This window comes from Glycine soja, chromosome 17 (assembly GCF_004193775.1).
Source record: "Glycine soja cultivar W05 chromosome 17, ASM419377v2, whole genome shotgun sequence".
Taxonomy (NCBI): Eukaryota; Viridiplantae; Streptophyta; class Magnoliopsida; order Fabales; family Fabaceae; genus Glycine; species Glycine soja.
In genome coordinates, this window is record NC_041018.1 from 25,232,588 (window position 1) to 25,304,676 (window position 72,089).

Here is a 72,089-nt window from a genome sequence, read left to right on the forward strand (position 1 = left end):
TGATGTCGATGGAAAAAAATCTAGTGGATGTCGACTGTAAGAACCTAGTCGATGTTGACTAAAAATAGTCATGTCCGATGTTGGTCAAAAATACCTAGCTGGTGTTAGCAGAAAAAACCGTAGCCAACATCAACCAAAAAACCTAGCTAATGTAGTTAAGAAATAGCTCTAGCTAATGTCAGCCAGAAAACCCTAGTCGATGTCAGCAAAAAAATCCTAACCGGTGTCGGCTAAGAAAATCTAGTTGACATCAGCCAAAACACCCTAGCTAACATCGGCTAAAAAATAACCTTAGCCAATATTAGCTAAAAAATAGCTTTAGCTGATGTTGGATGGAAAAACATAGTTGACATCGGTTGAAAAACCCTAACAAGTGTTTACTCAAAAGTTAGTCATGACCGATGTTAGTAGAAAAAATCTAGCCAACGTTGGCCAAAAAAATCATTGGTCAACATCAACTAAAAAAACCTGGATGACAACGACCAAAAAAATCCTTGGCCAACATTAGCAAAAATTTCCCATGACTGACACCAGTGAGAAAATAACCCTAACCAACATCATCTAAAAAAATCTTAGCTGATATCAGCAAAAAATAGCTTTGGTTGACATCATACAAAAAAATTTTGACGGAAAAAACCTCGGCCAACGTCAATGAAAAACAACTTATGTCGATATCGGTCCTAAAAACTTTGGTCACCCGTAGTTGTGAGTGTTGAGCGAGAAAGAGTCGTAAGCAAGAATGTGAGTTAGAGTGAGTATCTCCGAAAAAAGAATTTCAAATTCTATATTTTTTGAGAGAATTTGAAATCCCACTGTTTTAGTCAATCAAAATGATTGATAAAAATACCAAAAATTGAATCTCTTTTCAAATAATCTATCTAAACAAGCTATTTTATCATGAATCGTTTTAAATTCCTTGAAAAAATGAATTCCCCTATTAAATTGCTCCATCCAAACACACTATAACTTTGGTCCCCCGCATGAAAGAGCCTAATTTATCTATTTTCTCTCCCAAATCCCTTTGCAAAGCTAAAATAGTAAATTGCATTAAGAATAGAGATGTATAGCAAGCTAAACAAATATCAATCTATCCCTAGTGATGACTTTATTTAGATACTCTTTCCTAGTTCTATTAGAAAATAATGTTTCCCAATGCTACCCCTAAAACTTACCGTGCAAATGGGTGATCAAGTCACAAGCAATAATATTAAGCACAAGAAAGTATAATGTAAATTAATATTATTAAATAGATAGGAAGAGAAATTACATCAAGAGTAGTTGGATGCCAAGCTCCCAACAAAAGGGGGTTTAGCCTCTCATTGTCATGGAGGTTTTACAATTGCAAGAGGGGAATATTTAGTAAAGGCAGAAAATCCACAAGCAATAATATTAAGCACAAGAAAGGATAATGCAAATTTAATATTATTAAATAGATAGGAAGAGAAATTACATCAAGAGTAGTTGGATGCCAAGTTCCCAACAAAAGGGGGTTTAGCCTCTCATTGTCATGGAGGTTTTACAATTACAAGGGGGGGATATTTAGTAAATGAGGAAAAGATAAGAAACTGAATGGAGGCAAGGAATGACTCCCAATGTTTGCTTTTTCTTCTTCTAGTCTTTGCCTTCTATAAGGAATTGTATTTTCTTAAAAATTTTGTGTGTCTTTTCCTTCTTCTATCATCTTCTTTTATTCGTGCAGATTAGCGGGCTTCTTGCACTAAGCTCACATTTACTTTCCTAAATTAGCCTGCTTTCCTTAATTAGCCTCATTTCCTTAATTAGCCATGTTTTCCTTAATTATCCTTGCTTTCTTGGGCTTTATTTTACTTTCTAAGCACATAAATTCATCACTTTTAATATTCTTTGCACAAAAACTTAAATGATGTTAGTTAAAAAATTATTTGCTCAAAAAAGAAAAATTAGGAGAGAAAAATTACAAATTTATAAATAATTTTACCCCAAAATATACTCATAATTAGCAGTTATCATTCATCTTCATTGAAATGGATGCCATGCTTCACCTCCATCAAGAGCACTCAGCCGAAGTACACAACTCCTTAGAGAATATCAATACTAGGTTGGAAAACATAGAAACTAGGCACGACTTTAGCAACCTTCCTAACCCTGATGAGGATGATGCTTAAATGTGTTGCGGTGCTTGTTTCTATTTCTTTGGCTTTCCTTTCTCATGTTGTTGTTAATCATGTTTGAAATTCTGATACTGGGGACAGATGTCGTACAGGATGTCACGACATCACGCTTCAGAACATGCAGATTATATGTGTCTGTATGAACAGATTAAACAAGTAAATAACACAAGAGAATTGTTAACCCAGTTCGGTGCAACCTCACCTACATCTGGGGGCTACCAAGCCAGGGAGGAAATCCACTAAAATAGTGTTAGTTCAAGGTCTAACAGCCACTGTTTACAACCTTCTCACCTAACCACTACCCGTGCGATCTCTACCTAAGAGCCGCTCTTAGATATGAGAAACCCCGCTCACTCCCTCTCAAACACTCTCCCATGTTTACAATTAAATCAAAGACACACCAGAGATCAACTCTGAACAAAAAGGGATCAACCCTACACACTAGAGATCAACTCTACACACAAGAGATCAACTCTACACACTAGAGATCAACTCTACACACACAGGTCCAACACTTGATGTTAGGATAACATCAAGGTGGCTCACAAAACACTCAAGTCCCAAAACTCACAAAATAACTCTTCAATCCCGGACTTGGTACAGAACTCGTGCAGCCTCCATGATTATATAGCAATTTGCGTTTCTGGGCTGCAACGGCTTGTGCTGGAGGAGATCTATCATTCTTCCTGGAAATCTGCAGTTAAAGAACTAAAAGATACAGTTTGATCTTTTAGTTTTTATCTTTAATCTTTAATCCCTGAACGAACTCTTCTACTTTGAAATTCGAACTTTAATTATCTTTTAATTCGTTCCTAAAGATAGATCATCTTATCTCTTGCTAACTGCACAATAATCTGTTAAAGATATAACAGATTTATATGTCCAGTATTATCGGGCCAGATGTCAGGACATCGTATCCGACATCGTGGATCCTGCAGCTTCAATGCTTCATTTGACATTTTATCTTGACTTATGCATTGTGCAGCAACTCCAGTATTTTCGGGCAGGATGTCAGGACATTGTATCCGACATCGTGGATCCTGCAACTTCAATTCTTCATTTGACATTTTATCTTGCCTTGTGCATTGTGCAGCCCGATCTTATTCCTTGACATAACGTTGGACATCATGTGCAGCAACTCCAGCTTTCCTTCATTGTCTAAGTGCTTATGTTTTAACAAAATCTTAGCCAATCTTTTAAAACTCCGTAGAGCTAAGCACTAACAATCTCCCCCTTTGGCAAATTTTGTCTAAAACATACTTAGACACTTCCTGAGCAGGTACGAGCAGTTATGCAAGTGGGATCAGCAACTTCCATTATCAGAGTAATCAAGCACAGCGGAAATTCTTCAAGTTGCAAATCTACAAGTCTTCTCCAGGATGTCAAGATATCTCACGTGACATCAGCTTTCTGCTTCTGCTCCCCCTGTCTTCATGCTTACTGCAGCATCTTCTATCAGCTACTAGTCTTTTCCAGGATGTCAAGACATCTCATGTGACATCCGCTTTCTGCTTCTGCTCCCCCTGTCTTCATGCTCTTACTGCAGCATCTTCTATCAGCTTCTAGTAGCTTACATCAGTCATCCTCAGCAGCAGCAGTCTCCCCCTCAAAGTCATATACATACAACTCCCCCTCAAACTCATGAATCATGCATACATCGTTTCCTACTGCCATACATCGTATCAATCATGCATAATACGACTATTGCATACATAGTATCCTACTGCTCAAAATCATGCATAATAGCAAGCATAATACTATTACTCCCCCTTTTTAGACATAAATTTGGCAAAAGTAGGATGCATGAAATTAATGTGCAAATATTACAGACCAATAACTAGTAATTGTTCAAGGGACATGCCCCTTTAGCTAGTAAAAGTAAAAAGCAAAAATAGAAAGGTCTGATGATCATGGGGTGGCTTCAGAATCATCATCATCGGATTCTGTTTCCTCTGCTGCATCTTCCTCTTCTTCAGCTGCTTCACCATCTTCCTCAGCTGCTTCACCATCATCAATGCCACTTTCTGAGAGCCTTTTGATCAGCAGTTCCAGCTCCATCTTCTTCTCTGTGTTGGCTTTGATGGTTGCTTCCAGCACCTTGCATGTGTCCTTGAGTTCAGCAATCAAGGCATCCTTGGACACAGCACCTGAAGCAGCTTTCCCTGATGTCGAGACAATGTCTGGGACATGTGTCCCCTCAAACAATTTGTAATGCAGGGATAGAGGAGATTCTCTCTTCATCACAGAGTCAGTGTAGTTCAAAATATTGGGGTGTTGACTCAACATAATGCCACACAATACAGTAGGGAAGGCAATGGGTAATTTAACAGCAAATGATTCTGAATGCTTAACAGTTTGATCAAAAATATAGTTTCCAAAATTAAATTTGGACTTGGTTCCAACAGCATACAGAAATTTACCCAAACCTGTGGCAATAGTGGAAGTATGATTGGTGGGTACCCAGTTTGCAGCGCCAATCCTATGCAGAATTGCATACTTCACACTCAGCTTCCCTGCTGAAAGCTTCCCTTTCTTCGGCCAATGCTGGACTTGTTTGGCAGTGATTTCCTTGGCAATTTGATGCTCAGAAACATCAATATCCACCATTCCTTCAGTAGGTCTGCCCAGGTACTTGTTGATCACAGCAGGGGAGAATCTAATACACTTTCCTCTGACAAACACTTTCTGATAATCATCACCTTTTCTGTTTGTTATGTCAGAGGGAATGTTGACAATGAATTCCCTGACTAGGCCTTCATAACAGTCTCCCAATTTGGTGACTGTCTTCAGTAGTCCAGCAGCCTTGATGAGTTCCATGGTCTCCTTGCAATCCAAGGCATTTCTTCCCAGTTCTTTTTCAACCGCAAGTCTGCGTTGATACACATATTTCCACTTTTCAACATTGCCAATGGAGTGGAAAGAGATGTTGTCCAATGGTGCATCAGGAACATTTCCAGGCACCTTTCTCCCAGATTTCTTGGGCCCTCTTTGATGTCGAGACATCTAGTTCGACATCATCATCAGAATCAGATGAGGAAATTTCTTTCCTCTTCTTGGAGGGGATTGCAACTTTGCTCCTTCTGGATGTGGTAGGAGTGATTGGAGTGCTCTTCTTCTGGGCCATAGTTTTGATTCGTCCAGACCTCTTAATGGGGGTTTTTCCCTTTCTGCTTTGTAGTCTTTCTGCAATGCCAGGTGCCAACTTGTTGGCAATGGGTTCCTCATCAGATTCTACTTCTTCAAGGTCAATGAGGTCACCTGGAGCAGGTTCTGGTGCCCGTGGTGCAGGGGTCTCCTCTGAGGCTTGATCCTCTTCTTCTGTTGATTCCTCTTCACTGGGTGAAGGGAGGGCTTCAGCATTTGGAGCGGAAGATGTTGGAACATCTTTATCAACATCAGGCACAGAAACATTCGGGGTGGAAGATGTTGGGACATCTTCATCAGCTTCAGGGACAGAGGCGTCTTTCAAAATGCTACTCACAATACTGCGGATTTTCTTGTCCATCTCCGTGTCTACTTCCCTAGGACTTGTTGCAAGGCTAGGGTTTTCAGCAGTCTTCACTCCCTGTTGTCTTCTGGGAACCAGTTTCTCAGGGACAGAAGCTTGACCAGGAATTATTTGTATGGGTTGGATGTTGAATTCTGGTTGTTCCTGGTGCGGAGATGATGGTACAGCGGGTGAACCAGGGGCTGAAGTTTCTTTTGGTGAGGTAGCCATGGAAAAGCAGAGCGTTTGGAATGGTTTAGCAAATTTCTGAGAGCTGTTGGGGGATGCTGAAAACGAGATTATCACGAATATATAAGTTTGAATGAGGAATGTAGAGGGCCGTGTGAAGCAACGGTCGAATTTGCTTTGGTTCAGTAGTGAACGTGCTATTAATGTTAGGTGATTCGTTTGGGCACGTTCAGATATCAGTAGTTGCTACAATTCCTCTAGCAGACAAATGCCCAGCTTGCCCCTCAGTTTTTCAAACTGTTTTGCATCCAATGCCTTTGTGAAAATATCTGCTATTTGTTCCTCAGTGTCAACATGCTCCAGTGTGATAACTTTATCATCAACAAGCTCTCTGATATAGTGATGTCTGATGTCAATGTGCTTGGTTCTGCTGTGTTGCACAGGATTTTTCGAAATATTAATAGCACTCAAGTTGTCACAGTATAATGTCATGACATCTTGTTCGACATTGTACTCTTTGAGCATCTGCTTCATCCAAACTAGTTGTGAACAGCTGCTTCCTGCTGCAATATACTCTGCTTCTGCGGTAGATAGGGACACACAGTTCTGCTTCTTGCTGAACCAAGAAATAAGATTGTTTCCCAAATAGAAACATCCACCAGACGTGCTTTTTCTGTCATCTGCACTACCAGCCCAATCAGCATCACAATACCCAACCAGCATTGAATCTGAACAATGACAGTACATAATCCCATAGTCACTGGTGCCATTTACATATTTCAGAATTCTCTTTACTTGATTCAAGTGACTTATCTTGGGATTGGCTTGATATCTTGCACAAACACCTACTGCATAGGTGATGTCGGGTCTGCTAGCTGTTAAATATAATAAGCTCCCAATCATGCTTCTGTACAGACTTTGATCAACACTGGTGCCAGCTTCATCTTTTGACAGCTTCAAGTGAGTAGGTGCAGGTGTTCTCTTATGGCTGGCATTCTCCATCCCAAACTTCTTGACAATGTTCTTTGCATACTTGCTTTGTGAGAGGAATATGGAGTCTTCCATCTGCTTCACTTGGAGTCCCAGAAAATAAGTCAGCTCTCCAACAAGACTCATCTCAAATTCAGATTGCATCTGTTGGACAAAATGTCGAAGCATCTCATTCGACATCCCTCCAAACACAATGTCATCAACATATATCTGTGCAATCATCAAGTTTTCAGCATCTTGTTTGACAAAAAGAGTCTTGTCAATTCCTCCCTTCCTATACCCTTGCTGAGTAAGGAACTCTGTTAGCCTTTCATACCAAGCTCTTGGAGCTTGCTTCAATCCATAGAGAACCTTCTTGAGCCTGTATACATGACCTGGATGAGTTGGATCTGCAAATCCCTTTGGCTGCTCCACATAGACTTCTTCATTCAGGTATCCATTCAGAAACGCGCTCTTCACATCCATCTGGTACAGCTTGAATTTGAGGATGCAAGCTACACCAAGTAACAATCTGATGGATTCAAGTCTAGCAACAGGAGCGAACGTTTCATCAAAGTCTACACCTTCAATCTGAGTGTAGCCTTGAGCAACAAGTCTGGCCTTGTTCCTGGTTATAACACCTTCTTCATTGGTTTTGTTCTTGAAGATCCACTTGGTGCCAATCACATTAGTTCCCTCGGGTCTCGGAACTAGCTCCCAGACTTCATTCCTTTTGAACTGCTCCAATTCTTCTTGCATAGCATTGATCCAGAACTCATCAGTCAGTGCCTCTTTCACATTCTTGGGCTCAATTTTGGAGACAAAACATGAGTTGGAGACAATCTCAATCTCCCTTGATCTTGTAGTGACTCCTCTGTTTGGATCTCCTATAATCAGCTCCTTGGGGTGCATCTTCTGGATTCTAATGGAGGGTCTCTTGTCAGGTTGGTTGATGTCTGGTTCATCTGTAGCAGAATCAGAGTTTTCTGTATTTTCTGCACTTTTAGCTGTATCTGCTACATTGTCTCCCGATGTTCTGACATCTTCTTCGACATCCTTCCTTCTTGCTGGAGTTAGATCATCAACAACCACATTGATGGATTCCATCACAGTTCTGGTTCTGGAATTGAATACTCTATATGCTCTGCTGTTTGTAGAGTATGCCAGGAATATTCCTGCATCACTCTTGGGATCCATCTTTCTCCTTTGCTCTCTATCTGCCAAAATGTAACATGGACTTCCAAAGATGTGGAAGTGCTTAACCGTTGGCTTCCTCCCTTTCCAGATTTCATACAGAGTGGTTGGAGTTCCTCTTCTAAGTGTGACTCTGTTGTGGATGTAGCATGCTGTGTTCATGGCTTCAGCCCAGAGATTATAGGGAAGTTCTTTGGCATGAAGCATGACCCTAGCAGCCTCTTGCAAAGTCCTGTTTTTCCTCTCAACTATGCCATTCTGTTGTGGTGTAATGGCTGCAGAGAACTCATGAGCGATGCCTTCAGATGTGCAGAATTCAGTGAACCTGCTGTTTTCAAACTCTCTGCCATGGTCACTCCTGATTCTCTTGATGACACAGTCTTTCTCTCTTTGAAGTCTTAGACTCAACTCTTTGAATACTTCAAAGGTTTCTGATTTCTCTCTGATAAAGTTGACCCAGGTAAATCTGGAGAAATCATCCACAACAACATAGGCATACCTCTTTCCTCCAAGGCTTTCAACCTGCATAGGCCCCATCAAATCCATGTGAAGTAGTTCCAGCACCCTGGAAGTGGTCTGATGTTGAAGCTTCTGGTGGGACATCTTGACTTGCTTTCCAATCTGACATTCACCACAGATTCTGCCTTCTTCTATTTTCAGATTGGGAATGCCTCTAACAGCACCTTTGTCAATGATTTTCTTCATGCCTCTTAAGTGCAGATGTCCAAATCTTTGATGCCATATTCTGACTTCATCTTCTTTGGAGGATAGACATGTGGAGGAGTAACTGGTTTCTTGAGGTGTCCATAGGTAGCAGTTGTCCTTTGATCTGCTGCCCTTCATTAGAACTTCACTCTTCTCATTTGTCACCAGGCATTCTGACTTTGTGAAGTTTACATTGAATCCTTCATCACACAGCTGACTGATGCTGATCAAGTTTGCAGTCAGTCCCTTCACCAGCAGTACTTTGTTCAGACTAGGAAGTCCATCATGAACTAGCTTTCCCATTCCAATGATCTTACCTTTAGAGCCATCTCCAAATGTCACATAGCTAGTGGAGCAGGGCTCAATGTTCACCAGGAATTCTTTAACTCCTGTCATGTGTCTGGAACAGCCGCTATCTAGGTACCAATCTTCCTTAGCTGATGCTCTAAGTGAAGTATGAACAACAAGACTGACAATCTTGTGTTTTGGAACCCACATCATCTTCTTTCTGCTGTTGCTACTTTGAGTTCCATGATGTGGATGGCCATGTAGATGATAGCAAAAGGGCTTTATGTGACCATACTTGCCACAGTAGTGACACCTCCACTTCTTTCTTTTGCTCCTTTTCTGCTGCGTTCCATGATGTCGAGACTGATGTTGTGACATCGTGGCTCCAGTGCTGTTTTTGGCAGGAACAAATTCTGTCATGGTTGTTCTGCAGGCAGACTTAGGATTAAATCCAAGTCCTCTCTGGTTTCCAACATTCTTTCCAAGCTGCAGCACCTCATCAAGCGTATCTGAGCCTTTATTCAGCATCTTTATTGACTTTGTCATATTTTCCAGTTTAGAATTCAGAAAGCCAATTTCTCCTTTAAGTTCAGAGATTTCCTCTTCATGTGCCTCCTTCTCAGCCTCCAGATCTACAATGACCTTCTTCAGTTGTGCTTCTTGCTGAAGAATCTTCTCACTTCTGATGCACAGTTCTCTATAGGATGTAGCAAGCTCATCAAAAGTGATTTCACTATCTGTATCACTTGAATCTTCAGCAGTTTCAAATCTCCCAGTGAGAGCATTCACATCTCTGTCAGAATCACTTTCTTGTTCACTCTCTGTATCAGATCGACATACAGAAAGTCCTTTCCTCTGCTTCTTGAGATGAGTGGGACATTCAGCTATGATGTGTCCATAGCCTTCACACCCATGGCATTGAATTCCTTTGCTGTGACTGGGCTTTACATCTGACCTTTTCTGGTATTTACTGCCTTTCCTGATGTCGAAAGGGATGTTCTGGACATGTGGTTTCTGCCTCTTGTCCATTCTGTTCAGCACTTTGTTGAACTGCTTTCCAAGGAGCACAACTGCCTTAGTCAGACCTTCATCAGTATCCAGGTCATACTCATCTTCTTCTCCTTCATCATTGGACACGAAAGCCAGATTCTTGCTCTTCTTTTCAGCCCTATCCGAGAGTCCTAGCTCAAAGGTTTGAAGGGAACCAATGAGTTCATCTACTCTCATGTTGCAAATGTCTTGGGCCTCCTCTATTGCAGTGACTTTCATGTCAAATCTCTTAGGCAAGGATCTGAGGATCTTTCTCACCAGCTTTTCATCTGTCATCCTCTCTCCCAAGGCAGTGCAAGCATTGGCAATTTCAAGAATGTTCATGTGGAAGTCATGAATACATTCTTCCTCCTTCATCTTCAGATTTTCGAATTTTGTGGCCAATAGTTGCAATCTGGACATCTTCACTTTGGAGGTTCCTTCATGAGTGGTTTTCAGGATCTCCCAAGCATCCTTGGCCACTGTACATGTGTTGATCAGTCTGAAGATATTCTTGTCAACTCCATTGAACAGAGCATTCAAGGCTTTGGAGTTTCCAAGTGCCAATTCGTCTTCTTCTTTAGTCCAGTCTTCTTCTGGCTTCAATTCATCAGTGGGCTTTCCTTCTGTGTCCAGCATCTTGGGATGTTCCCAGCCTTTGATGACAGCTTTCCAGGTTCTGCTATCCAGTGATTTGAGAAAGGCCACCATCCTTGCTTTCCAGTATTCATAGTTGGTCCCATCCAGAATTGGTGGTCTGTTCACTGGTCCTCCTTCTTTCTCCATGTTCATCAGAATTTATCTCCTTAGATCTCACTCAATGATTTCGAGTGCCTGCTCTGATACCAATTGAAATTCTGATACTGGGGACAGATGTCGTACAGGATGTCACGACATCACGCTTCAGAACATGCAGATTATATGTGTCTGTATGAACAGATTAAACAAGTAAATAACACAAGAGAATTGTTAACCCAGTTCGGTGCAACCTCACCTACATCTGGGGGCTACCAAGCCAGGGAGGAAATCCACTAAAATAGTGTTAGTTCAAGGTCTAACAGCCACTGTTTACAACCTTCTCACCTAACCACTACCCGTGCGATCTCTACCTAAGAGCCGCTCTTAGATATGAGAAACCCCGCTCACTCCCTCTCAAACACTCTCCCGTGTTTACAATTAAATCAAAGACACACCAGAGATCAACTCTGAACAAAAAGGGATCAACCCTACACACTAGAGATCAACTCTACACACAAGAGATCAACTCTACACACTAGAGATCAACTCTACACACACAGGTCCAACACTTGATGTTAGGATAACATCAAGGTGGCTCACAAAACACTCAAGTCCCAAAACTCACAAAATAACTCTTCAATCCCGGACTTGGTACAGAACTCGTTCAGCCTCCATGATTATATAGCAATTTGCGTTTCTGGGCTGCAACGGCTTGTGCTGGAGGAGATCTATCATTCTTCCTGGAAATCTGCAGTTAAAGAACTAAAAGATACAGTTTGATCTTTTAGTTTTTATCTTTAATCTTTAATCCCTGAACGAACTCTTCTACTTTGAAATTCGAACTTTAATTATCTTTTAATTCGTTCCTAAAGATAGATCATCTTATCTCTTGCTAACTGCACAATAATCTGTTAAAGATATAACAGATTTATATGTCCAGTATTATCGGGCCAGATGTCAGGACATCGTATCCGACATCGTGGATCCTGCAGCTTCAATGCTTCATTTGACATTTTATCTTGACTTATGCATTGTGCAGCAACTCCAGTATTTTCGGGCAGGATGTCAGGACATTGTATCCGACATCGTGGATCCTGCAACTTCAATTCTTCATTTGACATTTTATCTTGCCTTGTGCATTGTGCAGCCCGATCTTATTCCTTGACATAACGTTGGACATCATGTGCAGCAACTCCAGCTTTCCTTCATTGTCTAAGTGCTTATGTTTTAACAAAATCTTAGCCAATCTTTTAAAACTCCGTAGAGCTAAGCACTAACAATGTTCCTCTTTATATCTGGTTGTTTTTTTTTGTGATGGTCGTAATGTCTTAAACTATGAATGAAATGTCTATTGCTCTTTCCCTTGCTCACACTTTATGTTGTTTGTGGCTTTTTGGCCTTGTTATGCCAAAAAGGGGAGAAATTGCATTGGCACGACATACATTCTTATTTGTTCGACCACTATACTATAATGATGATATGACATGATTTGACACTTTCTCTTGGCCATAATGTTAAGTAAATTTCTAGGTGATGCCTCAAGAGAACTCTCTACTTTCAAGCCTCACCAAATGCACTCAATGGCAAATAAAGTTTGGCATCATCAAAGCCAAAAAAGGGAGATTGTTAGAGATAGAGGGAGCAACATGAAGATTAAGACTAGGAAGAGTTTTGACTTTTACATGCCCAACTCCATATTGAGTGGCATTTGTATTGCTTGTTGCTTATTATCCTTAGCCTATCTGTGTGTACATCATGCATCATCATATAGAAGTAGGAAGGTAGTTTCCTATACAAGGTAGATCTTTTGTGCTATATAACTCACTAGTTTAATCGATTACCACTGTGTGTAATCAATTACATAAGTCTTTGAGAACTTGCAGAGAGATCTTAGCTCTAGTTTAATCAATTATCATATATTCGTAATCAATTACACAGTTCATATTGATACCACAACTATTTTCTTGGGTCTTTGGTTCAGTCGATTACGAGTATATAGTAATCGATTACATTGTTCTTAAAAGTGTTCCCAAAAGTGATTAAGAACACTTTAATTGATTAAATCAATAATGTAATCGATTACATTGTTCTTAAATATTTTCTAGAATTGGGGAAGAACACTTTAATCTATTAATTGGGAAATGTAATCGATTACTTTCATAAAATAATCGATTACATTGCCAATTTAATCGATTACAGGCAGTTATGATTGTTTTCTCTATATATACCAACCTTGTGTTCTCACTTTAAATACAATCTTTGAACGAACTTTAGCAACTCATAAACTTTAGTTTTCATTTCTAGAAGATTTCTAAAGCAATGTTTCTCTAAAAGTTATGTGATTAGTGAGTTGTAAACACACATGATATTAAGAGAAGTTCATTCAATCAAGTCTTTTGTTCTTGCATTTGAATGTATAGGTTGTATCTCTCCTTGATTCTGTTTCATTTGCTTTTTACACATTGTTATTGCATGTGCAAGAGTTTTACTGCATGCTAGAATAGGTGTTTCTTGTTTGAAGCTAAGAGTAGGTTTCTCTTAGGCTTAGATTCACTAAGGATCCTAGGGTTGCATGCCTAAGCTTCATTTTCTATGTAGAATTTGAGATTGTTTGTAAAACTCACATTGCTGAGTAAAAAATCTAATTCAGGATGAATTAGATAGCTGGATTAGCTTCTCTAGAATATAGAGTGAACCAGTATAAATCTTGTTCTCTATCTTCTCTTTAACTCTCATATCTCTTTATTGCATTCTTTATCAATTTTCTAAGTTTCAAAGATATTTCAAATTGATGCGCTTTAACAAAAGGGTACGATGTTCGGGTGATTGATTCAATATTGTTTTAAAAGAAAGTTGTGATACGATTCTTTGGGCAACAAAAGTTTTAAAACTCTGTTTTTTTATGATTTGATTTTACACCAATTTACCCCCCCCCCTCCCCTCCCCTCCCCCCCCTTTTTGGTTAGGTTAGTCCCATTGTCTTTTTTTTCATTTAGTACCTATTATGTTTGTTTTACTAGGCTTAGGTACAAGTTCCCATACTTGATTACTCTTAAACTAATTTAGCTCATCATGCATGAACATTACCCGATGTTTATCATTAAGTGTTTGTTCAATAGTTGAAGGCTCTACCATAGACAAAAATGCATAAAATTCACTAAATAGATTTAGTGAGTGTCTGGTAGAAACTCCCTTTTCAATATCTCCAATGATTTTGTCAATTGAGATCCTTAGGTGCTCTCCATTCTTTTGGAAGACTGTTGTGTTGTGATGAAGGTCTTTCTTGAGGGTTATTGTTCACCACCTCTTCACTTGAAGGAGAAGTTTCTCTAGGATTTCCTGAATCATCATAAAAAATAGACACCTTTCCCAACTTTTAGGGATTAGATTCATTAGAAACTACATGCACAAATTCTTCTATTCTTAGTGTACATTTATTAAAAATTATATATGCCTTGCTAGTAGATGAATAACCTAAGAATAGACCTTCATCAGCCTTTGCAACAAACTTGCCAAGTAACTCTTTACCATTATTTAAAATAAAGAATTTACATTCAAAGACTTTGAGATGGGACACATTTGGTTTTCTACCCTTGTAGATTTCATAAAGGTGTTAATTTAAAGGTAGGCCTTATAATCACTCTATTGAGTATGTAACAAGCAGTGCCAATGGCATCTGCCAAAAATTATTTAGAGAAAAGGTTTATTTAAGCAAAGTCTTTGTTGGGGAGTTCTTGGAGCTGAAAAGTTATGATTAATGCCATTTTTTTCACAAAAGGATTCAAAGTCTTCATTTTGAAATTCACATCCATGATCACTTCTCAAAGCTTTAATTTTAAAATCATTTTCATTTTGAATTAACTTGGTTAGTTTTTGAAAAGCTTTGAATTCATTACTCTTAATGAATAAGAATAGAGTCTGGGAATATCTAGAGTGATCATCTACAATAATCAAGGCATAGTAATTCTCCTCTAATGCTCATGGTTCTAGAAGGACCAAAAAAATCTAAATGCAATAGTTCCAATAGTTTAGAGGTAGAAATAATATTGTTTTATTTATTTAAAACACGCTTTAGTTTGCTCTCCCTTTTGACACGCATTACATAGTCCATCCTTCACAAACTTGAGCTTTAGGAGTCCTCTAACTAACTCCTTAGAGACTAGCTTATTTAAATGTTGCATGTGAATATGAGCTACTCTCCTATGCCAAAGTCAAGAGATATCATCACTACTTATCAAACAAGCCATGTTTGAATGACCTACACAATCTACATTAAGCATGTAGGTATTACCAATGCGATTGCCAACAAACTTAATTTTATTTGAAATAGGATTTGTTATAGTGCAACACTCTTGATTAAAAACAATTTAAAAACCTTTATCACACAACTGGCTTATTCTTAATAAGTTGTATTTTATCCCTTCCACACATAGTACATGCTTTATGGAAGTAGTTAAGGATTTACCAATGTTACTTACACCAAGGATTCTTCCTTTATTGTTATATTTGTAGGTTACAAAAGCTCCTTGTTTTGCTTTGAGAGACAGATTTTGATTTGTCTTCTATCATATGCCTTGAGTAGCCACTATCTAGGTACCATAATTGTCATTCCACTGCTATGCACACCTACAAAACAAATTTAGAAGGTAGATTTATGTACCCAAATTATGTCGGGTCCTTTTTGGTTAGCAACCTTTTTAGTTCCCATAGGAACCCATTTGTATTTCCCACTTGGAATTCCAAACTACTTAATCAACAATTAAAAGAAGAATGTCCCTTATTCATACAGTAGTAGCATACTATGATGGGTGAGCTGGAAGCTTTTGTAACGTTGAAAAAGATTTTGTCAGCTTTCTGTTTCTTATTGTTATTGTATCCCAACCCAGCCTTTTCAATAACGCACTTTTGTTGGGCAAGAAGTGCCTCTAAGTTATCTCTTCCCATTATAAATTTCGATAATTTTTTTAGAAAATACTCAACCTTTTCTTGCAAAGCTTTACAATTTTCACAAGTGGAAGTGACACTTGTAGTATTAGCACAATTACTAGAAGAGTTATCCTTTTCTTTTTGTAAAGCCTCATTTTTCACTTTAAGTTCCGATAACTCCTTTTGAATTTCTACTAATTTGTCCACATGCCACCTTAAGTTCCCAAACAGGAAATTATTGGCCATAAATAACTTTTGTGCTTCTTGGTGCATTTCATTAAATGCTTCTAAGAGCTTATCCTAATTACCTGATTTAGAATAATAAATACTTACTTCACTGTCAACTTCATTGTTGGCCATTAGACACAAATTGGCTTCTTCTTCTTCACTACTATCACTTGATGAGCTTGACTCTTTTTCATCCCAAGCGATATATTCCTTCTTCTTGAATGACCTTTTGTTCTTTTTCCCTCCTTAGCATTGCTTCTTTTGGTAGGTGGGGCAATCTACTTTGATATGGCCTGTTTTGTAGCACTCAAAGCATGTAAAGCCAGAGGAGGAAGAGGGTTCACTCTTCTTGAAGTTCTTTTTTTACTGAAAGGTTCTATCATCAAAATTCTTCTTCTTCTTCTTGAGAAATTTGTCTAACCATTTTACAAGAAAATTTAGATTCTTAGCATCTAACCCTTTTGCATTGTCATCTTTACTATCATCGCTTAACAGAATGGTGGTCTTCAAGGCCAAGCCCTTAATCTGTTTGTCTATTTCTTCTTCCTCAACCATTATTATCTAGTCCATTTCGTATTCCCTTAATTTCCCAAATAGCTTAGCATGTGTCATAGAAGCAAGATCCTTTGATTCAAAAGTTGTTGTGATGTTGGGCGAGCTGGGTGGCAAGCTTCTCCCCCAATTTTCTATAAATAGGGGGAGAAGTGAAGTGAAAAAGGGTTCAGCCCCTTAGACACTTCTCTCTTTTTCGAATTTGCTTGGAAAAATTGTTTCCGTGAAGAAAATCTAAGCCGAGGCGCTTCCAAAACGTTTCCGTAACGTTTCCGTAAGGAATTTCGCGAAGGTTTCGACCGTTCTTCGACGTTCTTCATTCGTTCTTCATCGTTCTTCGATCTTCAACGGGTAAGTACCTCGAACCAAGCTTTTCGATTCATTCTATGTACCCGTGGTGGTCCACATTGTGTTTCGTGTATTTTTATTCTCGTTTTATTTACTTTTTATACCCCCTTTTGACGTGCTTAAGCCATTTTATTTAAGTCATTTCTCGCTTAAACTAAAAATAAAATAAATTTCCACCGATCGTTTGAATTGTATTATCCGTTAACTTCGGTTAAAATGAATTCCGACCGTTCGGTCGTGCCGTAATCATGTTGGAAATCAAAAAGAGGTAAAATAATAATATAATAATAAAAAAATAATACCTTTTAGTAAAATAAAGCAAAAAATCAATTGGACGTTTTCTCTTTGGGATTTCTCATTCTTAATCGAATTGACTAATAACTAAAGTGAAACTAAGGCTAAAATCAACTCGCCTAGTCAAGCTCGTCCATAAAAATAGGTCTTTGAAGTTTGTCATTTCAATTTCTTACTAAGTAAAATGGATCATTTTCAAGGTCCAACGCCTTAAAATGATCACCTTTTAAGTAAAAAAGAATCACTTGATAAGAAAGAACTACGTAGGTCTGATTTTCTCATCCCAATTGAGGAATACGTAGGAGCAAAGGGAAACACCCTTGTCGACCACAAAAAGAGAAAAAATATAAAAAAGGTATAAAGGATATAAGGACATAAAAGGGAACGTAAAAATCAAAGTCATGTTTGCACATTCGATTAAAGGCTGACGTCCCTTGTGACGGACGTGTGGGGTGCTAATACCTTCCCCGTGCGTAAATACAACTCCCGAACCTTTCACTTAAAAGTTCGTAGATCGCGTCTTTTCCGGTTTTTCCGACGTTTTCCTCAAATAAACGTTGGTGGCGACTCCGCGCGTATTCCTTTCATGGAACACGCATCTCGCGAGTCTCGCGTCGCCCTCTCGCCGAAGGGTAGGTTGCGACAGTTGGCAACTCCACTGGGGACTGTTTTTAGAGAGTTAGGCCATTTAATCTTGTGCAACGCTTTACCATGACTTACTCCTTTGTTGGTTTCCCTTCATTATGTTCTTGTGTATATAAAATCTTTGTTGCTTTTAGTGCGTTTTAAAATGTATGCATGAGGTAAATATTTATTCATTTGATGCACACAAACACCAACACTATTTGCACACACTGTGAGTTGAAAAAGGGCCCTATACCCGGGTTCATGGGAGCATAAGGAGTGGAGGTGGATCTGTGATCATGCTAGGTCTCCGACTTGCTTGATTACAGTGAACCCTCATCTAGAGTTTTCCTCTTTGAAAACATATTGTTGCTAGTAGTCCCTACTGCTGTCGTATGTTCTTCGAAGGGGATAATATCTCTAGAAACTATCAAGAGAGATATGACTACCTTGGGGGTTATCACTAAATGCCTAGTTAGTTCTCTCCCTTATAGGTCCCTTAAATAGGGGCACGAAGCAAACACGCTGCGTGCCATTTTTCACACTGCCATGCATAAACATCATATACCCTTTTGCTTATGTTCAGTGAATATTGTCATGCTATTGCGCCTTTTTCATATGCATCGCATAGGGGTCCTGTCTTGATCCCCTTTATAGACAAATCAATGGAAGGTCCGGGTCACCGTTTTAAATACATACGTTGGGGCACTTTGCTACCCCTAGACGTTGTGTCTAAAAAGGAGACAATGTCCCGGGCACCCGCATTCTTAAATTACAGCTGTGTCATATGCATTCCTTCATGCATTCATCCATTCCACCCATGAGATATCGGAGTTTTGATTTGCACCAGCTTTTTGTCTCACTTTAGTAAGCATGGGGACAAATCAAACCGGCAAGAGGTTTTACCAAGTCAAGGTTAAAGGCCTAGATACCACCAGCATCAAGGAATTAGGTCGGTTGATGGAACCTCTCCAAATGCAAGCCTTCCGCAAGATTTACGGAAAGATCTTAGAGTTGACCATAGCAGAGATATCCATAGAAGCCATTGCATCACTCACCCAATACTACGACCAGCCTTTGAGATGCTTCACGTTCGGAGACTTCCAATTGGTACCAACCATTGAAGAATTTGAGGAAATTCTAGGATTTCCTCTCGGGGGAAGAAAACCATACCTTTCCTCCGGGTGTCTCCCCTCTTTGAGCAGAATTGCAACTGTGGTCAAGGATTCAGCAAAAGGTTTGGACCGCATAAAATAGACTCGGAACGGCATAGCGGGCCTACCACGGAGGTACCTAGAAGACAAGGCGAGGGGTATGGCCAATCAAGGAGATTGGGTCCCGTTTATGGATGTGTTAGCTTTGCTAATTTTTGGGGTTGTCCTCTTTCCAAACGTAGATGGTTTGGTGGACCTAGCAGCAATCGACGCTTTCCTTGCATACCACCATAACAAGGAAAGTCCGGTGGTGGCTGTCTTGGCAGATTTATTTGACACATTTAACCGAAGGTGCGAAAAGAGTAGCGCACGGATCATCTGTTGCTTGCCCGCCCTCTGTGTTTGGTTGGTTTCACACTTGTTCCAGCAAGACACAAGGCATCCATGTCCGCTCCAGAGTCATCGCTCGTGTACTAAAAAGAGGAGAATAGATGGGGACCAGCTTTTGGCCGAGATAGGAGGTAGAACAATCAATTGGTTCCCCCGATGGAAGGAAGGAAAGGAGGGAGTCCTTTTCTCATGTGGAGGGTACCCAAACATTCCGCTGATAGGAACGAGGGGTTGTATTAACTACAATCCTGCGCTCGCTATAAGACAACTAGGGTACCCCATGAGGGGAGCACCGATGGAAGAAAGCATGTCTCCTTTCCTTGTGAGGGATTTCGGCGCACAAAATTTCAAGGCTATACAAAGAATCCATAAGGCATGGGAAACCCCGTTAAGGAAAGATCAAGAACTTAGGGGCATTCGTAATGGCATCATTGGTGGTTACCATGAATGGCTGAAAGTTCATATACGAGGTTTAGATTGGCTCGCCAAGTTAAAAGTCGTCAGCGAAGAGATTTTTGAAGCACCGGAGAGGACGAAGAAGTCCAAGCTCTCAAAAGCGAGTTAGGAAAGGCGAAACTTGTCAAGGAGAAGTTCAAGTTGGCCGCTACACACATCCGGAAGGAGTGTGCCGAATTACGGGAAGAGAATGCAACTACCGCACGAGCCCTTGAACAAGAGACCAAGAGGGCTCGCAAGGAAGAGTATGGCCGGAACAAATTTCGTGGAGCTCTGTGGGGTAGCAACAATGAACTCAAGCTGCGAAGGGAAGAGAGGGACCAGTCGCGAGCACATAGCATGGTTTTGAAAGAGGAGTTAGTTGCCTGTTCAAGGTCCAAAAGAAGCTTGTCTCAGCGTTTATGCGAGACGGAGACCAACATGCTAGCTATCATCGCCAAGTACCAAGAAGAGTTAGGTCTAGCCACGGCCCACAAGCATAGGATCGCGGACGAGTATGCCCAAGTATACGCGGAAAAAGAGGCTAGAGGAAGGGTGATCGACTCTTTACACCAAGAGGCAACCATGTGGATAGATCGGTTTGCTCTTACCTTGAACGGGAGTCAGGAACTTCCCCGATTGTTAGCCAAGGCCAAGGCGATGGCGGACACCTACTCCGCCCCCGAAGAAATTCATGGGCTTCTCGGCTATTGTCAGCATATGATAGACTTAATGGCCCACATAATTAGAAATCGCTAGGAAACTTGTATGGCCTCTCAGACCTTGACTAGATACAACTTTTCGAAATAAAATGAGTTGGTCCCATGTTTCTACTCCAAAAAGCTTGTGCGAATCAAATCACTCCTGCATTTTATCTCTAGCATGCATTCTTTCTTTCTTTACCCACTCCTCACGTTTGGTTTTTTAGGGAAAAACACCATAACTAAATGTGCCAAAAGGCATCCCTATCGCACCCAATCCAAATCTAGAACGATGGGTGATCAAGAGGAGACACAGGAACAGATGAAAGCCGACATGTCGGCTCTGAAAGAACAGATGGCCTCCATGTTAGGAATGAGGCAGCTCATGGAGAAAAACGCGGCCACCGCTGCCGCTGTCAGTTCGGCTGCCGAAGCAGACCCAACTCTCTTGGCAATTGCACACCATCCTTCCTCAAACATAGTAGGACGGGGAAGGGACACACTGGGGCACGATGGCAACCCTCACCTGGGATACAACCGAGCGGCTTACCCTTATGGATTGCCGCCGAACTACTCACCACCCGTCTTGCAAGACGATGCGGGCCATATTGCTTCTCCTGTCCTTGAAAGAGAGCCTCCTCAACAGCCCGACGAGGTCCACAAAGACCCTCAAGACTATGCTCGAAGGGATGTCGAGTTCTATCCCCCGATCCCCGAAGGGCCGGCACCCAGCACGTTGCCTCAACCCAACATTGCAACACAACCAATAGTTTTGTCCATGGAAGGACCGCCCCCGGCAACTGAAGAAAGGAGGAAGCTCGATCTCCTCGAGGAAAGATTGAGAGCCGTGGAAGGATTTGGGGACTATCCATTCGCAGACATGACGGATCTTTGCTTGGTACCCGATGTTGTTATTCCCCCGAAGTTCAAAGTGCCGGACTTCGACAAGTATAAAGGGACGACTTGTCCCAAAAACCATCTCAAGATGTATTGTCACAAGATGGGCGCACACTCTAAGGATGAAAAGCTATTAATACACTTTTTTCAAGATAGCTTGGCCGGAGCCGCGGTAGTTTGATACACTAATTTGGAAGCTTCCCGTATCCGTACTTGGAAGGATCTGATTACTGCCTTCCTAAGGCAATACCAGTACAATTTCGATATGGCTCTCGATCGCACTCAGCTGCAGAATATGTTCAAGAAAGAGGGTGAAACCCTTAAAGAATACGCACAGCGGTGGAGAGACCTGGCGGCACAAGTAGCTCCTCCCATGGTTGACAGAGAGATGATCACCATGATGGTAGACACTCTGCCAGTGTTCTACTATGAGAAGCTAGTAGGTTACATGTTGTCCAGCTTCGCGGACCTAGTGTTCGCCGGGGAAAGAATCGAGGTAGGGTTGAAAAGAGGAAAGTTAGATTACGTTTCCTCCTCAAGTGCGAATGCCAAAAGAATCGGGACAACAGGGGAGAAAAGGAAGGAAGGAGATGCCCATGCCGTCTCTTCAACGCCCGCATGGGTCCAGCCCCCGCAGACACCTCATGGTACCCATCAGTACGCGCAACATCACCCGAGCTTCTCGGCTCATACCGGGAACGCCTCTAGTTCAGAGCCTGTGTAGCCTAAGGCACCCACCCAGAGGGAAGCTCCCCAAATTCCAACTCCGAACACAACTCGCCCGGCCGGTAATTCCAACGCAACAAGGAACTTCCCTTCGAGGCCATTTCAAGAATTCACCCTACTCCCAATGACATACGAAGACCTCTTGCCGTCCCTCATCGCCAACCATTTGGCCGTGGTAACTCCCGGAAAGGTCCTCCAACTCCCTTTCCCAAAGTGGTATGACCCTAATGCAACTTGCAAGTACCATGGGGGTGTCCCGGGGCATTCCATTGAAAAATGCTTGGCCCTTAAATACAAGGTCCAACATTTGATAGATGCTGGATGGCTGACTTTCCAAGAGGATCGGCCCAATGTGAGAACCAACCCGCTCGCCAATCATGGAGGGGGAGCGGTTAACGCCGTTGAGTCCGATAGGCCGCGTAGGTCTAAACCTTTAAAGGATGTGGCAACCCCTAGGAGGTTTATCTTTGAGGCCCTACAAAAGGGAGGTGTGATTCCTCATAGTGGGCGTAAGGAGGATTCTTGTTTACTGCATTCCAGCGAGCTGCATGACATGGAAACGTGTTTGGGAGTAGAGGAATTGTTACAGCAAATGATAGATCAAGGTCGACTGGAAGTTGGCAGTGAAGGAAGAGAAGAGCAGCATATATGCATGTAGTCCACGGATGGGAGCGGTGTTGCGAGGCCCAAACCCTTGGTGATATACTTCACCAAGGGCACAGCTTCGCAAAAGCCCGGACACCCCTTAGCAGCTAAACCTGTTCCTTTCCCATACCAAAATAGCCACGCAGTCCCATGGAGATATACACCTCCAAGGGAGAAAGAAGAAGAAGCCACCGACGTCAGCTCGTTGTCGGCTAAAGTAACAAATATCACGGGACTGAGTGGTGTGACCCGTAGCGGTCGTGTGTTCGCGCCTCCGGACCTACCAGTCCAACCCGCGGACGTCAAGGGAAAAGGAAAAGTGGTGGAGGAACAAGATGGTGAAGCACCCCACGCTTCGAATAAAGATATTCCGGCAAAAGGTCTTCCAGAGAAAAAGGATGGTAAAAAGGAGGTGTCGCTAGAGGAAGCCAGTGAGTTCCTCTGAATAATTCAGCAGAGCGAATTCAAGGTTATCGAACAGCTCAACAAAACTCCGGCCAGGGTCTCGCTGTTGGAGTTACTCATGAGCTCCGAGCCTCATCAGGCTCTGCTAGTAAAAGTTCTGAATGAGGCCCATGTGGCCCAAGACATCTCAGTAGAAGGTTTCGGAGGGCTGGTCAATAATATCACTGCCAACAACTATCTCGCCTTCGTCGAAGATGAAATCCCCGCCGAGGGGAGAGGGCATAATAAAGCTTTGCACGTATCAGTCAAGTGTATGGACCATATCGTAGCCAAAGTGCTCATCGATAATGGTTCCAGTTTAAACGTGATGCCTAAGAGCACTTTGGAGAAATTACCATTCAATGCCTCCCACTTAAAGCCGAGTTCAATGGTGGTTCGTGCCTTCGACGGCACCCGCCGAGAGGTTAGGGGAGAGATCGATCTCCCAGTACAGATAGGCCCTCACACCTGTCAAGTTACTTTCCAAATAATGGATATTAACCCTCCCTACAGCTGTCTGTTGGGGCGCCCGTGGATCCACTCAGTAGGAGTTGTTCCCTCAACACTCCTCCAAAAGTTGAAATTCGTAGTGGAAGGGCATCTGGTCATCGTATCAGGCAAGGAAGACATCTTGGTGAGCTGCCCATCCTCTATTCCTTATGTGGAAGCCGCAGAGGAGTCATTAGAAACCACTTTCCAGTCTTTTGAGGTGGTAAGCATTTCCTCCGTGGACTCCTTCTCTGGGCAAGCTTGCCTGTCCAATGCAGCAGTAATGATGGCCCGAGTTATGTTGGGGAACGGTTACGAACCCAGAATGGGTTTAGGCAAAGACAACGACGGCATAACTAGCCTGATAAATGCCAAAGGAAATCGTGGGAAGTATGGTTTAGGCTATAAACCCACTCAGGCAGATATAAAGAGAAGCATCACGGGAAGGAAGAGCGGTGGTCAAAGCTCGCGGTTGAGACAAGAAAGTGAAGGGAGCCCGCCCTGCCACATAAGTAGAAGCTTTATAAGCGCAGGTCTGGGAGACGAAGGTCAAGTGGTCGCGATATACGAAGATGATGTTCCGAGTACATTGGATTTGGTACGACCATGCCCTCCTGATTTCCAGCTGGGAAATTGGCGAGTGGAGGAACGCCCCGGCATTTACGCAACGAGCATAATGTAAACCTTTACGGTTTTAAAAGCTCTATAGTTGGGCCTAGGCTTTAGAGTTTTTCCTTTTGTTAAGGCTTTGTGTCTTTTGTTTTTGAATTTATAATACAAGGATCTTTCTTCATCTGTTCCTACGTCTCTACCCATTCTCATTCATTTGCATGTTTACTTCTTTATTTTAGAAACGACAGATCCGATGACGAGTCCCCCGAAGGTACTAATACCTGGGACCCGCTTATCAACTTCGAGCAAGAAGCGAATCAAACGGAAGATGAAGGGAACGAGGATGTGGGACTTCCCCCAGAATTAGAAAGGATGGTCGCCCATGAGGACCAAGAAATGGGGCCTCATCAAGAAGAAACAGAACTAGTAGACTTGGGAATTGGCAGTGGAAAAAGGGAAGTAAAGATAGGCACAGGTATTACCGCACCTATCCGTCAAGAATTAATAATCCTGCTAAAGGACTACCAAGACATCTTTGCTTGGTCATACCAAGATATGCCCGGTTTGAGTTCTGACATTGTACAGCACCGATTACCTCTAAATCCCGAGTGTTCCCCGGTAAAGCAGAAACTGAGAAGGATGAAGCCCGAAACATCCTTGAAGATAAAAGAAGAAGTGAAGAAGCAATTTGACGTTGGTTTTCTGGCCGTCGCTCGGTATCCAGAATGGGTTGCCAACATTGTACCGGTCCCTAAGAAAGATGGGAAAGTACGAATGTGTGTGGATTATCGGGACCTGAATCGGGCCAGTCCCAAGGAAAATTTTCCTTTGCCACACATCGATGTCCTCGTAGATAACACGGCCAATTTCGCTTTATTTTCCTTCATGGATGGTTTCTCCGGTTACAATCAGATAAAGATGGCGCCAGAGGATATGGAAAAGACTACCTTCGTCACCCTGTGGGGGACGTTCTGTTACAAGGTGATGTCCTTTGGACTCAAGAATGCCGGGGCAACTTATCAACGGGCCATGGTAGCTTTGTTCCATGATATGATGCATCAAGAGATCGAGGTCTACGTGGACGACATAATTGCTAAATCTAAATCCGAGGAAGAGCACCTTGTCAACCTGCGGAAGTTGTTCGAAAGGCTTAAGAAATATCAATTAAGGTTGAACCCCGCCAAGTGTACCTTTGGGGTCAAATCAGGGAAATTGCTTGGTTTCATCGTGAGCCAGAAAGGGATAGAGGTAGACCCCGAAAAGGTGAAGGCCATCCTTGAGATGCCAGAACCTCGTACTGAGAGGCAAGTCCGAGGCTTCCTGGGACGCTTGAATTATATTGCCAGATTCATATCGCAGCTCACCGCCATTTGTGAGTCGTTGTTCAAGCTCTTACGCAAAAACCAAACTGATCGCTGGAATGAGGATTGCCAAGAGGCTTTTGGAAGGATCAAGAAGTGCCTTATGAATCCTCTCGTGCTTATGCCACCAGTACCTGGAAGGCCTCTCATCTTGTACATGACAATCTTAGACGAGTCAATGGGGTGTATGCTGGGGCAACATGACGAATCCGGAAAGAAAGAGCGCGCTGTTTACTACCTAAGTAAGAAGTTCACGACCTGTGAAATGAATTACTCCTTGCTCGAAAGAACGTGTTATGCTTTAGTATGGGCATCCCATCGCCTAAGGCAGTACATGCTGAGCCATACTACCTGGTTGATATCCAAGATGGACCCGGTTAAGTACATCTTTGAAAAGCCAGCTCTCACGGGACGAATCGCCCGGTGGCAAGTCCTGCTATCCGAGTTTGATATAATTTACGTCACCCAAAAGGCGATAAAAGGAAGCGCCTTAGCAGATTATTTGGCTCAACAGCCTCTTAACGACTATCAGCCCAGGCATCCCGAATTCCCGGATGAGGACATCATGGCCTTGTTTGAGGAAAAATTGGACGAAGATCGGGACAAATGGACCGTATGGTTTGACGGAGCGTCAAACATTCTAGGCCATGGCGTTGGGGCAGTATTGGTCTCTCCGGACAATCAATGTGTACCTTTCACAGCCAGGCTAGGATTCGACTGCACCAACAACATGGCCGAATATGAAGCATGTGCCCTAGCCGTCCAGGCAGCGATTGACTCCAATGTCAAACTACTCAAGGTGTACGACGACTCAGCGTTGGTAATCCATCAGCTGAGAGGGGAATGGGAAACTAGAGATCCCAAGCTGATACCCTACAAAGTCTATATCAAGGAATTGGCCAAGACCTTTGATGAGATCTCCTTCCATCATGTTCCCCGCGAGGAAAATCAAATGGCGGATGCACTTGCTACTTTGGCGTCTATGTTCCAGCTAACGCCGCACGGGGATCTACCATACATTGAATTTTGGTGTCGTGGCAAACCCGCGCATTGTTGCCAAGTAGAAGAGGAACGGGACGGTAAGCCTTGGTATTTCGACATCAAGCGATATGTCGTAAGCAAAGAATACCCGCCAGAGATTGCCGACAATGATAAGAGGACATTGAGAAGGTTGGCGGCCGACTTCTTTATGAGCGGAAGCATACTGTATAAGAGAAACCACGACATGACACTCCTGCAGTGTGTGGATGCCAGGGAGGCAAATCACATGATCGAGGAAGTCCATGAGGGCTCGTTTGGAACGCACGCCAACGGGCATGCTATGGCCAGGAAGATCCTAAGAGCAGGTTATTACTGGCTTACCATGGAAAGTGATTGTTGTGTCCATGTGAGGAAATGCCACAAATGTCAAGCGTTCGCAGATAATGTCAATGCTCCACCACATCCTCTGAATGTCATGTCCGCCCCTTGGCCTTTCTCCATGTGGGGAATAGATGTCATCGGGGCCATTGAGCCCAAGGCCTCGAATGGTCATCGCTTCATCCTCGTAGCAATAGATTATTTTACCAAGTGGGTCGAGGCGGCCTCCTATACCAATGTCACGAGGGGTGTGGTGGTCAGGTTCATTAAGAAAGAGATCATCTGCCGATATGGTTTGCCAAGGAAGATTATCACGGACAACGGCACCAACCTGAATAACAAGATGATGGGGGAAATGTGCGAGGAGTTTAAAATCCAGCATCACAATTCCACACCCTACCGGCCAAAGATGAATGGAGCCGTGGAAGCGGCCAATAAGAATATCAAAAAGATTATCCAAAAGATGACCGTGTCATACAGAGATTGGCATGAAATGCTCCCATTCGCGTTACACGGTTACCGAACTTCAGTGCGAACGTCAACTGGGGCAACGCCGTTCTCATTGGTATATGGGATGGAGGCTGTGTTACCGTTTGAGGTAGAAGTCCCGTCATTAAGGATCTTGGCAGAATCCGGATTAAAGGAATCAGAGTGGGCCCAAACGCGCTATGACCAGCTCAACCTCATTGAGGGTAAGCGCTTAACGGCCATGAGTCATAGGCGCTTGTACCAGCAAAGAATGAAGAGTGCATTCGACAAGAAGGTACGCTTGCGCAAGTTCCATGAGGGAGACCTTGTGCTAAAGAAAATGTCCCATGCTGTCAAGGACAATCGAGGAAAATGGGCCCCAAACTACGAAGGGCCTTTTGTTGTGAAAAGGGCTTTTTCCGGAGGAGCCCTGGTGCTTACCAACATGGATGGCAAAGAGCTACCTTCACCCGTGAATTCTGATGTCGTCAAGCGATATTATGCTTAGAATCTGGGGCAATTAAGGATGTCGCTGCATGTTCTTTATCTTTATGTGTTTTCTGAATTTCCCCCAGGGATTCCCCGTCTACTGTATCTCTCGTTACAATCTTTCAAAGAAATGAACGTGGATTCGAGGCTTTAGTCCTCACATTGGTTTCAAACCTTGCGTTAATTTGTGATCACCTGAGCCCTTCCGCTCAGTTCATGGGATGCCCCAAGCGCTTAATTAAAATTGAACCTAAACCAACTTTCACTAAATTTGCTGCGTTTGAACAACATTCATGCATACGCATACGCATGCATATTGTTGTGGTAAAACAGGGGCAGGATCATCTTGAGCTACCTTCTGGGGTAGAGACAAAACATGAACAGCAGAAACCAATCAAGGTGAGACAACGACGCGGTCAAGATTGGCCGTACCTGGTTGTTTATTACTTGCAGGTACTTAGGAACGGATGCAAGTGGGGATGGGGTCACGACCGACTGATCGTCGCCCCTTTCTCTGCGCTAAACAAGCAGAGAACGTCGCTGCAAGGCAGCCCCGTATCCTTTGTATTCGCAGTTTTCTTTTACTATTTGTTCGTTTTAAAAATAAGTAATCAACGCCTAATTCTAACTTAAGTAAGTTCAAGTTAGGCAAAACGCTAACCCATAAGGAAGGAGGGGACATGGTTAATGTTCCTCTCCAAAAAAAAAAAAAAGTGCAGGTTAGCTCGCCTGGGCGAGCAACCCCTGCACCAAAATATAAAAGTGACGAAAGGGGGGACGTTTTTGCATTCAAAAACTTCTTTTCCCTCCTTTCAAAAGCCATACCCACGGAATTTACGAGTTTGCACCCCTAGGATCCCTACTTTTCGCATTCTTCGATTCCGTTTTGCGCTTTTATTCATCACCAACAAGTAAGTATTCCATCCTTAAGCTTTCTAGCTTTTCATTGGTGTATTTTGATCTCCTTTTGGTGCTCTAAATTGTGGGAATGTGCTCAAATATGTGGGGCAATTTTGGTTTGTTTTCTTGCTTGATTGGGTTAAATTGGGGGTTTGTATGAGATGGCCCTAGGCCTATAATGCCTTTTGAAGCAATGGGACATGCCACATTGTCCCCGTTCTCTTGCTATTAATGCCTAAACGCGCGCCCACCAAGTGTTCGGTGAAATGCCTCAATGGCATTAGCGCGTGGTTTTCATAGAGAAACAGCCCAATGGGGCATTTTGGTTTGCACATATTTTCTATTTTTTGGGACATGCATTCAGTTCCGAAAGGGCTAGAGTAATTGCCCCACATATATCCTAGGCCTAGGAACCAAAGTTTTTATGCAAAAGAACACAAGAGTGGGTGCATATTGGGTAAAGTTACCCTTTTTGGCTGGCAATCAGCTATGAGCCACGCTACAATAATTTCCCTACGCCTAGATGTTTAGGAATTTTGCTCATCATAAATGTGTAGGTTTAGAATAGGTAGCAAAATACCTTTGGCGATTTACACTTTGGGTGTGGTAGCAAAATACTTGGATGTATGTACATGTAATTTTTGGTAGTCAAAATGTCTCACAAAAAAATATATATATATGTTCCATGTTATGTAAAGAAAATACATTACAAAAATACCTTTTAATTTGAATGCAATTTTAGTCAGCAAAAGAAAATATACTTGAATTTGCATGCGGCTTTAGGTAGCAAAAACATTTGAAAAAAAGCATGAAATGTAGCACCTTATTGTGTAGATAGCCAAGATTCATCACAAAGTTTGTATATGCATAGTGTCGCAACGTGCCCTTCGCGGGCGAGCGAGGGCGAGGCTCACGGATGCGCTTTCCAAAGGAGGAAAGGTGCGCGGAGTCGCCACCAACGTTTATTTGTGGAAAACGTCGGGAAAACCGAAGGAAACTGGTCAAAATGAGAATTCTAAGTTCGGGAGTTGTATTTACGCTTGAGGAAGGTATTAGCACCTCTTACGTTTGTCTCGAAAGACAACAGCCTTATTTCTAGAATTGTGGAATTGTGTTACCTTAACTTTTATTTCTTTTTATTTTTTGAGGTCGACAAAAGCGGGGCTTTTGCTCCTACATACCCTCCTTTGGAGAGGAAATCAGACCTACGTAGTTCTTCCTTATGCGTGAATCAAGTGATTCTTTTTACTTGAAGAGTGATCATTTAAAGGCGTTGGACCTTTAAAAATGATCCACTTTTACTTAGTAAGAAACTGAAATGATAAACTTTCAAGAAAAACCTATTTTTGTGGACGAGCTTGACTAGGCGAGTTGATTTTAGCCTTAGTTTCACTTTAGTTATTAGTCAATTCAATTAAGAATGAGAAATCCCAAAGAGAAAATGTCCGATTGATCTTACGCTTTTATTTTACTAAAGAAATATTTTTTTTGGTTATTATATTATTATTTTACCTCTTTTTTTATTTTCAACGTGGTTACGGCACGACCGAACGGTCGGAATTCATCTTAACAAAAATTACCGGATGATACAATTCAAACGATCGGTGGAAATTTATTTTATTTTTACATTAAGCGAGGAATGACTTAAATAAATGGCTTAAGCACGTCAAAAGGCGGTATAAAAAGTAAATGAAAATGAGAATGAAAATACATGAAACGCAATGTGGACCACCACGGGTTCATAGAATGAATTGAAAAGCTTGGTTTGAGGTACTTACCAGTTGAAGATCGAAGAACCATGAAGAACGAATGAAGAACGCCGAAGAACGGTTGAAACCTTTTGCGAAATTCTTCACGGAAACGTTACGGAAGCGTTTCGGAAGCGCCTCGGCTTAGATTTTCTTCACGGAAACAATTTTTCCAAGCAAATTCGAAAGAGAGAGAAGTGCCTAAGGGGCTTAACCCTTTTCTTCTTCACTTCCTCCCCTATTTATAGCAAAATAGGGGAGATGCTTGCCGCCCAGCTCGCCCAGGCGAGCTCAGCTCGCCCAGGCGAGCCAGGTTGCTTCCTCCAGAAGGCCCAAGTGGGCCTGATTGCTATTTACACCCCCCTTTTTACTAAATGCACCCCCTTTCTATTTTTTTGTAATTCTTTTTCCGTAACGTTACGAAACTTTACGAATTTCGTAACGATACTTATTTTCCTTCCTCAAGGTTACGAATACTTACGGATTATGTATTTACTCCTTTTTTACCTTTCGAAGAAGTCACGGAAACTTACAGATTGCGCAAAAACACCTCTTTTCGACTTCCGCCACATTACCGAATTTCACGGAACACGCAAGCCTGCTTCCTTTCGATTTCTGAGACGTCTCGGGACTTCATTTATTGCATGTCATCAAGTAATAATCCCCGGACGAAATTAGGGTATGACAGTTGCCCCTTTTTATTTACCTCTCATCGGAGATAAGAGGAAAGCAAAGATAAGACACTGATTTCGTCCGTCCTGCCCTTTTCGCAATGTCGACTCTCATCTCTACTTCTTCTTTTTTTTTCTTCTGCACAAAACAAAATACAAACAACAACCAGAACAACAAATATAATACAGATATACACATACTTGGCGAAGGAACCGATCTGGAAAACAACAGAATAACGTGCTTCCCAGTCACCAGAAGCTTCGCACTTGATAAGGGAGAACACATGAACACCGCTAGGCAATGACATTCATGGTGCTCCGAACAAAGGTGGAGTATGGAGGATTGCCTTGAGGGTCCGCACTTAGGCAATCATGAAACTGAGCTCCAAACTCGAAAGTGGAGGACACATGAACAGCCCTAAACAAGAACATTCATGTGGCTCTGGAAAAGGACGAGAATGGAGGATTGCCTTGAGGTTCCTCTCTTAGGAAATCATGGAATACAGCTCCAATACTCGAAAATGGAGAACACATGAACAGCCCTAAGCAATAACATTCATGTGGCTCCGGAAAAGGACGAGAATGGAGGATTGCCTTGAGGTTCCTCTCTTAGGCAATCATGGAATACAGCTCCAGACTCGAAAAATGGAGGACACGTGAATGACAACGCAATTCACTCACGCGGCTCCGGAAAAGGATGAGAATGGAGGATTGCCTTGAGGGTCCTCTCTTAGACAATCATGGAACACAGCTCCAGACTCAAAAGTGGAGAACACATGAACAGCCCTAAGCAATAACATTCATGTGGCTCCGGAAAAGGACGAGAATAGAGGATTTCCTTGAGGTTCCTCTCTTAGGCAATCATGGAATACAGCTCCAATACTCGAAAATGGAGAACACATGAACAGCCCTAAGCAATAACATTCATGTGGCTCCGGAAAAGGACGAGAATGGAGGATTGCCTTGAGGTTCCTCTCTTAGGCAATCATGGAATACAGCTCCAGACTCGAAAAATGGAGGACACGTGAATGACAATGCAATTCACTCACGCGGCTCCGGAAAAGGATGAGAATGGAGGATTGCCTTGAGGGTCCTCTCTTAGACAATCATGGAACACAACTCCAGACTCAAAAGTGGAGAACACATGAACAGCCCTAAGCAATAACATTCATGTGGCTCCGGAAAAGGACGAGAATGGAGGATTGCCTTGAGGTTCCTCTCTTAGGCAATCATGGAATACAGCTCCAGACTCGAAAATGGAGGACACGTGAATGACAACGCAATTCACTCACGCGGCTCCGGAAAAGGATGAGAATGGAGGATTGCCTTGAGGGTCCTCTCTTAGACAATCATGGAACACAGCTCCAGACTCAAAAGTGGAGGACACATGAACAGCCCTAAGCAACAACATTCATGTGGCTCCGGAAACCGGATGTGGGCGGGACCGAACGGTCCACCGGGTTTTTTCCACCTAAAGGATAACATGCTTTTTGCAAAGAAAAATAAATCATTCGCGAGAGCACCACGTCTTAGAGAAACAATATACTTGCGCCAAGGGTAATCTTCCTTGTAACCGAGAATGAAGGGTAGGATGTCAACTTCTAGCTTTCAAACAAACACGCAGGGGAAACATGGGGCTAATCTGAAAATAAATCACTCATGGTGTATAAAACTCACAAGGCAAGTGTCTTATCCTATTCCCAAACCAATAACTGCACCATGACTCTATTTTGCACGCGACTTCCTATCGAATCATAGATCAAACATACGATCACGTACCAATAGGATTTTCTCGAGGTCAGCGTTTTTGGAGAGGAAGTTGGGTGTTTCGGTTTTTTCCTCTTTGTTCATGTGGGGTGGAATATTGCCAGTCAAGAATGATTCTGAGTGGCAATCTGGCTTTGGAGACTTTCTATTCTCTTCCTTTCATTGATCGAGAGTTGCTTCTTTTCCCCTTTTCACTTCCTTTCGATCTTTGATCGGGAATCCTTCTTTCCTTTCTTTTGTTCTTTTCTTGATCTTCATTTTTCTCTTTTTCTTTCTTTCTTTCCATTTCTTCCTTCTCTTTCTTTTCACTTTTCCTTCCCCATCCCTTTCTTTGGGAAATCGGGTTTAGCATTCTATTTGCTCTCCCTTGAGGAGATTTCACTGTCCTTTGCTTCGGGGAAAGGAGGAGGTTTCTTTTGATAGGCCAAGGTTCAAAGAGGTCTAAGGTTGTGTCTCAGTAGGATCTTTTATCGTGGGAACCCCAATCTTGATATCTGGGGCGAGGCAAATTTGGGGAACAAGGTGTCGCTCTTGGCCCGAACTTCCGTATTATTCCATAAGGCACGCGTGACAATGATGATTTGAAAACAAACGTGCAAAATCAGTCATGGCTACAGCCAAGTGGGCACTCAAACATCCTGTTTATGGCATTGTGATTCTAGGGTTGGGAATTTACACAGACAAACCCAACGTTTCCAAATTATGTTCTTTCATCAGCTCAATGCATTCATCCATCTTTATCTCGATTCATTCCGGAAAATAAACTCTTGGCATCAGTCCCTTGTTTCCAGAAGATGCGTTTGCTCTTTACGAATGATTTATACTTCTCAACTATGACATGTCGACCTTCGCGGTCTTTCTTTCTTTTTTTCTTTTTGTTTTATATGTTCATTAACACTATACACTTGTGGTTCTTTATGAGGAAAACTTTTCTTTGTACATCTATACGACAAACCGTCTCTGTACACACATTAGAACTCTTCTTTTTACGTCACATGGTCTATATACAATCCCTATTTACATTCAAAGATTTTTCATTTCCCACAACACACACTTATACACAAAAGTACACTCGTTGCTCACACGCACAAGAATTCCTTTCCGCGCATCATTTACACACAGGAATCCTTCTATACACATTTTCCTTCTACCTACACGTATAGATAAAAACCTTTTTCTTTTCTTCATGAACATGGCTTTTATTCACAATGCTTCTTTTTCTTTTTTCTTTTTATTTTTGGTTCATTTTATTCTTTAGGACGACATTCCTAAATGAAAAATTCTACGCGATTCCGGAATTTTAACAAACATTATTGGCAACAACGAAACAAGTACTAACGTAACAGTTCAAATGATATGTATGTGCAAAACAAAAGTCAACACATGAAACAAACGTTAGTCCCTTAGTCAAACAAAAATAACATACAAATGATAAATGATGGAACATACGAATTTGGGGATCCCACGGTCATGTGGCTCCGCATGCCACCGGGCTCTTGGGTCACGGTAACAAAAAGTGGGGTGGTCGACAAAAGCAGAGCTTTTGCTCCTACGTATCCTCAATTTGTGATGAGGAACTCAGACCTACGTAGTTCTTGATAACTGTGAGACTAAAAATAGTCTCGGTGTTTCCTTTACCAAAATGCGAGCGTGCTTTAGTAAAGAGACAAAACTTCCAACTGATCAGAGCAACATATGCTTTTTGGATGAAAAACAATGTGTCTATCGGGGAAGGAGAGTATGCTGATGAAATTTTCTCATAACCGTAAATGAGATTTTGGATGTTAGCATTTCATTTCTAAATGACCATTTAGAGGAAACACTGGGTCCAACAAAGATAGGAGAAAATCACTCAAAGTGTATCAATCTCACACAAGTAAGTGTTTTATCCTAATTCCGAACCATAGATATGTCATGACTTGATTTTGCAAATCATTTCCTATCAAATCAAAGATTACATGCGTGATCATGGATCAATAGGACTTGCCTTGGGAATGGGTTCTTTTGGTGGGAAATTTGGCTTTGAGTGTTTTTGCCTTTTCCTTTTCTGTTTTTGTTTAGTGCGGGGCAAGAAAGTCGCTAGCGCACAGGATTTTGATTGGCAATCAAAGGGAGAGGACCACTTTAGGTCGTGGTTTTCTTTCTTTTTTGTTTACTTGGTGACAATTCTGTACTGTTCAGATATTGTCTGGTCCAAAGACCTTTCTGGATGTTTCTTCTGTTTTCTTCCGATCCTTAATCGGGAATTTCTTTCCTTTTTTGCTTTCTCCCACTCTTTCATTGGGAATTTTCTTTCTGTTTTGTGTCTCCTCCCTTTCTTGGATTGGGAATTCTCTCTTCTTTTTTTTCTTTTTGTGTCTTCTCCCTTTCTTGGATTGGGAATTTTCCTTTCTTTTTTTTTTTTTGCTTTCTCCCACTCTTTGATTGGGAATTTTTCTTTTCTTCTTTTTTTTTTTTTTTTGAGGGGAACATTAACCATGTCCCCTCCTCCCTTATGGGCCAGCGTTTACCTAACTTGAACCTACTTAAGTTAGAATTAGGCATCGATTACTTATTTAAAACAAACAAATAGTAAAAGAACTGCAAACACCAAGGATACAGGGCTGCCTTGCAGCGACGTTCTCTGCCCGTTTAGCGCCGGGAAAAGGGCAACAATTGGTCGGTCGTGACCCCATCCCCACTTGCATCCGTTCCTATGTACCTGCAAATAGGAAACAAAAACGCGCGGCCAATCGTGTCCGGTCATCGTCTTACCTTGGTTGATTTCTGCCATTGATTTGTCTTGACTTTGGACCGTGGCCTGAGACGATTCTACTCTTTGCTATCACAAGATATGCATGTGCATGTATGAATGTATGAATGTTTCTTATGCGATAATTTTATTTTAGTGGAGGCTGGTTAGGTCCAATTTTAAAATAAACGTTTGGGGGCACCCCCATACACTGAGCGAAGAGGGCTCATGCTTATAACAAATCTAAAACACAAAGTTTGAAACCAAAGAGAGGACTAAAATCTCGCCTATCTTTTCCCTTTTTTAAAAGAACAAGAACAAATACAGAGGAAGGGAATCCCTGGAGGAAACCAGGAAGAACAAAAACTCAGAACTAAAAGAACATGCAATGGTCCTCTCGATTGCCCCAGACTTCAAGCGTAATATCGTTTAACTACATCGGAGTTCACGGGCGAAGGCAATTCCTCGCCATCCATGTGGGTGAGTATCAGAGCACCCCCAGAAAAAGCTCTTTTCACAACGAAAGGTCCTTCATAATTCGGGGCCCACTTGCCTCGATTATCTTTAACAGCGTGGGACATCTTCTTCAGCACGAGGTCTCCCTCGTTGAACTTGCGTGGGCGTACTTTCTTGTCGAATGTGTTCTTTATCCTTCGTTGATACAAACGCCCATGGCTCATGGCGACCAAACGCTTACCTTCAATAAGGTTAAGTTGGTCGTAGCGTGCTTGAGCCCACTCTGACTCTTCTAGGCCTGACTCCACCATTATCCTCTGAGAAGGAACTTCTACCTCAAATGGGAGTACTGCCTCCATCCCATAAACCAAGGAATACGGCGTTGCCCCTGTAGAAGTTCGTACCGAGGTTCTGTATCCGTGTAGGGCGAAAGGCAACATCTCGTGCCAATCCTTGTATGACACCGTCATCTTTTGAACAATCTTTTTAATATTCTTATTCGCAGCCTCTACAGCCCCATTCATCTTTGGCCGATAAGGGGTAGAGTTATGATGCTGGATCTTGAAGTCTTCACACATCTCCTGCATCATCTTATTGTTCAGATTGGTGCCATTGTCAGTAATGATCTTCCTGGGGAGTCCGTATCGACAAATCAACTCCTTCTTTATGAATCTAACTACCACATTCCTTGTGACGTTAGTATAGGAGGCTGCTTCGACCCATTTGGTGAAGTAATCTATCGCCACAAGAATGAATCGGTGACCATTTGACGCTTTGGGTTCTATGGCCCCAATGACATCTATTCCCCACATAGAAAAAGGCCAAGGGGCAGACATGACATTTAGCGGATGTGGCGGAACATTGACATTGTCTGCGTATGCCTGACATTTATGACACTTCCTTACATGAGTGCAGCAATCACTTTCCATGGTGAGCCAATAATAACCGGCCCTAAGGATTTTTCTGGCTATAGCATGCCCATTGGCATGTGTCCCAAAGGAACCCTCGTGGATCTCCTCAATCATGAAGTTCGCCTCCTTGGCATTTACGCATCGTAGGAGGGTCATGTCGTGGTTTCGTTTGTACAGGATGGTACCACTTACAAAGAAACCAGTAGCCAATCTCCTCAACGTCCTTTTGTCATTGTCAGAAATCCCTGGTGGGTATTCCTTGTTCTCGACATACTGCTTGATGTCGAAATACCACGGTTTCCCATCCCGCTCTTCCTCTATTGCATAACAATATGTCGGCTTGCCTTGAGATTTGAATTCGATGTACGGCAGATCCCCGTGTGGGGCAAGCTGAAACATGGATGCCAGGGTGGCTAGCGCGTCAGCCATCTGATTCTCTTCCCGAGGTATGTGGTGGAAGGAAATGCCGTCAAAGTACTTGGCTAACCTCAAGATGTGAGTTTGATAGGGTATCAACTTCGAATCCCTAGTTTCCCATTCTCCGTTCAACTGGCGTATGACCAAAGCTGAGTCTCCATACACCTTGAGTAGTTTTACATCAAAATCAATGGCTGCCTGAACCCCGAGGGCGCATGCCTCGTACTCGGCCAAATTGTTGGTACAATCAAAACCTAGCCTAGCCGTGAAAGGAACACACTGATCATCCGGGGATACAAGGACTGCCCCTACTCCGTGGCCCAAAGCATTTGATGCCCCATCGAAGCAAACAATCCATTTGTCTAGGTCCTCATGCGTCCGCTTCTCTTCAAACAGGGCCATGATATCTTCATCTGGGAACTCGGGGTGCATCGGCCGATAATCCTGGAGGGGTTGCTGGGCCAAATAATCCGCTAAGGCACTTCCCTTTACCGCCTTTTGGGTGACGTAAACGATATCGAATTCAGACAATAGTACCTGCCACCTGGCGATTCGTCCCGTGAGGGCTGGTTTTTCAAAGATGTATTTTACGGGATCCATTTTGGAAATAAGCCACGTGGTATGGCTGAGCATGTACTGCCTAAGCCGATGTGATGCCCATACCAGAGCACAACACGTCCTTTCCAACATTGAGTAGTTCATCTCACATGCGGTAAACTTCTTGCTCAGATAGTAGATGGCTTGCTCCTTCTTCCCAGAATCATCATGTTGACCCAACACGCACCCCATAGACTCGTCCAACACGGTCATGTACAGGAAAAGGGGTCTTCCCGTTACAGGTGGCATGAGTACCGGGGGATTCGCGAGACTCTGTTTGATCTGCTCGAAAGCCTCTTGGCAGTCACTGTTCCATAGGACCGCTTGGTTCTTACGTAACAGCTTAAACATGGGCTCACAAGTAGGGGTGAGCTGCGAGATAAATCTTGCGATATAATTCAACCTGCCTAAAAATCCCCGAACCTGCTTCTCCGTGCGTGGTTCCGGCATTTCAAGGATAGCCTTCACTTTCTCGGGATCTATCTCTATCCCTTTCTGACTTACGATAAATCCTAGCAGCTTGCCTGACTTCACCCCAAAGGTGCACTTGGTTGGGTTTAGTTTTAATTGGTATTTCCGCAACCTTCCAAATAGCTTACGCAGATTGACAAGGTGTTCGTCCTCAGTCCGAGACTTAGCAATCATGTCATCCACGTAGACCTCTATTTCCTTATGCATCATGTCATGGAACAACGCCACCATGGCACGCTGATAGGTTGCCCCAGCATTTTTCAGTCCAAAGGCCATCACTTTATAGCAGAATGTTCCCCATAGGGTGACGAAAGTGGTATTCTCTACATCTTCGGGTGCCATCTTTATTTGATTATATCCCGAGAACCCATCCATAAACGAGAAAAGGGCGAACTTGGCTGTATTATCTACCAATATGTCAATGTGTGGCAGGGGAAAGTTGTCTTTAGGACTGGCTCGGTTCAAGTCCCGGTAGTCTACACACATTCGAACCTTGCCGTCCTTTTTCGGGACTGGGACAATGCTGGCCACCCACTCTGGGTACCGTGCCACAGCTAAGAAACCCGCGTCAAACTGCTTCCTTACTTCTTCTTTAATTTTTAAGGACATCTCGGGTCTCATTCTTCGTAGCTTTTGCTTAACTGGAGAAGACCCAGGATTCAAAGGCAACTTATGCTGCACAATGTCGGAATCCAGACCGAGCATGTCTTGATATGACCACACAAAGACATCTTGATACTCTTCAAGAAGGGTTATCAAGCCTTGGTGGATAAGCGCGGTCATGCCGGTTCCTACCTTTACTTCCTTCTTTTCCTCCGTGGTCCCCAAGTTTACCAATTCAGTTTCTTCTTGGTGGGGCTTCATTTCACGTTCTTCCTGAGCGACCAACCTCTCCAATTCCGGCGACAGGACGTCCTCTTCCTCTTCCTCATTTATCGTTTGGCTTATGTCTCGATCGAAATCGATTGTCAAACCCTCGTTGTCAGGATCCTCAAAGAAACGACCCTCGTATCTATACCAAACAAGACAAAAGAAACAAAAACATGCAAAATGATATGAGAAAGGGTGGTACTGCAAGAACAGATGAAACAAGATCTCTTTGTTTATTTAATAAGGTAGGTTTCACAAAACGAAAGAGAAAGGAAATCTATAGGCTCTAATTACATTGAGTCAGCGGTATAGACTTCTGACTGGCTTATCACGCGCCAGTTCCCCACTTGGGAATCGGGGTGGCATGGTTGCACAAAACTTGGTGAGTTTTGAGGGAACTCCTCTTCTATTGCGGCCACCTCCTCCTCAGACACCATTCCAGCGCTGGTGAAACACTGGCTAATACGGCCGGGCCATACCCTATCTGCCCGAAATCTTGAGGGCACGTTCCTCCTTCCCGGCATCCCGGGTTCGTACCCTAATCCATACTTGTATGGATTTCCCTTGATATCGACCACGTCGGGATCCCCAAGGCAGTCTTTACCTAGACCCATTCCGGGATCAAATCCGTTCCTGAGCATAACACGTGCCACCATTATTGCTGTGTTGGAGAGAGAAGGTAGCGACGAACTTGGTTCCACAGAGGCGCAGCTCACAACCTCAAAGGATTGGAAAGCCATTTCCAATGATTCTTTCGCCGCTTCTACGTACGGTGCGGAGGAAGGGCAGCTCACTAACATATCCTCTTCACCCGACACTATCACTAAAAGTCCATCCACTGCAAACTTCAATTTCTGGTGAAGCGTTGATGGGACTACTCCCAGGGCATGAATCCAAGGTCTTCCCAAGAGGCAGCTATAGGCAGGATTTATATCCATCACTTGAAACACCACATTGCAAGTGTGAGGGCCTATCTGAATGGGAATGTCGATTTCCCCCATTACTTCCCGCCGAGTGCCATCAAAGGATCGCACCACCATCGAGCTCGGCTTTAAATGTGACGCACTAAAAGGAAGCTTTTCCAAAGTGGACCTCGGCATCACATTTAAACTCGATCCATTGTCGATAAGTACCTTTGCGACAACGTGGTCCATACATCTCACTGACACATGTAGAGCCTTGTTGTGTCCTCTCCCCTCAATGGGAATTTCTTCTTCCGCAAACGCGATGTAGTTGTTGGTGGTTATATGATTAACGATGCCTTCGAAACCCTCTGCTGAGATATCATGTGCCACATGGGCATCGTTAAGGACCTTCATCAACAGCGCACGATGAGGCTCAGAGTTTATGAGTAGTTCAAGCAAGGAGATCCTTGCTGGAGTTTTATTTAGTTGCTCGACTACCTTAAACTCGCTTTGTTGGATGAGGCGGAGGAACTCATGGGCCTCTTCCAAAGTCACTGTTTTTCCTTGGAGTCCCTCTTTCTTTTCGGCTCCCCTTGCCAGGGGAGGATCTACTTCCTTCGAGGGGGTGGCTATATCTGTGGGCTCTTGGACCATGGGCGCCTTGCCTTTAGAGGGAAATTCCGTCGGGTGAGGGGAAGAGAACACCCGACCACTGCGGGTTACACCACTAACGCCGGTGATGTTGGTTACCTTAGCTGATAGGGAGTCAACTTCGGTTGTAACTCTTCCACTAGATGCGGGAGGGGTATACTTCCACGGAACGGCCTTATTACTTTGATATGCAAATGGCGTTGGCTTGGGTGCCGCCCGCGGGTATATGGATATGGAGCCGGTCCCTTTCCTAGTAAAACATATCACTAGGGCCTTGGGGGTTAAAGGAACCCTCTTCTCTTCCGACTGCATGCAGATTTGTGGTTCCTCCTTCCCTCATGTGAACTCTTCAAGCTGCCCGCAATCCATGAGCCGCTGAAGCAATTCTTCCACCATGGGACAGGTTTCCATGTCATGCGACTCCTCGAGGTGAAACAAACACTCATCCCTTTCATCCCCACCTTGGGGGACCATGCACGCCGCTTGCAGTGATTGATAGATGAAGCGTCTAGAAGTAGCCACGTCTCCTAACCTCTTTGTCCGTGATGGCCCATCCTCTTTGACGGCGTTCACGCTAGCCCCTCCATAACTAGCTAGCGGATTAGTTTTGACATTCGGGCCTTCCTCTTGAAACGCTAGCCAGCCGGCACTAAGCAGGTGCTGCACCTTATATTTGAATGGGATGCAGGAGTCAATATCGTGCCCGGGAACTCCACTATGATAGACACACTTGGCACCCGGATCATACCACTTGGGGTAGGGTGGCTGGAGAACTTTCCCGAGTATGGCCACCACCAAGTGATTCTCCAATAGTGAAGGCCATAACTCGGAGTATGCCATGGGAATAGGAGGGAAGTTGTCTTTCGAGTGCTGTGCATACTTATAGGTCGCGCCGGGGGCTGCATTATTAACTGGTCGGGGTGCGACTGGAGCTGTGCGTTGGGCCGACGCTCTTTCTGCCGCGGGTGGCCCTTTTACTTGAGTCGGGAGGGAATTCCCGGCTCGGATCAAAAAATTTGGGGGATTGGGCTGGTACGAGCTTTGGATATTTTGGGGTGCTTTCATCCATGTTGGGGCGGTGGTGACCGCGTGGGCGTCTCCTTCCTTTTTCCTTACGCCCACTGCTGGGGCTCTTCTGTTGTTGTTGGGGGCCATATTGGCAGCATATTCAAACTTGCCTTTTCGTAGCCCGGTTTCAATCCTTTCTCCGGCGAAGACGAGGTCCGCGAAGTTAGCTGGCATGTAGCCTATCAGCTTTTCATAGTAGAACGTGGGTAACGTATCTACCATAATTGTGATCATCTCCCTTTCCGTCATGGGCGGCACGACTTGGGCTGCGAGATCTCTCCATCTCTGGGCATACTCCTTAATGGACTCATGCTCTCGTTTAGTCATACCCTGAAGCTGGTTTCGATCGGGAGCCATGTCCGTATTGTACTGGTACTTCCTAATGAAGGCAGTTGCCAAGTCCTTCCATGATCGGATCTGGGAAGCTTCCAGATTGGTATACCATGCTACAGCTGCCCCGGCCAAGCTGTCTTGAAAGAAATGGACCAACAACTTTTCGTCCGCAGAATACGCCCCCATCTTCCGGCAATACATCCGGAGATGCCCTTTTGGACATGTTGTCCCTTTGTATTTATCAAAGTCTGGTACCTTGAATTTGGGAGGGATGACGATGTTGGGTACAAGACATAAATCTGCCAAATCCAAGAATGGGTAATTGCCGAGGCCCTTGACTGCCCTCAACCTTTCTTCAAGCGCCTCAATCTTTCCCTTACCTTCCGCAAAGGGAACAGATTCTTTCATGGGCGTGGGTGAGGCCGGGATATGGCGGACTATGTTCGGCTGGGGTAGTTCATGCGGGGATGGATCTTTCAGGTGGAGGAGGGGGCCAAGATGGGTATCTCCTTCCCCATCGTCTTGCCCGGGATAGTCTTCATAAGGTGGGAGTTGCCCCTCAAAAGTAGGGGCTTGGCTTAAATCTTCTGGGGTGGCACGAGGGGTGAAGTCCGGAGGCAGGCCATAAGGATAAGCTTGCGGACTATACCTTCGACCGAACACGGCCGTGCTTCTGTCTAGGCCCGGATTCAAGGCGGGTTGCAGCACCGGCTCCGCTTCCCTAACTGTACTGGAGGCGGTTGCGGTGGCTTTATCCTTTATGGTTTTCTGGAGTTTTAACATGACCTCCGAGATGGAAGCCATTTGATCTTTCAAGGCCGATAGATCGGCCTTCATCTGTTCCTGCACGCCCTCTTCATTATCCATTTTTATGGATCGAGTGTTATAGGGGTGCCTTGGTGTTTTCTTAGTTATGATGAAATTCCTAAAGAAATAAACAACGGTGAGTATGCCACCAAAACATGAGTATGCAAATGGATGATCGGAGCACTTGGATCCACCCCAAGATTTTTAGATAACGTAATGAGTCCAGAACTTTCTCATTTTATAAAAAGAACAAAGCTTTCATCTAGCCAAGATTATACAAGGGTGTTACAAAAGAAACTAACGATTCCTAATTATATGAGCCATCAAATCTATCATGTGCTGACAGTAATTGATTAGCCCATGAATCTCCTCGGGGGCAGTACACACTTCGGCCATGGCTTTTGCTTTGGCTAACAGACGCGGGAGGTCTTGAATCCCATTCAAGGTGAAGGCGAACCTATCCATCCACATAGTCGCTTCTTGATGCAGCGCATCAATCACCCTCCCTCTTGCCTCCTTTTCGGCATACACTTGTGCATAGTCCTCCACTAACTTTTGTTCATGGGCCGTGGACTAGTTCAATTCTTCCTTGTATTGCCCTATGATGGCTAGCATGCTTTGCTCGGTGGCTTCCAAGTGTTGAGCCAAATTCCTTTTGGACCTTGCGCAAGCAACTAACTCTTCTTCTAAGATCATGCCATGCACCCGTGACCGATCTCTCTCTTCTCTTTGGAGCTTGAGCTCGTTGTTGCTACCCCACAATGCTCCTCGGAATTTCTTCCGGCCATATTCCTCCTTGCAGGCCCTTTTGGTTTCTTGTTCAAGGGCTTTTGCAGTGGCCGCGTTTTCCTCTTGTAACTCGGTGCACTCCTTCCGGATGTGTGTAGCAGCTGACTTGAATTTTTCCTTGGCGAGTCTCGCTTTCCCTAGCTCCAACTTTAGAGCTCGGACTTCTTCATCTTCCTCCGGAGCTTCGAAGTTCTCCTCATTGATAACTTTCAATTTGGAGAGCCAATCTAAGCCCCGCGTGTGAATTCTTAGCCATCCATGATAACCTCCGATGACGCCGTTTCGGATGCCTCTAAGCTCCTTGTCTTTCCTCAACGGACTCCTCCACGCCTTGTGGATTCTTTGTATAACCTTGAGACTTTGGGCGCCTAAATCTCTCACAAGGAAAGGCGTGAGACTTTCTTCGGTTGGCGCTCCCCTCATGGGATAACCTAGCTGTCTTATGGCGAGTGCGGGATTATAATTAATACAACCCCTAGTCCCTACCAGTGGAACATTAGGATAGTCCCCACACGAGAAAAGAACTCCTTCCTTGCCTTCCTTCCAACGCGGAAACCAATGGATCGTGCTGCTCCTTATCACAGCCAAATGTTGGTCCCAAACGACTCTTCCTTTTTCAGCGCATGAGCGACAGGTTTGAAGCGGACACGGGTGTCTCGTGTCTTGTCGGAATAGGTGTGAAGTCAACCATACACAGAGAGCAGGTAAACAACAAACAATCCGTGCACTGTTTTTCTCGCACCTCCGGTCAAAGGTGTCGAACAAATCTGCCAAGATAGCCACCACTGGACTTTCCTTGCTATGGTGATATGCGAGGAAAGCATCAATGGCGGCTAAGTCTACCAAGCCGTCAACGTTCAGAAAGAGGACAACCCCAAAAATCAACAAAGCTAAAATATCTGCAAATGGGCCCCACTTCTCTTGGCTCGCCATATCCCTTGCTTTGCCTTCCAAGTATTTCCGAGGCAGGCCCACTACGCCGTTCCGAGTTTGCTTCGTGCGATCCAACTCCTTTGCTGAATCCCCAACCACAGCCGCAATCTTGCTTAAGGAAGGAAGAAAACCGGAGAAGAGATACGGTTTCCTCCCCCCTAGAGGGCATCCTAATATTTCCTCAAACTCTTCAATAGTTGGGACCATTTGGAAGTCCCCAAACGTGAAACACCTCAACGGCTGGTCATAGTATTGGGCGAGGGATACGACAGCTTCCGTAAATACCTCCACTACGGTCAAATCTAGAATCTTCCCATAAACTTTGCGGAAGGCTTGCCTTTGGAGGGGTCCCATCAATCGTCCCAATTCCTTGAGGCTAGTGACGTCTAGACCTTTAACCTTGACTTGATAAAACCTTTTGCCGTTTTGATTTGTCCCCATCATTTTACCTAAAAAAGGGGTGGATCAAGACTCCGACATGAATGATGCAATGCGTATGCATGAAACGGAAAGAAAACAACACAAAAGGGGTAATTCACACATACGAGACCGCAGAGATCCAATTTTAATGCTACGTTTTGGGCATGACTGCGCCTTAACGTAGCATTAAAAAGGTTACATATTACTCCAAACATCACTAGCAAAACTATAAACTAGTGCTATTCACCAAAAATGCATTAGAACAAATGGCACGGAGTGTGTTTGCTCTTTGCCCCTATTTGGGAACCTAAGACAATATCTAGGGGTCTTTAATAACTATTTCCCCAACCATTCATAACTCACACGGCTGTTTTCTAGAGGTATCATCACTCAAGATAATAATATTGTGGCGGTATGGAATACCAGCGACAACACATTATAAAGAGAGAAAGCTCTAGACGAGGTTTCACATGATGATAGATTCACCTCCACTCCTTAAATTCCCATGAACCCGGGTGTAGGGCCCCTTTTTACTCAAACCCGTGGGTGCTTAGAATGCTGTGTAAAGAATGTGAAATAGACAACAATTTATTTACATTTTACACAGTTCAACAAATGCACACACGAAGCTTTACAAATCCACAATTCCTTAAAAGTAGGCCTAACTCACAAAAAGTCCCCAGTGGAGTCGCCAACTGTCGCAACGTGCCCTTCGCGGGCGAGCGAGGGCGAGGCTCACGGATGCGCTTTCCAAAGGAGGAAAGGTGCGCGGAGTCGCCACCAATGTTTATTTGTGGAAAACGTCGGGAAAACCGAAGGAAACCGGTCAAAATGAGAATTCTAAGTTCGGAAGTTGTATTTACGCTTGAGGAAGGTATTAGCACCTCTTACGTTTGTCTCGAAAGACAACAGCCTTATTTCTAGAATTGTGGAATTGTGTTACCTTAACTTTTATTTCTTTTTATTTTTTGAGGTCGACAAAAGCGGGGCTTTTGCTCCTACGTACCCTCCTTTGGAGAGAAAATCAGACCTACGTAGTTCTTCCTTATGCGTGAATCAAGTGATTCTTTTTACTTGAAGAGTGATCATTTAAAGGCCTTGGACCTTTAAAAATGATCCACTTTTACTTAGTAAGAAATTGAAATGATAAACTTTCACGAAAAACCTATTTTTGTGGACGAGCTTGACTAGGCGAGTTGATTTTAGCCTTAGTTTCACTTTAGTTATTAGTCAATTCAATTAAGAATGAGAAATCCCACAGAGAAAACGTCTGATTGATCTTACGCTTTTATTTTACTAAAGAAATATTTTTTTTGGTTATTATATTATTATTTTACCTCTTTTTTTATTTTCAACGTGGTTACGGCACGACCGAACGGTCGGAATTCATCTTAACAAAAATTACTGGATGATACAATTCAAACGATCGGTGGAAATTTATTTTATTTTTACATTAAGCGAGGAATGACTTAAATAAATGGCTTAAGCACGTCAAAAGGCGGTATAAAAAGTAAATGAAAACGAGAATGAAAATACATGAAACGCAATGTGGACCACCACGGGTTCATAGAATGAATTGAAAAGCTTGGTTTGAGGTACTTAACCGTTGAAGATCGAAGAACAATGAAGAACGAATGAAGAACGCCGAAGAACGGTTGAAACCTTTTGCAAAATTCTTCACGAAAACGTTACGGAAGCGTTTCGGAAGCGCCTCGGCTTAGATTTTCTTCACGGAAACAATTTTTCCAAGCAAATTCGAAAGAGAGAGAAGTGCCTAAGGGGCTGAACCCTTTTCTTCTTCACTTCCTCCCCTATTTATAGCAAAATAGGGGAGATGCTTGCCGACCAGCTCGCCCAGGCGAGCCAGGTTGCTTCCTCCAGAAGCAACAGCCTTCTGGAAGGCCCAAGTGGGCCTGATTGCTATTTACACCCCCCTTTTTACTAAATGCACACCCCTTTCTATTTTTTTGTAATTCTTTTTCCGTAACGTTACAAAACTTTACGAATTTCGTAACGATACTTATTTTCCTTCCGCAAGGTTACGAATACTTACGGATTATGTATTTACTCCTTTTTTACCTTTCGAAGAAGTCACGGAAACTTACGGATTGCGCAAAAACACTTCTTTTCAACTTCCGCCACATTACCGAATTTCACGGAACACGCAAGCCTGCTTCCTTTCGATTTCTGAGACGTCTCGGGACTTCATTTATTGCATGTCATCAAGTAATAATCCCCGGACGAAATTAGGGTATGACACATAGGTATTGGAAATACCAGAATGTGCACGTGTGCAATTTTTGGTAGCCAAGATGCTTTGAGTATGCATGTATGTAAATTTAGCCAAGGAAGTGCATGTGATGTAGGTAGCAAATACACCTTGGAAGTACATATAAATAATCTAGGTAACGAAGGTGCCTTGATTGTGCATGGGTGCATTTTTTCTTAGTTAGAAGAATATCTTGTGCGAATGAATGCTCGTAAGAAAGTATGTGCATGAGTTTGCTCTAAATTTACATTGATGTTTGTGTTTATTGGAGGAGGTTGTACGCCATTTTTGTTTTAAGAGTAGCATTTCTTGGTAAAACTAACTTTCCAAATGTTTGCCTTCGCAGGAAATGGCCCCGAGGAAGCTTGCCTCAAAGAGGTCCAGGAAGGATAAGGCGGCCGAAGGAACTAGTTCCGCTCCTGAGTATGACAATCACCGCTTTAGGAGCGCTATACACCAGCAGCGCTTCGAGGCCATCAAAGGATGGTCGTTTCTCCTGGAGCGACGCGTACAACTCAGGGACGACGAGTATACGGATTTCCAGGAGGAGATAGGTCGCCGGCGGTGGGCATCACTAGTTACCCCCATGGCCAAGTTCGATCCAGAAATAGTCCTCGAATTTTATGCCAATGCTTGGCCAACAGAGGAGGGCGTGCGTGACATGAGGTCCTGGGTAAGGGGTCAGTGGATCCCGTTAGATGCCGATGCTATCGGCCAGGTCCTGGGATATCCGTTAGTGCTGGAAGAGGGCCAGGAGTGCGAGTATGGCCAGAGGAGGAACCGGTCTGATGGGTTCGATGAGGAGGCCATCGCCCAGTTAGTATGTATACCAGGGCAGGATTTTGCCCGGACTGTTGCCGGAAGACGGGTGCGGATCATGCGCACCAACATGACCACCCTGACTCAGATATGGATGACTTTGCTGCTCAGCAACATCCTGCCCACCGACCATAATTCCGACCTCCCCTTGCCGAAGTGTCAGCTGGTGTACGCCATCCTGACGCGGATGAGCATCCATGTGGCTCAGTTAATCGCTGATGCCATCTATATTTTTGCAGGTATGGCGCCTACCAGACACCCTTTGGATCCAGATAAGTCCAACAGGGCCCTGGGATTTCCCGCACTAATCACAGGACTCTGCCATTCGTTCGGAGTCCCCGTGGCATCTACCAAGGTAATTCGGCCGCCCATCACCCGGGCTTTTATTGAGAAGTACTGCACCCAGAGACAGGCTCAGGGGGATGCTCCACAGGCCGCGGGCGCGCTACCACCACCTCATCAGGCTGGCCCAGCTGGGTCATTTGATACGGAGCGGTATTTACGGCATTTGGTTCGCCAGCAGGCGGCCAACCACCGGGCACATGTACAGACCCATGATTGTCTGTACCAGATGAGCCTCAGCATGCAGAGCCAGGGCTTCGTTTCTTTTTCATGCCCTACTCCAGACCAGTTCAGGGCAGAGGTCGCATGGCCCGGGGATTGGCCCGAGGCCCAAGCAGGAGAGGCGCCCCCGGAAGTTCCCGGCGATGGAGAGGAGGCCCACGAGGATGAGGAGATGACCGATTTGTTTGACTTCTTGGGAGGGAGTGGAGCTACATGACTGGGAGATCCCCAGATTCATGTTTTCTTTCGTATTTCTTTTATCATTTATATGTTATGTTTTGACTTGAGAGACTAATGTTTGTTTTTGTTGTTTCGATTGTCATTTGTACAGCGCATACATTTTTGTTTGGATTGTTGCATTAGTGTTTATATCATTACTATCAATGATGTTTGAAATTCTAGAACCGTGTAGAGTTCTTCGTTTAGGAACATCGTCCAAAAAAAAAAATAATAATAATAAAACACAAAAAAAAACAAGAAATAAAAAATAAAAATCAAAAAAAGGAAAAAAAAAAAAAGAGCAAGTAAGAAGAGAAGAGAGCAAGTAAGGGAAAAAGAGAGCAAGTAAGAAAAAGAGAGGGAAAAGGAAAAGAAAAATAAGTTGTTTAGCTGAAAAAAAACCAACATGCTTTTGAAAATAGATGACTTCCAACTTTTCTTTGAAAGAATTCACTGATCATAACTAGTTTTTGAAAAATGTGTATACACCTGAAGGGTGAATGCTGTGAAAATTTTCCCGAACGCCCAAAATGGACTCAGATGAATGCACAAATTGATAAAAGAACATATTTTGGAAACATTGGGTTGATTTAAAATAGAAGAAATGAATCCTGAGCCCTAGCATCACATGACCTTAAAAATTTGACACTTGAGTTCCGCATCATGACCAGTTTTGCATAAAATTTCCAAATCATCATTTTTGCATTTGTATCATGGAAATAATGTGGGGCATCCCTTTTTATCCTTGAACCAAACCAAACCCTGACATGTATCATGTCTAGTCATTCTACAAGCCTTGAGCCAAAATCCTAACTTACCATGAACCTTGACCCAGGGTGAGAATGTCAATCCTTACCCTCGGAAGCAAAAAATAAGAGAAGGAAAATTTCCAATCAAAGAGAAAGCAGAAAAAGAAGAGAAGGGAAATTCCCAATCAAAGAGTGGGAGAAAGCAAAAAGAAAAGAAAGGAAAATTCCCAATCAAAGAGTGGGAGAAAGCGAAAAGAAAAGAAAGAAAATTCCCAATCAAAGAATGGGAGAAAGTAAAAAAGGGAAGAAGAAGAAGGAAAGAAAGCTCCTGGTCAAAGAAACCAGAAGAAATGTGCAGAAATGTCTTTTGACCAGACAATATCTGTACAATACATAATTGTCACCAAATGAACAAAAGAAAGAAAAGGAAACCATGACCTAAAGTGGTCTTCTCCCTTTGATTACCAACCAAAATCCTGTGCGTCGGTGACTTGTTCGCCTCGCGCAAAACCAAAACAGAAAAGGAAAAGGCCAAAAACACACAAAAGCCGAAAAAACCCACCAAAAGAACCCATTCCCAAGGGAAGCCCTATTGATCCATGATCACGCATGTAATTTTTGATTTGATAGGAAATAATTTGCAAAGTCAAGTCATGACATATCTATGGTTCGGAATTAGGATGAAACACTTACCTGTGCGAGATTGATACACTTTGAGTGATTTTCTTCTATTTTTGTCGAACCCAGTGTTTCCTCTAAATGGTCATTTAGAAACGAAATGCTAAACATCCAGAATCTCATTTGTGGTTATGAGAAAATTTCATCAGCAGATTCTCCTTCCCCGATAGACACATTGTTTTTTGTCCGAAAAGCATATGTTGATCTGATTAGTTGGAAGTTTTATCTCTTTACTAAAGCACGTTCGCATTTTAGCGAAGAAAACACTGAGACTATTTCTAGTCTCACAAGTTATCAAGAACTACGTAGGTCTGAGTTCCTCATTGGAGGATACGTAGGAGCAAAAGCCTCGCTTTTGTCGAACACACTGCTTTCTGTTACCATGACCCAAGAGCTGGTAGCCTGCGGAGACACCTTACGGTTATCCGCACCTCGTCATTCAGTGACCCCAAGTGTGATTGACGAGCAGAGGCCAATGTGGTCATCTGCGCCCTTTCTGGAGATGTCAGCATCTTCCGATGGAGACTTTTCAAGTCTCACAAGTTATCTAGAACTACATAGGTCTGAGTTCCTCATTGGAGGATACGTAGGAGCAACAGCCTTGCTTTTGTCGGCCACCCCACAATCTCTGTCATACTGACCCTGAGGTCATGTGACATGGGAAGACAAATTATGGTCATTCCGCACCCCTTTGCCATTCAGACACAGTCGTGTCCGATGGCACACAAAGACAAATTATGGTCATTCTGCACCCTTTTGTCATCCAGAGGCAGTGGGCCCGATGACATGCGGAGACAAATTATGGTCATTCTGCACCCCTTTGCCATTCAGACACAGTCGTGTCCGGTGGCACGCAGAGACAAATTATGGTCATTCTGCACCCTTTTGTCATCCAGAGGCGGCGGGCCCAATGACATGCGGAGACAAATTATGGTCATTCCGCACCCCTTTGCCATTCGGACACAGTCGTGTCCGATGGCACGCAGAGACAAATTATGGTCATTCGCACCCTTTTGTCATCCAGAGGCGGCGGGCCCGATGACATGCGGAGACAAATTATGGTCATTCCGCACCCCTTTGCCATTCAGACACAGTCGTGTCCGATGGCACGCAAAGACAAATTATGGTCATTCTGCACCCTTTTGTCATCCAGAGGCGGCGGGCCCGATGACATGCGGAGACAAATTATTGTCATTCCGCACCCCTTTGCCATTCAGACACAGTTGTGTCCGATGGCACGCAAATTATGGTCATTCTGCGCCCTTCGTCAATCGCGGCCGACAAGCCAGTTGACACGCGGAGATTTACATCATCTTCCGCACTTACAAGATCTGTCATACTGACTTTTGAGTCACGCTGACGGGCGGAAATACCCGAGTGGTTATCCGTATAAACATTCTTTTGCTATCTGTAAGACAGAACGCTTGATAGCAGGCAGAGACTGACAGCGTCTTCTGCACCTTTTGTTCCCCCGGGAACAACGAGTCATTCGCATGCGGAAATTTTATGGTCACCCACGACTCTCGTCAACCGAGAGGAACGAAATTAGTGTCTTATCTTTACTTTCCTTTTATCTCCAATAAAAGACAAGTAAAGAGGGGCAACTGTAATACCCTAATTTCGTCCGGGGACCTTTGCTTGATGACATGCGACTTTTGTTTGGTCCTTGTAAGGTGCTTGGCACCCATCATTGGGCAATTTGTGAAATTCCGGGACGTGCCGGAAAACAAAAGAAAATATTGATGCACAATCCGCAAGGTTCCGTGACACACCGGAAATCAAATGGAAGCATCGTTGCACAATTAGTGAGGTTCCGTAACATTCCGTAAGTCAAAAAGGGGATGATTATGTAATCCACAAGGTTCCGTAACATTACGGAAAGAAAACAAGTATCGTTACGAAATTCGTAAGTTTCCGTAACTTTACGAAAAAAGAATCACCAAAAAAAAGCAGGGGGTGTACTTAGTAAAAATGGGGGTGCAAATAGCAACCAGGCCCACTTGGGCCCTCCAGAAGATTCCTCCAGAAGGCTGTTGCTTCTGGAGGAAGCAACCCTGCTCGCCTGGGCGAGCTGGGTGGCAAGCTTCTCCCCCAATTTTCTATAAATAGGGGGAGAAGTGAAGTGAAAAAGGGTTCAGCCCCTTAGGCACTTCTCTCTCTTTCGAATTTGCTTGGAAAAATTGTTTCCGTGAAGAAAATCTAAGCCGAGACGCTTCCGAAACGTTTCCATAACATTTCCGTAAGGAATTTCGCGAAGGTTTCGACCGTTCTTCGACGTTCTTCATTCGTTCTTCATCGTTCTTCGATCTTCAACGGGTAAGTACCTCGAACCAAGCTTTTCGATTCATTCTATGTACCCGTGGTGGTCCACATTGTGTTTCGTGTATTTTTATTCTCGTTTTATTTACTTTTTATACCCCCTTTTGACGTGCTTAAGCCATTTTATTTAAGTCATTTCTCGCTTAAACTAAAAATAAAATAAATTTCCACCGATCGTTTGAATTGTATTATCCGTTAACTTTAGTTAAAATGAATTCCGACCGTTCGGTCGTGCCGTAACCACGTTGGAAATCAAAAAGAGGTAAAATAATAATATAATAATAAAAAAAATAATACCTTTTAGTAAAATAAAGCAAAAAATCAATTGGACGTTTTCTCTTTGGGATTTCTCATTCTTAATCGAATTGACTAATAACTAAAGTGAAACTAAGGCTACAATCAACTCGCCTAGTCAAGCTCGTCCATAAAAATAGGTCTTTGAAGTTTGTCATTTCAATTTCTTACTAAGTAAAATGGATCATTTTCAAGGTCCAATGCCTTAAAATGATCACCTTTTAAGTAAAAAAGAATCACTTGATAAGAAAGAACTACGTAGGTCTGATTTTCTCATCCCAATTGAGGAATACGTAGGAGCAAAGGGAAACACCCTTGTCGACCACAAAAAGAGAAAAAATATAAAAAAAAGGTATAAAGGATATAAGGACATAAAAGGGAACGTAAAAATCAAAGTCATGTTTGCACATTCGATTAAAGGCTGCCGTCCCTTGTGACGGACGTGTGGGGTGCTAATACCTTCCCCGTGCGTAAATACAACTCCCGAACCTTTCACTTAAAAGTTCATAGATCGCGTCTTTTCCGGTTTTTCCGACGTTTTCCTCAAATAAACGTTGGTGGCGACTCTGCGCGTATTCCTTTCATGGAACACGCATCCCACGAGTCTCGCGTCGCCCTCCCGCCGAAGGGTAGGTTGCGACACAACTAACAGGAGGTCCAATCTTTGCATTTCATCGTCAGAAATATATAAACAAAATCAGAAGGACTTTCTCAGGCTTGTAGTGAGGTTTGGCTACAAAAATTCATTGGTTTTTCTAGGATTGAAAGGTTTAGATTCTAAGAGAGCACAAGTCCTAGACTAATCCCAATGATCTTTTCTTGTTTTGTACAAATAGCCTTCTCACTATTCCCTTTTCTTAAGTTGCTTTTGACCTTTATTGTAACAGCACAACTTATTTTCTCTTTTTTTTAACATACAACTTATTTGTTGTGTGTGTTGATGCTTAACCTTTTTCTTTTCATTCTTTTCAACTTTTCTCCCACAAATTTAGAGTAAATTTGCCTTGAACCATATGCTCTCCTAGAATCTAAACAAGGTATTAGGAGATAATCAATAAGCTTTACACAAGGGAGCAAAAGATACAAGTATCATTCAAGGTAATCTATTTGGTCAAAAGAGCTTGTGTCTATACAATTCATGGCCTTCATCATGTTCTGAGTTATACAAATCATTCTAGAATTTAGAGATTTATGCAAAGATCATTATTCACAGTTAGTCGTTCGCTCACAGAGTAAGGTCACACTCTCACCGGTTTTTGGTTCAAGCTTTTCTTTCACAATTTCATACTCTTGTTATTTCTTTGTTCAACATGCACATTTGCTCAAATTCATGAAAGGAAACACACATTTCATCATAAGCATGCATTCAATTTAAAACAAGGAATACAACCATTTTCACAAAATAAATAAACTACTTCACTGCCATACCATCAAAAGTTAAGTTAAACTGTTCACGATGCTTCTAGATGAGCAACTATACTACTCATGAACAAGACTAAAAAAAAGTAACTAATGTACTAACATCAAAGTTATACTAATAATTCAAAAACACAAAAAAGAAATCAACAGGAATTTAAAAATCTTGTGATTGGTCCTGAGTATCCTGTGTTTGAACCTCCTCGTCGTCAATCAAATGCAGTACAGGAGTAGCTACAGGAGAGGTGTTCAAAGACAGGACTGGGGTGGTTTGAACCTCAGGTGTGGAAGGGTTTGCTGCCTGCTGTGGAGAAGTGGTATCTGCCATTGGTGTCGGAGGCTCTGGAGTGGCCTCAGGAGACTTTTCAGGAGTGGCTACGGCTTCCTGAGTTACAACTACCCTCCTTTTCCTGATCAAGGGCTTAGGAGTGGAAGACTCTGATGACTCATTCGATGGCTGATGTGGTACCTGAGCAGCGGGATTTGCGTCGTCCCTGTGAGGAGGAGGCTGAGTCCCTGGCCAGGCTACCCATTCATTAAATTTCACTACTGTAGGGATGGAGTCTGGAGGTGCTACCAGCTGGAGACTTTGCAGCAAAATAATCTGCCCCTGATGTATGCTTCAAAGCATGGCTTTGAAACGTTGAAAATCTACAAGAGGTGGGGTAGAAGGAGCTGCTGCAATACGAGCTGGAGGAGGAGCTTCTGATGTAGAAGCTAGATGAGGAGTTGTTGATGTAGAAGGAGCCTCAACTGGCCTTGCCCTTGGTCTTTTGGCCCCCCTAATAATAATTGTTGGATCATCAGGGTTCCAACAATTCTTCCTTATGTAGGCCAAATTAATGACCGGGTGTAGACATTCAAAGACAAGAGTGTCGGAGGCAACTCCTCTAGTCTTGCATAAAGCTGTGATAAGAGCAGGAAACCCGAGTCTTGAGGAGTTAGACTGGGCCATAGAAGTAATCTACCCAGAAATGAGGGCTCCGACATTCATGTCCAGCTGAGTAACTAGGCCAAAGATTAACCTAGCTCGATCCACAGTCAGATCCGATGTGTGGGAGGTCGGAGCCAGGTTGGAGTAGGATAGAACACTCCAGACCTGAGCAAGGGTGGTTAGATCTTTTTTGAGGATCTTCCCCGGGTAACCTTCAGCATTTAGAATAAACCCTCGACCGGGTATGCATAGTGCAACCTCAATTTCTCTAATGTCATTAGGCATCCTACAGTATCTTGAGTAGGCGGGCAAAGATTCACCCTCAGCAAACACCACAGGTGTTTCTAGAAAGGCATTGAGGCTGTCTGCATCAATCCTTATTAAGTGGCCTCAGACTCTGACTTGTTTAGGTGAAGGTCCCTCGGGACTGTGTTGGATCAAGTGGCCTCAGAATAATTAAGAAGGGGGGTTGAATTAATTATGAACGTGTCTTGACTAATTAAAAATCTATCCTTCTTAATGTTACTAGATTCAATTAGGCTTTTACTACTAAGTCAAGAAAGTAAAGAACAGAAATAGAAACTTAACCAAAAGTAAAAGCGATAATTAAAAGTACACAGCGGAAATTAAAGAGTGTAAGGAAGAAGAAGACAAACACAAGATTTATACTAGTTTGGCCACAAACCGTGCCTACATCCAAACCCCAAGCAACCTGCGGTTCTTGAGATTTCTTTCAACCTTGTAAAATCCTTTACAAGCCAAAGATCCACAAGGGATGTACCTTCCCTTGTTCTCTTTGAATAACCAAGTGGATGTACCCTCCACTTGAACTGATCCACAAGAAATATACCCTCTCTTGTTCTCAGTATAACAATCCCCAAATAGATGTACTCTCTACTTGTACCACAAAGGATGTACCCTCCAATGTGTTGGGACAAAACATTCTCCGACGGTTAGTCCTTTGAATCTTTGTAAGGGGAAACAAAAGATATCTCAGGCGGTTAGTCCTTTGAAATCTTTTGCTTTAGGGGAAGGGAAGAATCAAAAGAATTCTCAGTCGGTTAGTCCTTTGAATCTTTTGTAAGGGAGAAGAGAAACACAAAAGAATTCAGGCGGTTAGTCCTTCGTTCTTTTGGCAAAGGGAGAAGAGAATGAAAAAGATGAATAACACAAGTTTTTTATCAAAGAACTTTTCTTGAAAGAAAAAGTATTGAACAAAAACTTTTAGAAAGATGAAGAGAAGATGAATCAGAAAAAATCTGTTGAAAGAGATGAAAGAAAATATTGAAAGATTGATTGAAAGATATGATAGATCATTGATTATTGAAATTCATGCCATGGCCACATATTTATAATCTCTTGATAACTCAAGTCAAAGCTTGTGACTCTTGGCAATTTCTTTAAAACTAGTCACTTAAAAAGTTGTGACTTTTGAAAGAATCTTCAGAAACAAGTCACTTGAAGAATTGCGACTTTTGGAAATGTATTTTTCGAAATCAGTCACTCGTAATTGTAGAAGCAAGCTTCATGATGATGAATCAAGTTGATTCAAGAAGTTTTGATAATGACAAAGATGATGACAAAAAGCCCAAAGAATGATTTCAAGATTGAGTCAACAAATTCAAGATCAAGTTTAATTTCAAGTTTCATGAGAAGAAATTAAGAAGATTCAAGAATCAAGAGAAGTTTGATTTCAAGATTCAAGAGAAGATGAATTCAAGATTCAAGAGAAGAAATCAAGAAGACTTCACAAGGGAAGTATTGAAAAGATTTTTCAAAAAACAAACATAGCACAATTTTGTTTCTCAAAAGAGTTTTTTTCTCAAAATTTTCTAAGTTACCAGAGTTTTTACTCTCTAGTAATTGATTACCAATTTCTTGTAATTGATTACCAATGGCAAAGTTTGATTTCAAAAGTTTTCAACTGAATTTGCAACATTCCAATTGATTTCAAAATGGTGTAATCGATTACAAGATATTGGTAATCGATTACCAGTGTATCTGAACGTTGAAATTCAAAATCAATTGTGAAGAGTCATATCCTTCCATAAAAAGCTTTGTGTAATCAATTACATGGTTTTGGTAATCGATTACCAGTGACAAGTTTTGAATAAAAATCAAAAGATGTAACTCTTCCAATGGTTTTCAAGTTTTTCTAAAGGTTATAACTCTTCTAATGGTTTTCTTGACCAGACATCTTCATCATCCTTTGCCAAAAGCTTTCAAAGTTTTCTGGTTTCTAAACCTTGTTCTTTCACAGAAAACAAAAGTGTGCTATTCATCTTTTCATTCTCTTCTCCCTTTGCCAAAAAGAATTCGCCAAGGACTAACCGCCTGAATTGTTTTTGTCTCTCTTCTATCTTTTCCAAAAGAACAAAGGACTAACCGCCTGAATTCTTTTGTGTCTCCCTTCTCCCTTGTCAAAGAATTCAAAACGACACAGTCTGAGAATTCTTTTGATTCTTCCCTTTCCCATAAATAGAAGATTTCAAAGGACTAACCACCTGAGATATCTTTTTCTTCCCCTTCACAAAGTTTCAAAGGACTAACTGCCTGAGAACTTTGTCTTAACACATTAGAGGGTACATCCTTTGTGGTACAAGTAGAGGGTACATCTACTTGGGTTGTTGTAACTGAGAACAAGAAAGGGTACATCTCTTGTGGATCAGTTCAAGTAGAGGGTACGTCCACTTGGTTGTTCAAAGAGAACAAGGGAGGGTACATCCCTTGTGGATCTTTTCTTGTAAAGGATTTTACAAGGTTGAAAAGAAATCTCAAGGACCGCAGGTCGCTTGGAGACTGGATGTAGGCACGGGTTGTTGTCGAACCAGTATAAAACTCTTGTGTTTGTCTTCTTCTTCTTCCCTACACTTTTAGTTTCCGCTGTGCACTTTAATTATCGCTTTTACTTTTGGTTAAGTTTCAATTACTGTTCTTTACTTTCTTAACATTATAGTAAAATCCTAATTGAATTCAGTATTATTAAGAAGAATAGATTTTTAATTAGTAAAGGTTCATCAATAATTAATTCAACCCTCCCCCCCTTCTTAATTATTCCGAGGCCACTTGATCCAACAGTAATTGATTACCATTAAGGTGTAATCGATTACACATCAACAAATGTGACTCTTCATTTTGAATTTTGAAAATTAAAACGTTCAGAAACTCTGGTAATCGATTACACATAGTTTAAAATGATTTGAAAATGTTTAAACCCATGTTGTGACTCTTGAAATTTGAAATCTAACGTTTTAAAAACACTGGTAATCGATTACATGATTATGGTAATCGATTACAGCTTTGTAAATCAGTTTTTGAAAACAATGTTGGCAACTGGTAATCGATTACTACCTTCTGGTAATCGATTACCAGAGAGTAAAACTCTTTGGTAATGATTTTGTGAAAACTTCTTGTGCTACTCAATGTTTTGAAAAACTTTTTTAGTACTTATCTTGACTGAGTCTTCTCTTGATTCTTGAATCTTGATCTTGAATCTTGAAACTTGATTCTTGAATCTTGAATCTTGATTCTTGAAACTTGATTCTTGAATCTTGTATCTTGAAACTTTAGAATTTGCTTAACTCTTGATTCTTTGGCATCATCAAAATAATCTTGGAAGGCGTTGCTTCCACAGACTGTAGAGGTTGGCGTAGAACTCCTTCACCAACGCGAGGTCAATGCTACTATCAGCTAAGTTGGTGAGGCGCTTGTGAAAGTTACGCCTCTCCAACTCGCCCTTGAATTCATCCAGCTTTGTGTGATAGATTTCCACTTTCCTCTCAGCTAATATGTGTCTTCCCAACACATTGTCAGTATATCTGGTCCATGCCTCAAAGGAATGGAATCTCCGTGTATCATATTGAGCAGTGGGCCTTGAACCGACGTTCTTTCTTTTCCTTGAAGACATCTGCAGACAAAGGAATCAAACATTTGATCAGGACTCAATTTATTAAAAATTAAAAGAGAAACACTGAAAAATAACACTAAAAAAAAGGACAATGGCCGCTTAGCAAGATAGTTATTGCTTAGCGGCATTATGTAAAAGGCACACCCCCGCTTGGCGAAACATGGGTCGCTTAGTGGGTTTCACAAAAAACAACACTGGGCTTAGCGACACAGGAGTTCCGCTTAGTAGAAATTGTTACGGTCCTGTGTCTGCAAAATTGGCTTAGCTGGCGAAGAGCCCGCTAAGCCTAAGGTCAGCCGCATGGATTTGCGCTTAGCCAAGGGTAGGCTGCGCTTAGCGGCACTAAATTGAGCAAAAATTTCACTAAGTTATGGAGGCTTAGCGAACAAGAACGCTCAGCTCAACAAATGCCGCAAGGATTTTCGCTTGGTGTAGGAGATTCTGGCTTAGCGTGCGGCCAATCAGTCAGAAAAAATTTTACTAAGTTACCTGAACTTAGAAAATCAGCCTCGCTTAGCGCACAATGCGCGCTTAGCAAGTGCTCATATAAACACCTATATTCAGGGAAGAACTCGCTTAGGGCGGTAAGAGCGCTCAGCGAGTTCTTCAGGAAAATGCTTATATTCAACGAATGTTGATGAACTCGCTTAGCACAGTATGCGCGCTAAGTGAATTCATCACGTTTTCCAGAAAATGCAGAAAGCACAGCTCGTTTTCTCACACTTTTCAAGCCTCTAAAAGGCATATCAGACATGCAATGTGTGCGCCATACTCAATTCAGTATACAAGCATACATAGCCCTAATCTTAAACTAATTCTAACAAAACATAAAAACCCTAAAAATATAAAGCTACAGTTAAAGTCTTCTACCCTAGAGTTAAGACATGAAAAAGAAAAAAAAAGGATCAAGGAACTTACTTGGATGGTGTATGATTGATGCTTCAAAGTTGAAAATGCACAAAGAGAGTACAAATGCAAAATGTGAAATTTTTTGGAGAGAGAGAATGCAGAGGCAAGGTTTCTGTAATATGGAAAATGTGAGTGTAACTGTTGTTACACTCATTTAAGCAGTTTTTCGATACTTTCGCTTAGCAGACCGTTGCGCTAAGCGAGTAAGAGAGACGTTTGGTTTCTTAACCAGGACCGCTTAGCGAACATGTGGGCTTAGCCGATGTTTCAAATCCAAAATCAATTTTTTCTTTTTTGAACAGAAACTCAGCTTAGTGCGAGGGTACATCCGCTTAGTGAGACCTGCAGATTAGAAAAGTTGTAACTCTCGCTAAGCCTAGCCCTGGCCAGCTTAGCTAAAATGGTGCATCTTAAGTACAGAGGAGCACGCGCTTAACTGAGAGGTACTCTCTTAGCGCTCATATTGCCGCAAAGAATCTCGCTTACCTGCCATGACTGACGCTTAGTGTCATGGACCTCAATTAAGGCCGTAAGGAATTGCGCTTGGCGACAATAGATCCTGCTTAGCCACAGATAAGCTTTCGCTTAGCGATTAAAATTGGGTTGCCTCCCAGGAAGCGCTTCTTTAACGTCATTAGCTTGACGCTTTTACCTCTCTGGGCAATCTCATGTTTTGGTTCTCACCTTCAGAACCTCTTGACCTTCTCCCATTACCTGCAAGCAAACATTGTGTTCTAGAGCAGGCTTGTCTTCCACAAACAAGTCGAAATCAATTTTCTGTTCTTCAAAACCTAACTCCACCTTTCTCTTCCCCATGTCAACTATGCAGCTTGTAGTCAACATGAACAGCCTTCCTAAGATTACAGGGATGTCAATATCTTCAAAGATATCCATGACCACAAAGTCTACTGGGAAGATAAAATGCTTTACCCTGACCAACACGTCTTCAATCACTCCATAGGGCTTGGTAATAGAGCGGTCAACTAATTGCAAAGTCATTCGAGTGGGCATAATCTCCAACTCTCCTAGTCTTCTGCATATGGAGAGTGGCATCAAATTAATGTTGGCTCCCAGATCAATCAAAGTCTTTCCCACATTGACTTCTCCTATTGAACAAGGAATGGTTACACTCCCAGGATCTTTGTGCTTAGGTGGAAGAATGTTTTGGATTACAACACTACAATTTCCTTCCACTATGATGTTTTCTTGATGAATGTACTTGTGCTTCCTTGTCAACATATCTTTCAAAAATTTAGAGTAGAGTGGCATCTGCTGCAGAGCTTTGCCAAAGGGCATGGTTATTTCCAGTTTCTTGAAAATATCCAAAAACCTTGCCAAATGACGATCTTTTTCTTTCTTGGAAGGCACCACAGGATATGGTACTTCCACACTTTCTTCCATAGCCTTTCCACTTCTACTCTTCTCTACAACCTTATTTTTTTCATTTTCTATTTCTTTTTCTTGGTCCTCCATCTCTTTATTCTGGACCATTATTTTCTTCCCTTTTTCCTGATTCTCTTTACCCTTCACATCATTTTTCTTAACCTCAACACCTGTCTTTTCACTCAGTTGTTCCTTGTCTACCATATTTTCTTCATCCTCAGCTTCCACAAACCTTATACTCCTGGTCATCACAGCCTTGCATTCCTTCTTAAAATTATTTTCCGTATTTGCTCCAAAGTTGTTTGATGACTTGTCAGCTATCTACTTGGCCAGTTGTCCCATCTGTACTTCAAGGTTCTTTAGTGTTGACTCAGTACTCTTATGATTCGACATCGTTACCTGCATAAACTGAGTCAAGGTCTCTTCCAACTTAGTTGTCCTCTGAAAGATGTTAGGCCCTTGTTGAATTGATCTATTTGAGGATCCACCTTGGTCTTTATTGAACTGGTTGTCAGGGTGTGTCCTCCACTATCCTTGCTGATTATAAGGACCTTGCTGGAAGCCTGAAAACCCTCCTTGAGTGTACCCTTGCCTCTGCTGATTCCCCATGAAATGAATTTCTTGAGTGTTATCGTCAGTGGGATTGCATTGGCCTGTCTCATGAGCTTCACCACAAATGGTACAACCTGTGACCTGCAAAATAGAAGAATGTGTAGGTTGTCCAATCGATAGTTTAGTTGGCAGCTTACCAAGTGTTTCCATTAGGATCTCAAGTTGCTTAGATAGCAACTTGTTCTGTGCCAACAAGGCGTTGTGTGATGTTAGTTCTAACAAGCTCTTCTTTGTGGGTTGATGGGTTCTGTCCCTCAGAATGGCATGATCATTGGTTGACATGTTCTCTATGAGCTCAGTTGCTTCTTCTGGGGTTTTCAGCTTTATTTTTCCCCCAGCAGAAGCATCTAGTAATTTCTTGGTTTGTGGTCTCAGTCCATCTATGAACATATTCAGTTGGATTGGCTTGGAGAATCCATGGGTGGGAGTTCTTCTCAGTAAGTCTCTGAATCTCTCCAATGTCTCACTCAAAGATTCATCAGGGAACTGATGAAATGAAGATATTGTTGCCTTCCCTTCAGCAGTCTTAGATTCTGGAAAGTACTTCTTTAGAAATTTTTGCATCACTTCTTCCTAGGTTTTAAGACTGTTGCCTTTGAATGAGCGGAGCCACCTCTTGGCCTCTCCTCCTAGTGAAAATGAGAAAAGGCTGAGTCTGATAGCTTCATCTGGTACACCGGCAATCTTAACAGTATTGCAAATCTCTATAAATGTTGCCAAGTGTGCAAAGGGATCTTCATTGGGAAATCCTTGAAATAAATTCCCTTGTATTAGATGGATCAAAGCATGTGGGTAGGTGATGTTGTGCGCTTGCACTTCAGGACGTGCAATGCTAGTGAAAAATTGTGGTACAGAGCCACTTGAATAATCCTCAAGGGTAGTCCTCTGATCATGCTCATCTGCCATGGTAATAGCTTCAGAATATTGATTAGCGGATTCCCTTGATGATGGTGAATCAGGTGATAATGAATCAGAAAAATGAGTCTCCTCCTCAAGAATGGACGCAATTGTTCTGTCTTGCAACAGTTTCCTTCTCCTTTTAGCCCTGTTCCTTCTTAGTGTAGCTTTTATTTCTAAGTCCAAAGGAACTAATGTGCCTGTAGGAGATCTATGCATAAACAGTACTAACAGAGCAATGGTTATCCAATTCAATTAGAGAAGATAAATATAACTTAAAGAACAAATATTCATAGAAACAATCAAAGAATAACAAATAAAGAATAGACACCTAAAAATGAGCTAACTTCCCAAATAAAAAGAAGTTCCCTGGCAACGGCGCCAAAAACTTGTTCACAACCGGAAAGTGTACCGGATCGCACAAGTAGTATAAAACGGTAAGAAACGAGTATCGAACTCTCGGGGAACTTGTGTTATTTGGCAAGCTATTTCGATAAATAGGCGTCTGGTATGAAAATATGACTGTGGTTATGAACAGGTATTTAAACTATCTAGGCAAAAAGAAAGAAAATCACGCAAGAGAAATATTGTGTAAAAACAAGTAGGGAAAGCGTTGGTCTTCCTCATAGGTTCCTAATGCTAAAAAGGTAGTTCTTTATCTAACAATGCTCATGCGTTCCTATGTTGTCTCCTGGACTCCTAGACCCCGATTCCTCATGATAGCCTAGCCTAGTCCTGATCAAGCCTTGTCCGCAGATTCCTCTTGTAAGACTAAACTGAACCAAGACCGCATTAATACACACATACACAACTAAGTTCTTGTACCCTGATTCCTCGTGATAGCACAAGAACTTAATCTCGTACTATCAAGGACTTTAGAATCAGATCAGTTCCCACTGTTGAATGACCCTAACAAAGCATGCATCTACGTGATCAAGGTAAAAGCACACTGGAATGAAAAACAGATAGCACAGAGAACACACAAAACATCATTACATATATAGAAATATATTTACATCAGGTACCTACAGGGAAGATCCAACAGAGGATTTAGCTTTCCATAGTCCAGAAACCTCATTTACAACAAAGAGAAGAACAAAATGAAAGACTGCAAAAACACAAGTGGTGAGGATGTCTCATTCACCTCTAGGATCTCACAATCACTCACAAACTCATCTCAAGCTCTTAGAACGGCTTCCGCTTTGAACTCGCGTCTCTGCAAATCTTCACACAGCAAAATCTCTCAAAACTCTCTGGAACTTGGACCTTTCTCTCTCTAGAACCTTCGTGCATGCAGAGCTTCTCAAGAAAAGTGTCAAACTCCCTTTGCAAATCTGATTTCAGGCTTAAATAGGTGGCCTTGTTCGTGCTCGTGCGCTTAGCGCAGATCTAGATCGCTTAGCGCACATAAGTGTATTTTGGCTTAGCGCGCTTGTTTCGCTTAGTGGATGAGCTGAAGCGGTGCGCTTGATTACCTAGAGTTGTGCGCTTAGCGAACTTGACTGCTCATCTTCTTCTGGATTCTTCCTCGCGCTTAGCCACTGAAGGTTGCGCTTAGCGAATTCTCGCTAAGCCAGTAGCTTGGCTTAGCAAAAGAGTGAAAAATAACACTTTGCCAAAGTTGCCTATTTAACCTGAAATTGAGAGAAATTGATTATTAAACGCACAAAACAAAAGTATAACTTATCTATTACCTATATTTAACAAAAAGGACTTATAGTATTACAAAACAACCATAAATTGGAAAAGTTTGATACAATATACACAGGTTTCATACACAAAAATTAGTCGTATTCATCGACTAACAAACACATAGAGAGCTCCTTAAGTTTCTAGACGTAGTCCAATCATTACAATACGTGGTAATCAATTATCTCAAGCTACAAAGTCCTCCTTCTTTTGAAACTGGCTTTGCAATTGATTATAGAAATTGGTAATCAATTAGTTCATTACTTGTTGCCAAATTTCAAGCAGAAGAGACTTATGTTGCTGCGTTTTAACACTTTGTAACTGATTACAACACCTCTTAACCGATTATACTGTGTTGAACTCATTGCTCTTACGAAACTTAGAGATCAATCCATTTTTCTAACATCTTTGATTCATACTAAGCATGGATATAAGAAAAACTTGAACCATATCAATCATCATGCCTACACTAAAACAATCAATACAAATGTCACATCTATAAAACTTGTTTGACATTGTAATCATCAAACCAAAACTAAGATCTAAAGACAAATTTCAAGGCTTCAAGCTTTGATCCAACATAAAAATTGCAATATGGAGTAAAGGAAAATAAAATTATTTTCTTCTTTTCTTTTTAGAATATTCTTCTTTTCCTAATTTGGTATTAACATAAAAATGAAAAGGAGATATTAACGATATCTTTTTATTACTTTAAAATATTTTTAAGAATAAAAATAATATTATGATTTATAAATATTAATAAAAATTAAAATTAAAATTCTTTCAAAACTCAATAGTCTTATATTTTTTCATTCTTCCGTAAGCTAGCATTTTTATAAAAAAAAAATTGTGTCTTTATTTAGCTTTTTTTATTGTATTTTATTGTTTTATTGATTGGAAGGTAATAAAAATAATATAACAATTTTATTTAGTTCTTAAAAGATTATGTTAAATAAGACAAATTATTTTTTTCTTATATTTCTCTCTTTTTATTATAAGATTTCTCCCTTTTCTTTTTTATGGATTTTCAAATTATGTCTAAGAAATATAATAAAATCTAAGAAAATATTATATTAGTGTCATATATACATTTAAGCTTTTAGGACGCGTTTGGTTATGAAAGAAGTTTTTTCATACCCGAAAATTGTGAATCCTAGAAATAAATAAGATTTGTTTGGTTGATTATTGTCAATGAAGAATAAATGAAAAAAACTAAAAGAAAAATTAAGTATAGCTTCAAATTTTTACTTGTTACCTTAATAAGTTTTTAGGGAATAAAAATGTAACCAGATATTTTTACTAGTTATCCTAATTTAATAAGTGTAACATGAAATTTTTCACTTTAATAAAAGAAAATTTAAGTTAAGAAGGTAAGATTCTCACCTCCACCTATTGGAAAGTTTTCCTAGGAAACTAGTTTAAAAACATTATGGGAAACATCCTTTTTTCATAATGTTATTTTTTTCAAATAGATATCAAACATGGATAAACAGGATTCCCAATATAAAATTTCTCTCCAACCGAATACCCATAATGAAAATGTTACATAAATGAAAGGAAGAATAATGAGTTTCCTTTATTTTTATTTATATATTATTTAAAAAGTTGGCATTAATTATTTTTTTATTAGTTGACAATTATTTATTGGTTGTATATAAGGATGAGATGCTAGGTTTGTGTCCATGTAAGAATTTCTCGGTCATTTTATTATAAATAAAGTCATTTATGAATTTTAAAATAGCAACAACATATTATGAAAGGAAAATACTATTAAAATAGAAAATAAATTATACTTAAATATTTTGTTCAAACAAAGAAAGAATATAATTATATCCATAATAAAGACTATAGAAATAGAAATAAAATATTTGTTTAAAAGAATGTCATTATTTTACCAACTAATATTACAAAAAAAAGAACAAAGTATTTTATAAAAAATGGCAAATAAAACTTAAATTACATATGAAAATGGAAAACTTAAAAAATGGAAATGCACCTTGATTACAATATTTTAAATATTAATTCTACAGTATGGTGTTGTAATATGGAGGTGGAGTTCTAAGAATATGATGTGGTGAAGGAAGTATTTTGGCGTTGGAAGAGGTAAAAGGGGGTATTTTTTATAGACATTTTTCCAAACATGTGCTGTATAGGAGGTCATGAAGACTAGATGCTAGAGTGGGGATCTGTTTCATGGATTGTTAATTAATGTCGGGGTGGTTAGCTGTTTCTCAAATGCATTTGGTATGGGCATAGCAGAATGAGAGCTAGGCTAAATAATTTTAGTAATCAATATCACATAAATAGAGCGTGTCTGCAAAATTCCCCTGTTGAAAACAAAGCTTTTCGATTTGTCTTCATCGACCTCATCCAGACTGACTTTACTCAATAGGATAAGAACCTATTGGTCTTTTAGTCATTTTTTATTGGTTATAAAATGGAAGAACTTTTATAAATTTTTTGCATTAGTGGTAAAACTCAACTTGAGTTCCCTAAACTTTACTTACATGGAGAAAAAAAACCAAATTTCTTTTTTCTCTCAAATAATATTAAAAAAATATTTTGGTTGAAAAAATAAAAGTTCTTTTCCTAGAATCTACATGGATATGGAAATTGCTAATTGCTAATTGCACCCCCATTTTTACTAATACACCCACTTTCTCTTTATTTCACAAAACTACCCTTTTCTCTTTCTCCCTCCCTTCTGTCTGCCTCGTTGCCGTAGCCACATGATCAGCGCCCTGTTCGTCTTACCTAACTCTCAAAATTTTCCAAACCTATCCCCATCGTTGTTGATGGACCCTCTCTACGAGGTGATTCTTGCTCACGCCGATCAAAGCCTGGGCCTCGTGCCAGTGCAGGCATAGGCTTGGGAGGTTTCCAACAGAGCGATGGTAGGGGGGAAAGATCCACAAATGGATTCCTCACCAAACTATTGAGCGCTTCATTAAATTGATCCATCAATCCCATTTCGTTCTTGGTGCCATCAAGCACGTCTCTACCTGAAGGTTGATTTCCTATGACGCCAAATATTGAGCGGTTTTGGAGTTGCTGCCTCTTGTCGGTTTAGGATTTTATTGAGGCAACTACGTAACTCATCCTGCTTTTTTTTATCACCTCTGCAGAGGCCAAAGGTGTATACTTTGTCTAGGTCTTGGTCATTTGAGAAATTGTAGAAACCGTAGAGTGTCATTGCATCTTCCTTAATTTATGTGTGGGGAGAGAAACTGGATAAAAAGGAGTTGAGTTTGTTGTGATAGGTTTTGATCGTACAGTTGCCTACTTGCCTTTGCTGTTGTCCCAAGGCATCCAAGTGTTGGCTTGTGATATGAATATGACCTAGAAAAAAACAAGTAAAGTAAAGGAGCATAAAAGAAATAGTAGTAGTTGTATTTAAGGTTATCAAACTCGAGAGTTTATATGGACTCGTGAGAGTTCTATAGACTCGACTTGTGGACTCAACTCGTAGATTCGTAAGAGTCTACTTCATGTAAAGATGTAACAAAATATCTATAAACAACATACTAATTAAACATTTCAACAATATAATAAAGCAAAACAATAAATCATAAAGTCCAGAATATTTAAATAATCAAGTCTAGTAATAATGCATCACTGATAACTTGCAGACGTTATCGTAGTGGTAGATCATTCTCATCGAGGGTTTGATGTTATTAGAAAACAAGGGTTTGATATTATTAAAGGTGAGAATTTTGTATTTTAGAATAACACACTAAATGAAGGTATGTTGAATGTTAAACAGACAAAAAACAATAAAAAATAACTTAAATTTTGGTCTAATTTTTTTAACTTGCTAACTTGTTGATTCGGTGGTAAACTCGAGATTCTACCGAGTTTACTTAGAATTTATAGAGTTTGCCCAGAGTCTACTAAAAAAAGAGTTTACTCAAGTTTTAACTCGCAAAAGACAAGTGGACTCGTAAACTCGTAAGAGTTAACGAGTTAACTCGAGATTTTGATAACCATGGTTGTATTTGTCGTCGGGATTCATAAGTAACAAGAGGAGGATTCAAAGCTTTACGTATCAAAGGAGATTTTCAATTCAGGAAGATGTGTGACACTTTCCGGGTTAGATTAAAATTCGGGCACATGCTCCGACAATACAATGTCGGCTTTGAAGATATTAAAGGTTATGATAAGAATTAAGAAACATCATAACTTTTCATGAATTTGGTATGGGGTTGCAAGTATCTAAGTTTCGGAACTTGAAATTCAGAAATTAGTTCTAATGGGTACTTTTGAGGGGAAAAAATGTTAAAAATACAAAATGGTGGTGCATTAGTAAATGAAGGAAGTGTATTTAGCAAAAGCCTAAGAACTTTTACAAAGCTTAATCAGACATATAAAAGACTTTCTTTTTTAGAGTACATATAAAAGACTTATCATCTTGTAAACTCTTTTGATTTATTTTAATAAACTTTATGATTAAGACAAGGTCGTGTAAGCCACTGAGGCAACAGCCTTAGGCCTCCAATTTTTTAGAAAAAATATTGTATTAATCTTGAAAAAATTTTAAGGTTTAATGAATACTCTGATATTGATGGTCTTGATTTATTTTCATAATTGAAAGTACTAAGAGAAGTATTAAGAGAAGAAATTAGCACACCAATAAAAGTATTGAGTTATATTAAAACTTTAGATTCTTTTCCAAATGTTTACATTGCATATAGAATTTTATTGACAATCCGTGTAGCAGATGCTACTACTGAAAGAAGTTTTTCAAAATTAAAATTGCTTAAATCATATCTAAAATCAACAATGTTACAAGATAGATTGAATGAGTTAGCTATTTTATCTATTTAACATTTTCGCCTTAGGTCTCAAAATGTCTGTAAACGGTCCTAGATTAAGCTTATGCCTTGTTTGATAAACTTATTAAACAAATGTCTAATTTAAAATTAACTATTAGTTTGAGAGCTTTTAATTAAGATAAATATTTGATTCTTAATTTATTACAAAAATAAACTTCTGAGTTCATAAGCATTCATAAATATTTATATGAAAATTAGATGAATAAGTTATTACATAAACTCATTTATTTTCTCTCTTATGAACAATTCTTGAGTAGAATATCCAAAGTGACTACTTGTGATCGAAAATCCTCATCTGACAACGTTCCCCACATGCACCGGGGGGAAATAGCTTCAGTGCATATGGAAATTACATGCATTTACGTAATAAGTGCTTTATAACCGTCAAATGAAGATTGTACAACTCATTTTTGATAAATCAAATTTAGAATATGCATTTGAGATCTCAACTATCCAATCATCTTCATTCCACAACAACAAAGCACTCATAAGGTCTAAATTAAAAATGTGATTGGATCATTCTTATAAGGTTCAATCTATCTAAAATGTCTCTTGCATTTAATTTTTTCATAATAATACATTTAATTATAGTTGGTCCTAGAATGACGTTAGACTGAGAGAAACATAACTCTTTAATATGTTAGTTTGTATAAATTTAATATATTTAATATTCTCCACTAAATTAGTCAATTTCCTTAATTTTGATAAGTTAATTAATTGAACCTTATAATAAGGACGCATGGTCCTACTATTTTTCAAAGATCAAACCATCAACACGCCTGTAATTACAAATAATAAAGGCCCCTGAAGTGGCTTAGGGATCAATGAATTTAGAAGCTAAAAACTGTCCCGAGTCTTACAAATTTGGAAAATAAACAAACGACTTGTGTCCTACTAATTGTGAAAGAGAACATATAGTATTGCAGCAAATACCAAATGAAGTGACCAGATGGAGTGCTCATGCCACTATCTTGGCAGACCTAACATAAAGACTGTCCACAACTTTCCCAATATTGAAAATGGTTTCTAAGGTTGCAGGATATATTGCATCAGTCTTGGGATCATCGAATATGACAAGGCATCCAGCTCCTTGATCCAATGTCCCAACGAACTTCTTGTCCAAAATCATCTGAGACAACTTTTGCTCCACGTGATCAACAGGAAGTTTAATTAGTTCAGCAATGTGTGCAATCTCAACCCTTGCGTATGGTTCAATCAATCTCCAAAGGTTCTGCTCCATGAGAGAATCATACAGGGATGACAGGTGCCTGTGGACAATTGGATCTTCCTCCAACTGAGCCTTGTAGTCTCGCAAAGCAATTTCGAATAACTTCAGAGATCGCTTAGAATGAGCATCTGCAATGGCTTTCATAGCATCCAAATCAGGCCCAAGATATTGCACGCCAGCTTTAGAAGATATGATTCCAGCCACATCATCAGCTTGACTCACCATAATCTTGCATAACAACATGTATTTCAGGCTAAATACAGCCTTGGGGTCATCAAGAGCATTGAAAGACTCAAAAGCTTCAAAGAAATAACTATATGCAGTTTTGTAATCCTTCTCCTCTGCGTGAAGAATCCCACTCTGTAGATCTATGGCACCTTGTTGAGCTGGAGGAACATAAATAGCATTTGCAGCTGTTCTTGCAGCTGTGAGAGCAGCTTTTGCCTTTGGAAGGTTTCTTAAGGAGAAGTGTAGCTTGCTTTCAAGCAAGTCTATGTCTACAAGTAGAAGCTTGTCATCTAGTCTTCTAACCTCTTTGACCAGGCCGCTGAGGAGAGTCAAAGCTTCAGAATAATCTTTACTTTCCATCAGAAGTGCTGCAAGCCTTGCCTCAACTCGCTGCCTCAGAAAGGTACGCTTTTCAGCACGAGTCCATTGCATCATTTCTTTGCATAGTGTAATTTGTAGATCAGAAGTCCCTGGTATTTTTGCAACAGTATCAATTATGCCCCTCACTATCTTTGCAGTTTTTGCCTTAGGAATCAAGGAAAAGAAGGGCCTCAACTGTGTAAGAAGGCTGTGCAAATCCTCTGCCCTATTCTGTTCCCTGAGATGCTCAGTGAGGTTTGTGATGGCCTGCTCTTTCATGCGCAGAGCATCTGGAGAAGAAGAAGGATCATCAAGTACCTGATAAAGAATGGAGATGGACTCAGACGGGTCTTTGGCCTCCACTGCCAGATCAAGTGACTCGGCTGAGGCGGGAAGAAAAGAAGACATGGCTGCTGCTTAAACAAAGTTATGCAAAATAAGATATTT

General features: G+C 41.6%; 1 protein-coding gene and 1 pseudogene across 1 annotated transcript in view; both read right to left on the reverse strand.

Annotated features, from left to right (window-relative positions):
• Positions 1-4,058: 4,058 nt before the first annotated feature.
• On the reverse strand, positions 4,059-55,618 carry LOC114391592 (annotated as a pseudogene).
• A 14,925-nt stretch (positions 55,619-70,543) lies between these two features.
• LOC114393395 (26S proteasome non-ATPase regulatory subunit 11 homolog) overlaps positions 70,544-72,089 on the reverse strand; it is a 13,384-nt gene continuing 11,838 nt past the window's right edge. The window contains exon 2 of the mRNA XM_028354725.1: positions 70,544-72,055. Coding sequence (XP_028210526.1) covers positions 70,785-72,050 — 1,266 coding nt within the window. The 5' untranslated portion in view covers positions 72,051-72,055 and the 3' untranslated portion in view covers positions 70,544-70,784. The remainder of the gene's footprint in view (positions 72,056-72,089) is intronic.